The 72,089-nt window shown below is 41.8% G+C and overlaps 1 protein-coding gene across 1 annotated transcript; it reads left to right on the top strand.

The window, feature by feature from the left end:
* The first annotated feature begins 23,498 nt into the window (after window positions 1-23,498).
* Window positions 23,499-44,479, top strand: LOC124775616 (proton-coupled folate transporter-like). Its single transcript, XM_047250448.1, has 8 exons — window positions 23,499-23,742; window positions 24,705-24,879; window positions 28,019-28,205; window positions 36,599-36,746; window positions 38,311-38,412; window positions 39,995-40,132; window positions 44,046-44,129; window positions 44,319-44,479. Exons 1-8 carry the CDS (start codon window positions 23,499-23,501, stop codon window positions 44,477-44,479), a joined length of 1,239 nt encoding a protein of 412 aa, XP_047106404.1.
* The last annotated feature ends 27,610 nt before the right edge of the window (window positions 44,480-72,089 follow it).

Below are 72,089 nucleotides of genomic sequence, written 5' to 3'. Positions count from 1 at the left end.
CAAAGATTTCATTTAGAGAGTTAGGCCAATACAAGTAGGAGTGCCGCAGGGACCTGTCCACAGCCCCCTGCTTTACCCCCTCTATACCGCTGACGTTCCAATGCCGTAGAGGGCCTCGTTAGCGCTTTATGCTGACGACACTGTACTCTATGCTCGCTCCATGAAAACTGATGTCATGTATCGCCGTCTTCAGACGGCATACGACGCCCTGGGGACATGGGCCACGAAGTGGCGTCTAAAGCTTACCGCCAAGAAAAGCCAAGTCGTCATATTAACACGGCACAAAGTTCCAATGGAACTGCGGAACTGCCACTGCGAATCATATGATGCCCCATCCCCTGACCTCGCACGGCAAAGTACCTCGGGTTAGCCTCACCTGGAAACTACACATCCGCGAAGTTTGGGGTAAAGCGGGTGTCTGTCTGAAGGCGCTGTACCCCCTGGTAAATCCAGAGTCGACGCTTCCATCACACTGCGGTGTTGCTATAACTATAGTACAAGGCCACTGTATGGGGAAACGATTGCCGTATTCGCCGGCTGTAATGTGACAATGTGGGCAGCGTAGTGCCTTAGGACTGGAAATAAACCACCTCCTATGTTACCCTACCCCGGAACTCCATCAGGAAATAGGCATCCCCATGATCAGAGACTGAACAAACAGACTGCTTGACAGTTCTGCGAATGTTCGGGTTAGTCTAAAAATAGGCTGACTGCAAGTCTGGGAAACCAGCAACACAGGAGAAGCACCACTAGATAGCTCTACATGCTACGGCAGTGAAGATAGGTCAACAAAACACGTAAACAAGCTCACAATAATGAGTGGGAATACACATGCATTTGGTATAAAAATACCATACTTTAAACAAAAACAGGAACAGGTTTAAACAAACTTAGCCTGCGCAAAAGAGTCAGACAGAACTTCCATTAGGATAAGTGTGACTGGTGGTAGGAATGAGCTATCGTTTCTCAACGTGCCCATGATCACGCCGCAAATGAAGTACTTGATATGTTTGTGTATCAGTACGTACATTTCAATGTAAAAAATAGTGAACCAATCCTAGCCATGACCACGGCATAAGAAGAGGAGTCGTAAAAAAATCGTAACTGCCAGGGACCAGAGACCGTGTCACACCTTGTCAATGGGAGTCGGTGTCAGATGTGACAGGGAATGCTGCTGTCAGTCAGTGTTTGTCCATCTCATCCAGTTTACAGGCGGACATTGCTAAGGGGACATCATGCGACAGGCATTTGGACAAGGGTACCTAGCAAAAGACCATTGCACACCATGTCTACAATGGACCAAACAGGAACTGGACTGTAGCTGACTGGAATAGTGTGGTGTTGGCAAGTCACAATTTCGCTTCTTTTCATATGAGGCACGGCATCGAATATACTAAGAGCCCAAAGAGTGTTTGGAGTGTTTTAGTCATGACCACAGTTCTGCTGTTACTTATTGGAAGTGTTTTTTGTAGCATGGTTGGGTCCACTCACTGAGGTTATCGTGATCATGAGCCACTACGTTTACTTCAACATTCTCAGTGACCAAGTGTTTCCCCTCATTCTGCATCTTGATAATGAATATGCTGTGGACACACCAGTCCTCTGAGATGGTAATATTCATCTACGACGAGCGAACACAGCAATACTTTGCAATTGTTAAATATGTATGGGAATTGCAGATACGACCTAAATTACTGCCCCCCCCCTCTCTCTCTCTCTCTTTCTGCTCATCTTCTTATCCCTCCTCTCTCTCCTACTCCATCTCCCTGCAAATAACGTCTTCCCACTTTTCTGTCCATCTCCTCCTCCTCCTCCTCACTTTCTATGTTCATTTCCTTCCGAATGTTCATTACTCTATCTGTAAAGGTTTGAAGAAAATCGGTCAAAACCTTTTCGAGATTTTTGGAAAGGATGTCTCCCCTTTATATATTACACACATATCTATATATGTAATGTATTAAAAAATATATAACCTATGTTTATCCAAACGTTCATTAGAGTGTCGTAAAAATTTGTAGTAAATCGGTAAAAAAATGTCGAGGGTTTCGATATCAGCGTTTTCCGTTCATGTGTAACAGATGTTTCTATATACAGGGTGCATCAAAAAGAATCATCTGATTTAAAAAGATCGTAACTATTATGTTATTTGAGATATGTGAGTGAAAAACGTACTATTGGAAAGAGTTTTGCATGTTTCCCGCCAGGTAGCAGCAGTGTGCGCCAACCTCAGTTCTAGTAAAAATGGTGTCGGGACAACAGAAAGCGTCTTGTGTTCTATGTTTTGCGCAGTGCGGGTCAGTAATAACTGTTCAGCGTAACTTTCGTACTAGATATTGTCCTCCAGCACAGAGAATTAGACGATGGCATCAACAATTCCGAGAAACAGGTTGTCTGTGTAAAGGCAAATAGCCGGGCCGTCTGCGAGTGTCTGACGTCGAACGCATCCGGCATAGTTTCATAAGGAGGTCGCAGAAATCCGTTGACTGTGAAGCTCCACAGCTCAACATGCCCCCAATGTCCATCTGGCGTGTGTTGCGTCGACGTTTACCATACAGAATTCAGCTACTACAAGCTCTCCATGAAGGTTTCTAACAACAACTTGTGGAGTTCTGTAATTTCATTCTTGACGAGACGGAGAATGACAGTTTTCTTCCATGTTCCGTGTTTAGCGGTGAGGCACCATTCCATTTAAACGAAAAAGTGAACCGTTATGATGTGAGAATATGGGGTGAGGAACAACCACATGAAATTGTACAACAATAGGAACGGTCCAAAATTTAATTAAATCAATCATTTTGCATTCAACTAAGAACATTCATTTGAACTATTATTATGTAAGAATTATTATTGGAGCAACAGCGACTGGTAACAGTAAACTCGTTGTTTCATTTAATGTCAATAACAGTCATAAATCCTAACCTAAAATGTTCGCAATAGGTGTTTTGTACAGATTCACGGGAAAAAGTATACGGTCTACTTTTCTTTGCAGAGAACAGTTACAGGAACCAAATATCTCGATATGCTTGATGACTTCCTTGCCTCACACTTGGAGACTGATTCGAACAACTTCATTTACCAGCAGTATGCAACACTGCCACATTGGCATCTGGAAGTGCGGAATTTTTAAATAAAAGGATTACTGAACGATGAATCGAACTAACTGGACTTAACGGTTCAGCCTCACATTACTGGCCTCTAAGGTCACCGGACCTGACTTTATGTGATTATTTCTTTTGGCGGTGAATAAAAGATTCTGTTTATGTGCCTTCGTTACCAACAACAATGAATGAACTGAGACATCGCATAATAGCCGCTGTGGAGGCTGTAACTCAAGACATGCTCGCTGCAGTGTGCGAACAATTTGAACAGAGCACTGACATATGCCGTGCATCTCAAGGGGGGCATACTGAACACTTACAGAAAGGTATGAAAAAACACTTATTGAGTTTCCCGGTCATCAAAAAACAAAATTCATTTTATATGGTTATTAGTTTCAGAAACGAAGACGTGCCAAATCAGATGATTCTTTTTGATACACGCTGTATTACACTACTGGACATCAAAATTGCTACACCAAGAAGAAATGCAGATGATAAACTGGTATTCATTGGACAAATATATTAAACTAGAAATGACATGTGATTCCATTTTCAGGCAAATTGGGTGCATAGATCCTGAGAAATCAGTACCCAGAACAACCACCTCTGGCCGTAATAACGGCCTTGATACACCTGGGCATTGAGTCAAACAGAGCTTGGATGGCGTGTACAGGTACAGCTGCCCATGCAGCTTCAACACAATACCACAGTTCATCAAGAATAGTGACTGGCGTATTGTGACGAGCCAGTTGCTTGGCCACCATTGACCAGACGTTTTCAATTGGTGAGAGATTCGGAGAATGTGCTGGCCAGGGCAGCAGTCGGGCATTTTTTTGTATCCAGAAAGGCCCTTGCAGGACCTGCAACATGCGGTCGTGCATTATCCTGCTCAAATGTAGGATTTCGCTGGGATCGAATAAAGGGTAGAGCCACGGGTCGTAACACATCTGAAATGTAACGTCCACTGTTCAAAGTTCCGTCAATGTGAACAAGAGGTGACCCATACGTGTAACCAATGGCACTCCATACCATCACGCCGGGTAATACGCCAGTATGGCGATGACGAATACACGCTTCCAATGTGCGTTCACCGCGATGTCGCCAAACACGGATGCGACCATCATGATGCTGTAAACAGAACCTGGATTCATCCGAAAAAATGACGTTTTGCCATTCGTGCACCCAGGTTTGTCGTCGAGTACACCATCGCAGGTGCTCCTGTTTGTGATGCAGCGTCAAGGGTAACCGCAGCCATGGCCTCCGAGCTGATAGTCCATGCTGCTGCAAACGTCGTCGAACTGTTCGTGCAGATGGTTGTTGTCTTGGAAACGTCCCCATCTGTTGACTCAGGGATCGAGACGTGGCTGCACGATCCGTTACAGCCATGCGGATAAGATACCTGTCATCTCGACTGCTAGCGATACGATGCCGTTGGGATCCAGCACTGCGTTCCGTATTACCGTATTACCCTCCTGAACCCACCGATTCCATATTCTGCTAACAGTCATTGGATCTCGACCAACGCGAGCAGTAATGTAGCGATACGATAAATCGCAATCGCGATAGGCTATAATCCGACCTTTATCAAAGTCGGACACGTGATGGTACGCATTTCTCCTCCTTACACGAGGCATCACAACAACGTTCACCAGGCAACGCCGGTAAACTGCTGTTTGTGTATGAAAAATCGGTTGGAAACATTCCTCATGTCAGCACGTTGTAGGTGTTGCCACCGGCGCCAACGTTGTGTGAATGCTCTGAAAAGCTAATCATTTGCATATCACAGCATCTTCTTCCTGTCGGTTAAATTTCGCGTCTGTAGCACGTCATCTTCGTGGTGCAGCAATTTTAATGGCCAGTAGTGTATGTTTATGACTGTCAAACTTTTTTTGCTATGGAACCATGCGCCAGCAGAACTGTCAAAGTGGACGCAGAAATGTATTTATTTTCTTCTTCGTTCCAAAAATACCATTACCATCCAAAATTACAGACACAGCAAAAAAATCAAACAACACTCTCGAGCCGTTCTAAATTGATGATCTTTCACAACTGATTTTAATTTCCGGCTTTCCCGGTAGTAATTCCAAAAATTTTCTCTCATACAAATCTTGTCCTTACAATTAAGAACGCAACAAGGATAAAAATCAACCAAAACTATGAGCCGTTCTTAATTGATGACATTTCGTAAAGCATCAATTTATGTTAATTTGTGACTTTTCGGTTGGATTTTCCAAAAATTTTCTTTCATACAAACGTTGTCTGACAATAACGAACACAACAACAAAAAAATCATCCAAAACGAACAACGTTTTCTCAGCTAATGGTCTTTCATACATGCTGCAACTGATTTTTATGTATATAGATAAATGTGTGGACAGAAACAATGAATTAAAATTTGTGCCAACGCCGTTATTCGAAACCGGACAGCCTGCTTGCTAGGCAGATGCAGTAGTCGTTACGCCACACTAGCACTGTGGCCAGCGGAGCTGCACAGAATACTCTAGTGTTCATCGCTCCCCGATACAAATACCAACTAGAGCCTCACCCATGAATCTGTATCAGGGGCCTAAACGTACTAGGGAATTCCACACAGATGTGGTAGCTGCAGTGCTAGTGTGGCATAGCGGCTGGTGCATGTGCCTAGTAGGCAAGAGATCGGGACTCGAATCCCGGCGCTGATACAAATTTTAATTCGTTGCTTCGGGATATATCAACATCGTAGATGAAATTGAGGGGAAGTATGTCTCAGGAACATCAATTCTATATGATTAAGGTAAGATTCATGTTCACATGGCTCCTCACAAATGTTCCTAGCTTGACGAAAACTTAGGCACCCTGTCGAGCTTCACTAGCCCGCTAAATCGCACGATCTTAATGCCGTACAAAATGGATATGGCCTTCTGGAGCACTTGGTGAAACACAGCAGTTGCTTCGGCATCGGCTTCAGCCAGGACTTCGCAGCCAGCCAAAGGGTATGTGGGCCAGCCACCATCGTAAATACACAGTAGTGGTGCGTCAGGACCCTGCAACGCAGCGTTGTATTGTGAATGGAGGACTAGACTGCCACAAGGTGTAGGACAACGTGGTGTCTAGATGATTACTCTGCGTCTACAATATTACTCTGCAAATAACATTCAACTCTCTGGCGGAGGGTTGATCGAACCACCTACAATCTATTTCTTTATCGTTACACTCTCGAACAGCACGCAGGATAAATGAACACTTAAATTGTCACACGTGAGCTCTGATTTCTCTTACTTTATTATGATCACAATTTCTCCCTATGTAGGTGGGCGCCAATGAAATATTTTTTTTCATTCAGACGATACGTTGTTGATTGAATTTTCTTGAGACGATCCCGAAACGAAATGCCTTTGTTCCAATCATTGCCACTCCATTTCTTGTACCATATCCGGGGCACTCTCTCCCCTGTTTCGTGATAATATAGACAAGTTGCCCTTCTTTGAACATTTTCGATGTCCTCCGTCAATCCCGTCTGATATGGATTCCATACCATGTAGCAGTAGACCAGAAGAGGACGGACAAGCATAGTGTAAGCAGTCTCTTTAGTTGCATTTTCTAAGTGGTCTGACAACAAATCGCAGTCTCTGATTCGCTTTCCCAACGACAATATCTATCTGATAGCTTCAATTTAAGTTCTTCGTAACTTTAAACGGCAAGTACTTACTTGAATTCACAGCCGTTAGATTTCTGTGATTTATCGTGAACCGAAATTTAGTAGATTCACTTTAAGTACTCATGTGGATGGCTTCTCAGTTTTCATTATTTGAAGGCATGCTGAACGATACTTTTGAATGTTTTCCATTAGCGCTCCACATCTCCGTCCTCAGAAATGAATATTTGATGTTGATTACTCGGGTATTCAGCAATTTGTATCCTGTCATTCTTTGTAAGTAAAAACATTTTTCGACCTTTCTTGACATTCCTCATAACACGAGTAATCATAGTTGCTATCACAGTCTTATGATCACTGATACTTTCCTCTACATTAACTTATACGATAAGTTTGTTTGATAGGAGTTCAAAGACGTTATCGTCACAAGTTGGATCTCTAATTACACAGACCAACGATGGAATAACTTTTTTGCTGAAAATACCTTACTCTTATGTTTTTTAGGGTGGTAAATCCAAATATGATACTTAAAAAACTGTATCACCCACCATTTATTCACATTTTACAATCAAATTTATTAAATTAAGCGTTTTTTAAATAATTTAACAGCTTTTATATAGTTAAAATAATTTTAAAAGGAGGTGTAATGAATGTAGATGACTTTGGTAGCACTGCTGAAAAACATTTGCTGGCAAAAAAAGGTCCATTCCATTTCTGTGTTAATAGATAGTGTTTTGTTTACTGTCAAGCTAACCTCATTTTCCCGTTTCCTGTACATCTGCTCAGTACAATGCCTCATCGTGGTTGTAAAAACTCTGCTGAGAGTTTTATTATCTACCCAATTTTGGATCTAAACTTGGTGATCAAGATAAATCTTGAGCGCTGCGTAAGGTATGTTATGTGTGTGTTGAAGATCTGAGAAAATGCTCCAAAAATGAGAAAAAAGCCTTTAGATTTTCTGTTCCTATGATCTGGAGGGAGCCAAGAAATCATTCTGATGATTGCTACTTCTCCAGTGTTGATATTACTGGTCATAATTCCAAAAACAAGAAGGTAATATGCTACCCTAATCTTCCGTCCGTCATCCGACCAGTACTGCATGGTGTAGATTTGCCGGTTCCTGAACCTCCCGATGATTTAAATTCTATTCCAACAGAAGTATTTACTGGTGTACAATCTGATTTACATGAACCACATGATGATAAATTCCATTGTAATACGGGAAGTTTAGAGCCCAAGTTGTTTACTCAGACCGAGCTTAACGATTTGGTTAGGGATCTGGGATTAACGAAAGAAAAAGCTGAACTGCTTGGCTCAAGATTAAAAGAACTTATTGGCAGTTGGAACCAGCATATACACGTATAGAAGAGAGAGCAGCAATTTTCCAAGTTTTTTGAACAGGAAGCTGATTTAGTGTACTGCTCACACATTCCCGGTCTGATGAATGAGTTTGGTATTGAATACAAAAAGGAAGACTGTAGGCTGTTTATTGATTCATCCAAAACTAGTGTAAAGGCTGTTTTATTACACAATGTTAACATGTATGCATCTGTACCTGTTGGACATTCTGTAAATATGAAAGAAAGCTATGAAAACCTTGAAATAGTGCTAAATAAAATAGGCTATTCTGTTCTTGGTTGGATGATATGTGGCGATCTAAAAGTAACATACATGCTCCTTGGTCAGCAAGGTGGCTTTACAAATTTACATGTTTCTTGTGTGAATGGGACAGTAGGGCTACGGATCAACACTGGCGCAGAAAGAACTGCCCTTCGAGGGAGCCTTTAAAACCTGGTGAGAAGAACATTCTACGCAAAAACCTTGTAGATCAAAAAAACGTACTCCTACCACCTCTACATATAAAGTTAGGCCTAATGAACCACTTTGTAAAGGCTTTGCATAAAGATGGACCATGTTTTAAGTATCTCTGCCTAAAGTTTCCACACCTTTCAGAAGCTAAACTAAAAGAAGGCGTCTTTGTCGGACGTGACATTAGAAAATTGATGTTTGATGTTAACTTCGAATCCACAATGATCTTAAATAAGAAAGAAGCATGGGTATCATTCAATCAAGTCGTTACAAAGTTCTTAGGACATTAAAAAGATCCAAAATATGTTTCTATTATAGCTACAATGTTAAAGAAGTTTAAAACTTTAGGTTGTCTAATGAGCCTAAATGTTCACTTTTTGAACAATCACGTAGATTACTTCTCGGACAATATGGGAAATGTTATTATAGCTACAATGTTAAAGAAGTTTAAAACTTTAGGTTGTCTAATGAGTCTAAATGTTCGCTTTTTGAACAATCACGTTGATTACTTCTCGGACAATATGGGAGATGTTAGTGAGGAACAAGGAGAGCGTTTTCACCAGGACATTAAAATGATGGAAAAACGCTACCAAGGCCGCTGGAACACCAACATGATGGGGGACTGCTGTTAGTCACTTCACCGAGAAGTTCAGCAAGCGAATCATTGTAGAAAAAGCTACACAAGAAGCTTCAAAGAAAAAAGAGCAAGAAAATAAAAACCAATTCCAACTGACAAGTGAAACCTCTATTAACACAAATCATTGTTTTAAGCAGCTCACTGTAAATACAAACCATGCTCACGTTGCGACGAATCGTTTTATTCATTTCCCCGTTTACCGTATAGCACAGGATTTTTATACGGTATAATAAAAAGCATATTGCTCGAAAACCATGGATGATACAAAAAAACTAAAGCTATGTTTGTATTCAGCTCATAAAAATCCATAAAGATCAGCTATCAAAGTAAAAAAAGTTGTAAAAAAATTTCGCAGGCCTGTGTTATCTGCTGGAAGTAATTTTCGAACTGGACATTCTCGACGATGTCACACGAATTCCTGCCTTGGGCACCAGTTTTGATAGCATGACCCTTCCAATATATCTGGCAAGTTGGAGTCACCCCTATTACAACGGCATGATTAGGAACGTTAATAACGATATTCTGCAAGCGCTCTCTGAAGCGCTCTATCACTGCAGCTCTTGACCCAGGCTGTTTGTAAAAGCATCCGATCACCATTTTTCTTCGACCTTTGACGCTTAACTTCACCCAAATTAATTCACTTTAGGAATACATCATAACCTCTCTAGATATGATCTAATTGTAGCGAAATGCAGGAAGATCTACAGCGGATAGGCACTTGGTGCAGGGAGTGGCAACTGACCCTTAACATAGACAAATGTAATGTATTGCGAATACATAGAAAGAAGGATCCTTTATTGTATGATTATATGATAGCGGAACAAACACTGGTAGCAGTTACTTCTGTAAAATATCTGGGAGTATGCGTGCGGAACGATTTGAAGTGGAATGATCATATAAAATTAATTGTTGGTAAGGCGGGTACCAGGTTGAGATTCATTGGGAGAGTCCTTAGAAAATGTAGTCCATCAACAAAGGAGGTGGCTTACAAAACACTCGTTCGACCTATACTTGAGTATTGCTCATCAGTGTGGGATCCGTACCAGATCGGGTTGACGGTGGAGATAGAGAAGATCCAAAGAAGAGCGGCGTGTTTCGTCACAGGGTTATTTGGTAACCGTGATAGCCTTACGGAGATGTTTAACAAACTCAAGTGGCAGACTCTGCAAGAGAGGCACTCTGCATCGCGGTGTAGCTTGCTCGCCAGGTTTCGAGAGGGTGCGTTTCTGGATGAGGTATCGAATATATTGCTTCCCCCTACTTATACCTCCCGAGGAGATCACGAATGTAAAATTAGAGAGATTAGAGCGCGCACGGAGGCTTTCAGACAGTCATTCTCCCCGCGAACCATACGCGACTGGAACAGGAAAGGGAGGTAATGACAGTGGCACGTAAAGTGCCCTCCGCCACACACCGTTGGGTGGGTTGCGGAGTACAAATGTAGATGTAGATGAAATGTAGATGTAGATGTAGATGCAACAAATACTCTACAACCACTCGCGACTAACCTATCTTTACGATACACATTCCAATCTGAACTTAGGATTTAGTTGCTATTCGCTTCCAGTTTCAACCACTTTTTTGTTCCTGATACTATCTGGGTATTATAACATTTAACAAGTGATACTCTTTCCTGATGCTGCTACAGTTTACTAGAATCATATCAACCTTTGCGGAATCCAGTCTGCGAGGACGAACATTCTCTAAGAAAATTGTGGTTGATGTAACTTTGATTTTGGGAAGCAATTTGTCTCTGATGCCAAGGGTGGGGGATTTCTCTAACCCTACACGTACTCCACTACTGTCGTAGCTGCTTATTATGTGTAGAGCGCGCCTGACCTATTAAGGGGAACACTACAGTTCTGAATGCGACAGCGGAGGTCGAGAAATTCGCATTCGATATCATCGTAGAATTGTCTTAGACTTTGGTTTAGATGTTCCAATCCGCTCCAAACCTGGGGACCGAGACCGACAACGAGAACCATGCTACAAATAGTGAGCTCAGCACGCAGCCCCGTCCCCTGTACGCTGTTCCGTATACGTCACAGAAGCGGACCCATCCACTGTATTTTAATCCGGCTGTTTTATTCGATAACACACCGCCTTTTAGCGGTGTCTTTTTCTGACGGATAACGAATGTTGGGTAAAAGGATTCCGAGTTTTTCCGCTGTAATGTTTTAGTCATATGTTCACATGAAGATGTCGCTAGTGCCACGAAAACGGTAGTGATCCAAAAATAGAGGAGTAAATAGAGCTGAAGTTGCTATTAATACCCCAGAAGGCCCATTTAGGAATGTGTAGTTCATCTGTTAAGGAGACCGTGTATAGAACGCTAGTGCGATCCATTCTTGAGTACTACTCGAGTGTTTGGTCGCATTACAGGAAGACATCGAAGCAATCCAGTGGGAGGCTGCTAGATTTACGACCGACTGGTACGATTAGTACGCAAGATTTTTCGGGAACACAGATGGTAATCTCTGGAGAGAAGGCGACGTTCTTGTCGAGGAACACTGTTATGAAAATTTTGTGAACAGCTCCTGAGACTGGTTTGATGCAGCTCTCCATGCTACTCTCTCCTGTGCAAGCTTCTTCATCTCCCAGTACCTACTGCAACCTACATACTTCTGAATCTGCTTAGTATATTGATCTCTTGGTCTCCCCCTACCATTTTTACACTCCACGCTGCCCTCCAATGCTAAATTTGTGATCGCTTGATGCCTCAGAACATGTCCTACCAACCGATCCCTTCTTCTAGTCAAGTTGTGCCACAAACTTCTCTTCCCTCCAATTCTATTCAATACCTCCTCATTAGTTATCTGATTTACCCATCTAATCTTCAGTATTCTTCTGTAGCACCACACTTCGAAAGCTTCTATTCCCTTCTTGTCCAAACAATTTATCGTATATGTTTCACTTCCATACATGGTTACACTCCATACAAATACTTTCAGAAGCGGCTTCCTGACACTTAAATCTATACTCGATGTTAACAAATTTCTCTTCTTCAGAAACGCTTTCCTTGCCATTGCCAGTCTACATTTTATATCCTCTCTACTTCGACCATCATCAGTTATTTTGCTCCCCAAATAGCAAAACTCCTTTACTACTTTAAGTGTCTCATTTCCTAATCTAATACCCTCAGCATAACCTGAATTAATTTGACAACATTCCATTATCCTAGTTTTGATTTTGTTGATGTTCATCTTATATCCTCCTTTCAAGACACTGTCCATTCCGTTCAACTGCTCTTCCAAGTCCTTTGGCGTCTCTGACAGAATTCCAATGTCATCGGCGAACCTCAAAGATTTTATTTCTTCTCCATGGATTTTAATACCCACTCCAAATTTTTCTTCTGTTTCTTTTACTGCTTGCTCAATATACAGATTGAATAACATCGGGGAGAGGCTACAACCTTGTCTCACTCCCTTCCCAACCACTGCTTCCCTTTCATGCCCCTCGCCTCTTATAACTGCCATCTGCTTTCTGTACAAACTGTAAATAGCCTTTCGCTCCCTATATTTTACCCCTGCCACCTTCAGAATTTGAAAGAGAGTATTCCAGTCAACATTGTCAAAAGCTTTCTCTAAGTCTACAAATGCTAGAAATGTAGGTTTGCCTTTCCTTAATCTATTTTCTAAGATAAGTCGTAGGGTCAGTATTGCCTCACATGTTCCAATATTTCTACGGAATCCAAATTGATCTTCCCCGAGGTCGGCTTCTACCAGTTTTTCCATTCGTCTGTAAAGAATTCGTGTTAGTAGTTTGCAGCTGTGACTTATTAAACTGGTAGTTCTGTAATTTTCACATCTGTCAACACCTGCTTCCTTTGAGATTGGAATTGTTATATTCTTCTTGAAGTCTGAGGATATTTCACCTGTCTCATACATCTTGCTCACCAGATTGTAGAGTTTTGTCAGGACTGGCTTTCCCAAGGCCGTCAGTAGTTCCAATGGAATGTTGTCTACTCCCGGAGCCTTGTTTCGACTTAGGTCTTTCAGTGCTCTGTCAAACTCTTCACGCAGTATCATATCTCCCATTTCATCTTCATTTACCTCCTCTTCCATTTCCATAATACTGCCCTCAAGTACATATTCTTAGGCGTCAAAGGATCACCAATTTAGTATTTGAGGGAAGCGTGAGGGCTGGAAAGGTGATCAAGAGATGAATACAATAAGCAGATTCAGAAGGATGCAGATTGCAGTAGTTATTCGGATATGAAGCGGCTTGCACACGACAGAGTAGCACGGAGAGCTGCATGAAGCCAGACTTCAGATTGAAGATCACAACAGTAACATAGACTGTCCTTTCCCCTCGCTCTGTCTCCTAGCGGAACAGAAATGACTAGTAATGGTTCAAGGTACACTTGGACACACACTATACGGTGGCTTGCGCTGTATGTACACCGAGCTTAATGTAGATGTTTCACATGAGTGTTCTCTCAGCCTGACTCGACTCAAGTCGACGCTCGTGCTAAGCTGGTGTCCAGTTAGTGATATGACTGGCAAGCGACTAATCCAAAGAATGAAGTCTTGTGCTCAGCGAAGATGTGTGTGGGTTATGAGCACCAACTGGCTGGTCGTTACGTTGCTAGAATGAAGCGCCGTAACTGTGCTGAGGCAAGCGTATGGCTCTGACTGCTGAAACTTCCCAGAGGTTGTAGTCACTGGTGAGAGTACAAATAATTTGTAGTAATTGTGACCAGTGACGATAATATCTAATGCACCTCAGGCCACAGGTGTTGGTACAGTCAGTGAGTCATAAGTGACCCAAAGTCAAGCTGATGAACAATCTCTTGTAAGACTGAATGCTACGCGCATAACACACATACACACACGCACACACACAAGGCGTCTGCTGTAATCTTATGTGAGTTTTGGAGCATAGTGCCAGGGTAGTGTCAAACATGAGGATATAATTTGTTTTTAATATCATCTCTGAAGTTTGTGGTTGCTACATCACAGACATTTGAGAGCCACAGACAAAATTCTTCCTTAGAAAGTCTTTTCAAACTGCATTTCAACACGACAGCAGCCTCTCACTATTCACATGTAGTTAGGATGCCTCCAATGCCATAGTGGTGGATTCTTATCGATTTTTGTATTGTTATGTAGTCGATTGGAAACATGTAGCACATGGTCATAACACACCATGCTACTAGAGACCTCGTGAACAAACTACAAGCGAAGTCTGGACTTAGAACGAAACAACGTAGCATAGCCACCTCTGCCACTATTCTGGAGTGACTGCGTGACTTACGGCAGTTCAAGATGACATTCGTATACATGTACTGATCAGAAACTTTGATCTTTCACAGAACTGAATAGCGTAGAATAAATTATGTGTTTTTTGTGCATTCGTTCCACGTAGTACAATTTTTTTGTGCAACAAAATGGTCGTACTCACTATTATTGTAAAGTGTGGACTCTCAGAGAAGATCTATTCACTAAAATCTTTGCTTACAAGGAACCCCTTGAGTGCGAGGTTGCAAGTTCAATCTTCAGTAAGGCTCGTTTAAAAGCATTGTGTTAAGAGTCATGACATGAAAAATATTAGCTGCTTATGACTCACCACGTGCACCAGGAAGGGCAGAAAATGTGCCTGCCAGAGGTACTACGACTGTACGTAAAAGTCACTGCTAGAGTAGTTGCTCTTCCAAAATGCAGTCCATACGAGCAGCCCATTTGTGTCTTTACCTGAGATTACTCGTATTTTAGGTACTTGGGCAATGCACGGCTCTGTTTTAGGAAGAACAGCTCGATGTACTCTTAGGGTCGATCCACGCTCCTGTGCTGTCATGCCCCACACCTAATTCGTTGTAAATTATAACCTGTAGGCGCAGTCCTGCACCCTGGCTATCCTGCGTTGGCTAGAATTGCAAATTACTAAAGTTCACAGAAATATAAGGTAAAAGATAGATGAACAATTTAATAACAAGTGATCTGTTACAATGTCTGAAATCGATGTAGACGGCAGAAAATTATGTTGCATACTGTTTATTCAAGAAAGGACATCTCAAATAAATGGGAAGGGGTATGATATTCAGTTAAAAGAGAGACAGAAAACACCCTCATCAAGCGCAGTAAAGTTACGTCAAGAGAGTTACGAGATGGTAGTGAAACTCCTAAACAGTCATCAAAGACTCGCGGAAACAAAGTCCATTTCGTGATTACAACACAAGAGAGATTCTCCAGATCAAAATAGTTAAGTGTTCAACCTGATGATTAGCACATTAACACACGCGATGCAAATAACAGTAACTCATACTGTCTCAATTCTCAGTTCCGTAAATAATGCGGCAGAAGTTAGTCCTACTATGAAGCACATTCAGACCTTTCGAAATGCAAGCCCATTCAGCAGTTACAGTATTGTTGGAGCCGCCCACCGCCCAGAATCAGTCACCTATGCGACTGAACCACGCTCGTTACCACTGGCAGGTCTGCCTCCTTCCAGCACTCGACGTAAAGTGTCCAGAGCCGCGCTCTTGAGCTCTTCATTTGGAAAGTCCCAGTCCCTACTGGACTCCAGTAGTGTTCCGCCGCTGTCCAACTCTTATTGGCTGAAGGTCGTCCCCACTAAAAATATATAATCTTCAGGTTCTACATTCATGTTGTGACTCATCTTGGCCCTTTCCCCGCCCTCAGCTAATATATTAAAACAATATTTAAATAAAAAAAAGTTATAAACATTCTTTTACATTCACATCATTTACAACAAATATAAGTAACAGTTGGTTCATATATAAATAAGTCAATATTCTCGCGCGAGTGCGTTCTCGTTAAATGACTAGAGATTACCGCAAGACATAATTTAAGGAATAATTTGTGCCTTGTTAACACAAGTCTTTGTGAATTTCGGTCGATGTTCCTGTAGATGTGATGCAATGTACGCTTTGTTTATAGTTACTACTTCTCTGCTTTATATCAACAACGCTAGCACTGTGAGCTACTCGGTGACTAGCAGTTCAACTATGCTTCTCAAGCTGTGCTCAGCATTGAACATCTCAAGTCCCATCCCCGGTTGTAATTAGCAGCCAATATTCTAGATGCATTGTAGACAGTACGTGGGGCTTCGAATACCATACACACCACTGGCCTTTTGCGAACTCGCAATCAAAGGGTTCCTTCTTGTTGTCGAACAGTGGTTCAAATGTTCCCGAATTATATCATTAGCCACTGTTAAATAAAGTAAGAAGTGAGGACATGCTAAAAAACGAGACGGGGAAAGCGATAAGGAAAAAACCACTACAAAGACAAGGGGCAGATTAGAGGGAAATCTATAAAAACATCCAGGACTAGTTCAGTTGGTACTGAACGGAACGGTAAAGGGAAAGAACAATAGGTACCGACAGAGCTGATAAAATGTAAAAACTAAAGACGTTACGTTTAGTAGGCGCACAGAGATAAAAATATTAGCAGAAGATAGGAACAGACTTGCTTCATCACGAAATCAGTCGAGGGACTGGTGATGTTATAAAAATCATTTACTGGGCAAAGTTACCGACAAAGATGTGAGACAACAAAAGAAATAACTATCCTCATCATTTGAAGGCGAGTTCCATCGGTATGGGACTAACACATCCTGTCGGCCGAACTAATCGCCACCCACAAGCCGCATCTGTCGCTACCTTCGGCGCGTATCAGACCGTGACAGGAAGGAAACGATAAGAATACAATCTACGCAACTGTTAGCTATCGTAAAACTTGATATTTATCTTGATTACATTTCGCCTGAACCTTGAGATACTTGTTGCTTTTATCTCAGAGCGGAGCATTAGAATTCTGTGAAAACCCCTTTGACAGGCATCCGGTCTCTCCATATTTAAAGTGAAGCACAATCAGCTTGAGTCTAGTTGCCGCGGAACGCAGGCGAGCACAGGTAAGAAGCTACGATGCTTCTTTGTATCTGTAAGTTAGCACTGTGAGAGGAGGTTTCTGCATATAGTGATAAGTTGTATCAGCAAGTCACAGATTTATTCAAGTGACTCTGCTTGATTTAAGACAATATTAGCGTTGCAAGAAATAATTTATTTGACACTATTAATTAACGAACTCCAGCCAGTTTCCATCCTCCAGCTGTTTAATTTATTAAATAAAATTTATTTTGGGCGTATCTCTCATCTTATTGTGACTGATCCACATATAATACCGACTGCTGGGAATTATATATATATATATATATATATATATATATATATATATATATATATATATATATATATAGAGAGAGAGAGAGAGAGAGAGAGAGAGAGAGAGAGAGAGAGAGAGAGAGGGTTGTCCAGAAAGTAAGTTCCAATCAGTCGCCAAACGGACACCACAGTGAAAACCCGATGAAGATTTGCACAGATGTGTTGGATAGTGCCTCTAGTATGACCGTCGATCGCATCAAGACGCTCTTTTCAGTTTTGAGACCACTGTGAGCTAATAAAGGTGTCTAGAACAACGATGTCTCCCTCCAAGTAGAAGGGCCTGCTAAGAGGCGTCGCCTTAATGAATGCAGCCCACCTAACACAACTGCCACGCATTTCCTTCTTCACGGAAATTCTCAGCTGCACTCTGCAGGGGTAGTGAAGTCCCTCCCGCAGCCTTTTCTATGGGAAGTGTTCGATCACCCACAATGCAGCCCTAATTGGCTCGTTCTGAATATCATCTCTGTTCACATGGAACAGTGGATACGAAGACAACACTTGGGCGCAGGTTGCGCACTAAAGACCAGCGTAGAGAATTATCGGAGAGCACAGGCGGCTGCCTTCTATGACTATGGTGTTGGAAATTTGGTATAACGCTCCGACAAATGTCTAAGTCGGAGCGGCGACTATGTAGAGAAGTATCTGCAAAGTGTAGCTAACTCTTACAAATAATATGTTCCTGATTTTCACTGTGTTTTTCACTTCTTTCCCAGACGATGATGCTTTTTCAAAAGATATTTGCACTCAGTTCGTCTTTATGTGACAAAAAGTGCAAGGCCATAAAGTTGGAAAGAATGTTGCAATCTATAGTTCCACACGTATTTTGTTTTAAAGTATCTTGTTTTTTTGTGTAGGGGAACACTGTAGTACATGGGCCAACACTGCTAATCCTGATTTCAGTTATTATCTGCGTTTCTTAGTGTCGATTTATTTGCCTAAAATGAATATGATACTTTCGTCTCTATTGTACATAGTAAATTAAATATTTGCTTCATCAAAGATCATGGTTATGATCTTCTTCTTCTCCTTTTAGTTTTGACGAACTGAGCTTCGCATTGGTTCATATCAGGTTTTTCTCAATTGGAGCCTCACGCGCCCTCTTGTATTTTCTTGCGTCCTCTCGCAGTCTTCTCATTCCGCCGTGTTTTAAATTCGTTACTCTCGATAGAGAATCTAAAGAACCTCGTTGTCATAAACGTTGTTTAATGTCTACCTATATCTCTGAAATCCTTCTGTCTCAGTATATTGTGATCTTTTTATTGTGCAAATAGTTTATAACCAAATATTTACAGTAATGAGTAATTGCAGTCCACACTTTACTAGACGCTGTAATAAATGAGTTCCTTCTTGTGAACGCAGCAGATAGCATAGAACATATGGTTAGTGCTCCTCCGCACCGCACTGCTATGGGGACGATTCGGAACACTGTAACCAAAGAAGGTACTGCCTCGTTTGGAGAGGAGGCGGAACGTTAACACAAGAAACGCGTTGTGATATAGGCTGAGGTGACGAAAGACATGGGATAGCGAAATGCACGTATACAGATGGCGGTAGTATCGCGTACATAAGGTATAAAAGGGCAGTGTACTGGAGGAGGTGTCATTTGTATTCGGGTTATTCATGTTAAAAAGATTTCCGAGATGATTATGACCGCACGACGGGAATTAGCAACTTTGAATGTGGAACGATAGTTGGAGCTACACGAGCGGGAGTTTCCGTTTAGGAAATCTTTATGAAATTCAATATTCTGACTTCCACGTTGTCAAGAGTGTGCTGAGAATAACAAATTTCAGGCGTTATCTCTCACCACGGACAACGCAGTGTCCGACCGCCTTAACGACAGAGAGCACCGGCGTATGAGTAGAGTTGCCTGTGATAACAGAAAGTAACACTGCAATAAAAAACAGCACAAATCTATTTGTGACGTACGAAGAACCTATCAGTTAGAGCAATGCGGTGAAATTTGTCGTTAATGGGCTACTGCAGCAGCCGAACGATGTTTGTGCTTTTGCTGACAAAACGACGCCCCCTATAGCGCCTCTCCTGGGCTCGTGACCATATCGATCGGACCCTAGACGATTGCCTCGTCAGATGAGTCCTGATTTCAGTTGGTAAGAGCTGGTGGTGGGGTTAAAGTGCGGTGCAGATCCCACAAAGCCATGAGCCCAAGCTGACAACAAGTTTTCGTCTACTATGGAGGACATGTTCGTTGCATTCATTGCAGCCACTTTCAACGTCAGAGGTGGATCAACACGCTATTAGAGGGGAAGTTCTAGTAATCTGTTTTAAAGTTCAACAGAAAATATAAATAATAAGTAGGAGTTACCGAGTGGTGATGCGCACATAGCAAATACAGCATAGCTGTCAACCGAATACGACCGTGTCTCTCCTTTGGAGACATAGCTCATTTTAACTGTGTAAACCAGGACAGTAAACTGACCACACCCAAACACACTATCGCAGTTTTGCAAACAGGACCATTCCTGTATCAGCAGAACTAGATTATTCTCTCATGAATTCCATACCCCCCAGAAGAACAACGACGAAACATCTTACAATGTCTAAAGTAATTATCATGTTTCTTCTATCATTAGAGTAAACAAGTAGTTACTCTTAATTTGTCAACAATCCAAGCCAATGCATTTAATTGTTGCTGGGTTATTTGCAGAGTTTCTGCTCTTTGAAGACCATGGACACCGAACGGAAGCTTTCAGTTCAAGACGATGTGTCGCACACTGACCAACAGTCAGCCATTCTCAATGACGGGGAACAAATCAAATCTTCACGCAAAGGTGAGTATAATCGCTACCAGACAGCGTGTACCACCCAGAAAATTGTCGTATGTAAAGGACAAACAGCAAATTACTAGTCCTATTTCTTTGCAAGCAGTTTCCTATAGACCCTATAAATATTAGGTTTTCACATTGTCATAAGTTCTTTCTGTTTCTGGCTGTAACTGTCAGAAGGTATAACGATATTTCGTAACCTTTAGGTTCCACTGTGCGACTGACACCATTGCCTCTGATGGTAATTGTGCGGATACTTAAGGAATCGTCGGACTTCTTTTATAGTTAGAGGCAAGACTTTAGCTAAGTTGTCTCGGTCAATAGATTAAGAAACTTACAAATGCTCTGACCATGCGCGAAGGTATCGTAAATGATACCCCAAGAGGCACGGCTCCCCTGCACTCAAAGCCACATATGACATATGCCACACTTAACGGAACCTTGTCACATAGGTCTTCAGCCCGACGAAAAACTTTTAACTGTGATACGGACATATAACACGCGCTATAGCAGAGGAAGTATATAGTGTCCTAAGCACCAGAGAAAGTGGGATACTGTGCACAAAGCAGGCTTTGGTGCATAAAGGAAGATGCAAGTAAACGGCGTACACAGTTAGTCTTAAAACCCTGATATAATAACGTCAGGGTAACTGTTCATTCATCTCTTTTCTGACCCGCTGCATGTTGTGTAATATCGGGCTGAGCATACTAATATGAATATTAATTTTATGATCTTCATGTGGCCCCCATGAGCAAACCAGCCGAGAGTGATAATTCATCATCGCGTAACTACTAAAGATTGTTTCTTATTAGTACTACATAAACGTATCAAAGTGTTTAGAAAGTATTCGGAACAGTACGAACGAGTGTTAATAAAGTGGAATGTACCGTCGAAGAATCTGAGCTGTACACGATAAAGGTCATTCGACGGTACTTGTTTGTGCGAGAGGATGACACGGTAGCGCATTGTAGTTTCGGGACACGAATGGAATCGCAGGCCTCAGAAAACACTGAACACAGTTTACGCTTTCTTCAGGAGAATGCTCGAAAGGGTAGTGCTAAGTTTACTTCAGTGATATCGTTATGCGAATTTTTTGTCGTAGTGTCAGGCATAGAGTACATAATGGAGGAATATAGTACCACATTTCTAGTGAAAGAAGGCAGAGTCATCTGCGAAACGGTTGAATCCATCTGTATGATTTAACAGTGTAAGTTTTGGAGATTAAATGAAATGTAGACTACTGCGATACCACAGTATATGAGTATACTGTCTGACTCACAAAGGAAGTTATAGTTTCAGAATATGAAGTGAGAATTGTGCTAATTTTTCGTACAGCGCTCCAGAATTGCAGTATTTTCCGATTCGTGTGAGGAACATGTGATGCACGGATACTTCATGAACCAACAGAGTTAACTCCAAAAAATATTGGATTTGTATTTCTCGCATTCTGAAATATCTGTCACCCACAGTGGCAAACGCAACAGGAAGAGTGCGGGAAATGATTACTTTTAAACGCGCGCTCTGTGAAGTACAGCGCCCCATAAACGATGATTATAGACATTGATTTTCACCATTTTATAGTGTTAGACGCCATTCACCTTTAGAGACGTCAAAATCACTAACACTTCTGTTACACAAAATAAACGTGTTATAAGATGCTGAAGGGAGAAGGTATAGTCTGAGACGGTAGACGGTTACTCACATCAGCAAGACTTACCATTGTTGTATTCTCAGCATTTCGTAATTAACTGACCAATCTTGAAAGTAACTGAATTCCTATGTAGGTAATGGAAAATAGAAGACGTCCTATAACATTGTTTCTGTATTTGGGACCACATGCTTACAATGCTTGTGTATGTTAGCAGTCTGTCATTCAGTGTCCAGCACGTGATACAAAAAAACGTTCTTAAATTCGAGGAGATGTAATATCAATGATCCATTACAAGAACGTAGCATCGCAACAATAGCGCACTGCGTAATTCGATACTTACGTTTCACGGACTGATTTCATACAGGAGACATAAACAAATCTTTTATTCGAATCTAGTTCTCGTAAAGTATAATTCAGTTCACACAGTCACAGTAAATAATAGAAAGACCAATATAATGCCCGACGACGACAGCCATAAGTCACCAGATGAAGGAAGTCTTGCACACCCATGTACATATACACACGTAGTACACTGCACGCCTCATGGTAAAAGGTACATTATCGTATAAGCAATGTTGAACCAATTCTTATGCCTTGCCTGTATTGCTGTTTGCAATCGCCGTTGCTATTAAAATTGTACTGATCACTTTTCCCAATTTCTGTAATATTCCAATATTTCAAAGCAATGGAAATTTTACGAGTAAAAATTACACTTTTTTTGCAAAAAAAGGTTTATCTAAAAACGAAAAATTTATTACTGTTGCGATGGCTAATTGATATTTTGGTTTTTTACTCCGTTGTTAGTAAAAATAAAAAAACACGTATTATAACCGAGAGCAAAAATATAACGAAAAATATCAGTTAACCAGAACTGAAATATTGGTGTCGGTTTTATCCTGTCGGTTTTCGGGATCCCTAACAGACAAGGTTGGGGTTAGTCTTGGCCACTGCACACAGATCGTCCAATAGACCACGCCACAAGGCAACAGGTACATTATTGTCTCTGCAATGCTGTACCGATCCTTATGCCACGTTGTTTGCTGCTAGTTTCTAACTGCAGGTAATGTTATTAAAATAGCGCTGATCGCTTTTCTCAGTTTCCATAATGACCTATTATTTCAAAGCTATGGAAATGGTACGAACAAGCGGTACTCGTTTTTTTAAAAAACAAGTTTTATTCAAAAACCAAAAATATTAGCACTAGAACTCACATTCTGTTTTGACTTGATTGTTAATAAAAACGTGGAAAGAGAGAAAGAAACACCGTAAATTCCGACTAAAATACCGGTATCTACTTTAATCGGTGAGTGTTTCCCTTGCCTAGGTGGGTTGGGCCTTCGAGCGCTGACTGCCATTCGAGGTTACGGCGGAAGGAGATGCGACCGTGTCAGTACATCAGTGACGATGCCATCAGGGTTGCTCACCGAAATATTGTGTTCGTGGACTGTTCTGGAAATATTCTAAATGATCATTTGCTAAATTAGAGAAGGCAAGGCTAATCAGTCTCACATTCATTCACGAATAGACTTTTCTTCTTGCACAAAAATCATTTCCAGCACTGAAATTTCTATGCCCTTATTGACTCCAGTCTCACGGTGAGGCACGGAATACAATTTTTTTAGTTTGTTCGGTGCTGCGTGGAGCTGACCAAAGGATATTTCAGCGCAATGGTGGCGCGTGCGGCCGACGGTGGAGCCCATGGTGCTGCTGTTCATGTTTTCCACCACGGCGGTGAGTTCGTTCGTCGGCGCGCTCTTCACGGAGCGCGTGTGCCGCATGAAAGACACGACCAGCTGCCCGGACGACAAGCGCGCCGAAGCCGTCACGCTGATCATGTACAAGACCATCATCGAGGCGGTGGTCCCCGCTTTCGTCGCATTGTTCATCGGCAGCTGGAGCGATAAGTTCGGTCGCCGTCCCATCTTCATATGGTCTTTCCTCGGTACGTTAACCACGGTTCCATCATTGTTTACACTACCGTAGCAGATAATTAGGTAAGAAACCAGAATTCCACGAAGGTATCATCGGAAGAGAATCTGTGAAGCTAACGTGAGCGGAAGTAACAGTTGCATACAAATATCATTTCGAGTCAAAGATCTGTATGACATATATTAAAGGTAACTCTTAGTCTACTGCAGCCTGTGCTGTGATGATTAAAATTCTCATGGGTGTTGTTCCACGTAATTGTGTAAAATACATTAATTGTATACTGTAAAACCAACGTTTCGACCGTATTACAATGGCCTTCCTCAGGACAAGACTGGATGGACAACCATCAGCCGTATAACGGAAATGCGACACTGAAAATTTGTGCCAGATCAGTACTCCAACCCAGATTTCCTACTGATTGCGAGCAGTCTCCTTACCATTAGGCTATCCAAGCACCAATCCGAGCAAGACCCAAACCACGTGGTTACAACCTGCACTCATACATCCATTCTGTGCAGTCCCATACAGGGGAAACTTTTTAATTGAAAGTCGTTTACGATATATCATACTTATCCGCCAACACGGGCATGCGACATTCAATTAACGTGTCTCCTATGTATAGGAATATAGATAATGGTTGTACGAGTGCACACTGTAGACGCTTGGTTGACGAGATATGTATGTTTGTGTCTGGCCGGTAGTCGTGTTACGACAGACAAGTTATAAGGCGACCGTTTGCGATAAGTAAGAAATCAGTATTCGAGTCCAGGTGCGGCACAAATTTTTATTGTCGTCATTTCATTACACAGCCAACGGTTTCCCATATTCGCAACTGCAAATACATATCATATATTGGTATTTTAGATATTTGTTGCGCATTTTCAATCCAGATAGTTGGCCAAGAGCAATTTGACCGACGCTTAGGTTTTCACTGGCCGCCGGGTGTGTGACGGAGACTGTGTGTGCTGTGCGCAGGCAACACCGTGGCGTACGCTGCGTGGGCGGTCCAGTCGGCGGTGCCGGACCTGCAGCCCGAGTGGCTGCTGCTGCCCTCCGTGGTGGCCTCCTTCAGCGGCGGCATGATGAACCTCATGGGCGTGGCCAACATCTACATCGCGGACGTCGCCCCTGTCGACGACAAGGCAGTCCGGTACGTCCTCGCAAGCTGGCGCCTCTCTCAGTCCTACATCTACACCTTGCGAACATCTGTGAAGCGCGTAAAAGACGGTACTCCCGTAATACCACTTTCTATAGTCCGCTTGAAATTAGTTGAAGTTGACATCTGTCACTTGGCGCTACAGTGTTGCCACATAGCCCATCACTCGGTTAAAGGCAACACGCAAACATGGCGGGTCACTTTACAGCTGCTGAAATGCTGTTCATGTAACTTGCAGCAACGCTGGAAGCTGCTGCCATCAGGAACGGCGGGAACATGAGATGCTCTGATTTTAAACGACCAGTTACTGAACTTTGGCAGACAACCTGTATTATGACCCTGAACTTACAGTCGTATCCCAGCCTAAACACAGCCTCTTTATGTGCAATTTATTCAACAAAACAGCGTTCAGCAGCCTGTGACAGAACTGTAAATCAGGCTCGTTTTGCTCCCGGCTTTTAAAGCTGACATGTAGGAGCAAATTCCAGACAGAAAGAAACTCAGTTTCAACCTTAAAAGCGAACTGTGACTTTTCGTTTTTGCTGAGCGAGATGATGCAATGCCTACCGATGAGCAGCTCTGATTGGAACAGATTTGTACGTTATAGGCGACAATAGCAGACTCCATAAGAAACGAGAACGATAGGAAGAAAAATAAGAGCAAATAAAGAAGTTAATACGAAGATCAAAATGATCCACCAAAAGACTAAAAATAAAAAAATTGATTGAAACCAATTAATTGAAAACAATAATAACCGGAGTTACTATGGTAAAGATTTAAGAATGAAAAAAAAACGTTTTTATCACCTGACGATATGCGCATCTGTGTAATTTACACTGTACACTGCAGTGTTACCACTACACTGCTGAAGAGCTTCAGACTGCGTCCTTATATTTATTTGCATACAAAGTCAGTTGCAACGATCATTTCCTTCGTTCAAAAAGTTCGGTTTTACATCATGTCGTACGACGTTTACCTGATAATTGGATCCAAATAGCATCTTGTACGAAAGAATCCAGCAGTCTTTGGCTAGTGGCGTGTACGAAATGTGCGTATTTCACTACCATCGTTGTATGTGTGCGTGTGTGTGTGTGTGTGTGTGTGTGTGTGTGTGTGTGTGTGTGTCTGTGTGTGTGTGTGTGTGTGATGTGTGATAAAATGCGAAATAAAAGGGCCAGACACAGGATTCGGGATCCAAACACAACATGAAGAAAAGCTAGACAAGGAACTGTAATTTAACTAACTGACCATTCTGTGGCAGTCTGGCAACGGTGTATAGTTCAGGCATGATGTTAAGCACTCTGACTGGATAAATACACCTCCAGCACTTCAACTGTCAAGTAATTTTAATCAGAGTATATCTGAGAAACCCGGAGTTGACTTTACAAGTTTTCTATTAGAAAGAAAAACCAAAAGTTTGTGTTTATAGTCAAGTATTGAAAAAATTTCATTTCTACGTATCTGTAAAAACGCTTTTGAAATTATAAAACAGTCGTACAAAGTAAGATGTCTAATGTACAAATATATAAGTACAGTATTCCGGTTACCGGGTTCCCGGGTTCGATTCCCAGCGGGGTCAGGGATTTTCTCTGCCTCGTGATGACTGGGTGTTGTGTGCTGTCCTTAGGTTAGTTAGGTTTAAGTAGTTCAAAGTTTTAGGGGACTGATGACCATAGATGTTAAGTCCTATAGTGCTCAGAGCCATTTGAACCATTTTAGCATTCCAGTTAAGAAACTTGACCTTGACAGTTTGTGTATGTTGGCCGCAGTTGCACCGCGAGTCTACAGTGCAATTTCATTAACGTCTCTATGGTAATCCGTGAATTTTGATCCAAGTTTTCAGGAGGTGTTCCTTATTGCAAAGCAAATTTCGAATCTTCCTAGCACAATCGCATCTCATTGGATGATAGCTGAAAAGGACCTAAGCTCTCCAGTGGTCCAGCCTGGGAAAGATGTTAAAAACAACATCTTAGTGGATGCAATGATACACTGCTGTCGGTTCTCTTAGTAAGTTAACAGAGCACTGTGGCTAGGTGTGGTGTGCTTACTGTAAGGCCTTCAGTACACACACCATCAGATTATTTGACTTGTCGCTCTAACGAAGTAAGTGAGTGTCAGCAATGTGTCTCGTGGTCTTATCGTGGCGTGTTTATCTTCTGCCGTTCGGTCAGACGACAGAAATGCCACTTGCACGCTTAGACTACCAGATTCATGGTGACCAACTTTAAACAGTACTTGATTAATTTTCACACACATTTATTAAAATAATAACCAGCATAAAAATTACTTAACTTGGTTCTGGATGTTATTTACAATTGACAATCTGAAGTTCCTTTTGTATTGGTATGTTAATTTTATTCTCATATATACCTCTGATACTTGACAAAAGTGTGTATACATTTATCTTCATGGCTATGTACAGGAATATGATAATCTTATTAGGCGTAGACTGAAACTTGACTATAGACTGGTACAGACAAATGTAGAACTCGTACAGACTGGTACAGACTAATGCACACTGGTACAGACTGGTGCAGACAAATGCAGACTGGTACAGACTGGTGCAGACTGACTAATCGGAGGTCTGTACACTCATTATAATACCTCGCGTGATCATGTATCACTGTGCGAGTGTGATCCGCGAGGAGAAAAGGTTCTATGTTAACAGCAATCTCATTGGCTGCCTTACATATTAATACGCGGATCGGCGGAAGCAGAATTTGGTCTGTCTCTATGGCAGCGCCATCTTGTAGTGCGGAGATGGACAAGCACTGCACCTGTGCTGTTGTGCTTAGCGGAGCGCGCTCTAGTGGGAAAGTTGTGTACGTGCTGACTACACGGAACTATGTACACAACACTAGGTTCGGCATCTTCTATATAGATGAACTATTGCAATACACACTAATGTTTTTGATTTGTTTGTCCTTTTTTATTTTTGTGTCCACTACAACGCGGTAAGCACGTCTTTTTATTACTTCAATAATACGAGGTATTAAATAACTACATTTCAGGAAACAAGTTTATTCGATGCACGTTCACTGCTTTGTTAACGTCAGATTGTGGTATAAGCTTTATGTTAGCCCACTGTTGCTGGCATTTCGCGAATCATGCCTCAGACCTTTGGCTGCCGCAGGCTGGGCATCCTGGACGTGTCGCAGTACACGGGCACGATGCTGGGCTCGGGGCTGTCGGCGCCCATCACGGCCGCTCTGCAGTACTATGGTGTGTACACGATGGCCGCCTGCCTCATGCTGGCGTGTCTGCTCTACGCCGTCTTCCTGCTGCCGGAGACCGTGCCGCCGTACACCCCGCCCGAGGATGTAAGTCACTGCTGCCCTTTACACTATTTCTACTGTCCTGCGAAGAAGACTGCAGTCCACAAGGCTTGTGAATTTTTTCGTACTGTCTTTCATGCTACAAAGAACGAGAACTTCATACAAACAGTCATTATAATCTCCAGAAGTATATGTGTCCTGACAGAAATGAATAATGTAGATAATAAAATTAAAGCCGTTGGAACACTGTCAAATGGGAGACAGAACAACCAGTCAGTGTACAATATTCCACAACAATTAAACTAAATGACAATGTTGTCACTGATAACTCACAAGTTGCAAGTATTTCAGCAGCAAATATAGGTTTAAATGGTTCAGTAGAAGAAGCAAGAGAACATATTAAAATGCCATTCCATAAAATTTTAAGCAGCTAGTAGAAGGGCAAACATTCTTCACTGAAATTAAACAATCATAAAAATTCTAAAACACAAAAGCTCTTGTGAGATTAACGGTATTTCCGACAGAGTTCTGAAACGTAATTAGAACTTAATAACGATGTCATTAGTGATATACGCAGTGCAGCACTGGCTCAAGGAATTTTTCCAGACACGTTAAAATATGCAAGTATTAAACCAGTACATAAGAAAGATGACAAGACAGATTTAAACAGTTATCGTCCAGCTTTCTTACTGAGATCTTTTCCGAAATATTCGAGAAAGTAATGCACTCCAAAGTAGTCACACACTTAAGTTGAAACGATTTACTTAGCATATCACAGTTTGGATTCCAGAAAGGTTGCTTGACTGAGAACGCTATTTATACGTTCACTCATCAAATAGCAAAAGCTTTAAATAATAATATATCGCCTGTTGGTATTTTCTGTGATCTCTGCAACGCCTTCGAGTCTGTACATCATGATTCTCTATTAGAAAAATACAAGTTTTATAGAACCGATAGCTTTACATGCAGAAGGTTGTGCTGAATATTTCAGACAGTATTGGAAAGGTACAAAAAAAAAAAAGTGTAATGATTGGAGTAAAATCACAAAAGGAGTTCCACAGGGTTCAATTTTGGGTCCACTACTATTCCTTATATAAGTGGATGACTTTCCACTTTCACTTAATATTCACTTTCATTTAATATTCAACAAGCAAAACGGGTACTTCAGTGGATGATACTAGTGGTTTCATAAATTCTATTGGAGAGAAACCAACAGAAGAATTAGTACATGATATCTTCCAAAGAATTATTAATGGTTCTCCTAAAATGGGCTCTCTGTAAATTTTGGATAAACAGACTGCAGTCTTCACTATACAACAAACAGAGCCATATCAACAGTAGATGAAGCACATGAGTAGACTCAGTAAGTTGGGTAGAACGCTCCTGATTTTAGGGTGCACATATTGACCATAACTTAAACTGAAAGAAGCTTGTTACTGAGCTTCACAAACAGTGAAGTTCAGCTAGTTTTGCTCTTCGTATGATGCTGATCTTGGAAACAAACATACTAACCTCCTGACATACTCTGCATGTTTCCAATCAACAATGTCGTATGGAATAATTTTTTGGTAAACAATTAGGTGTTGATTGCAAAAAAGCGAGCACTAAGAATTAATATGTCATCTTCACTTATGGACGTCATGTAGGTATCTCTTCAAGGAGCTAGGTATTGTATCTGCATCGCCACAATACATATTTTTCCTAAGGAAATTCGCTATAAATAATCAATCATAAATTGAGAAGAGCAGTGATGTGCATACCTACAACACTAGAGGAAAAAATAGCGTTTATTACCCTATGTTAGAGCTGCCAGTGGCTTAGAGAGGAGTTCAACCTGCAGCAGTAACAATTTTGACCATTCACTCTATAAAATTTGTTGATATACTCAGCCCGATATAGTTATTATCATTCTGCAGTCATACTGAAGATACAACTACATCTTCATAATCAGCAATGGACAGGTTTAAATTCGATAGAGATCCTGGTCAGGTCCTAGGTAAGTCACACTCGAGCAAGCTATCGAGTGTCTGGTTTACTGCTGGGGAAAAACAGTATGTAATTTTTGCATCTGCCTTGATCCAAACTAGTCTCAGCCATAATTTCGCCATCAACAACAAGAACATACCTGCGTTATGAGCTGGAGAGTGGGAGGGAGAATCTCACATTAGTTTCACTGTAAATGACGAAATAATTTTGAGACAAGCATACTGAGGCTCTGAGAGATGGCTAGTTTTTTTTTCCGGCTAGCTACATCTCATTAATGTACAGGGTTGTTACAAATGATTGAAGCGATTTCACAGCTCTACAATAACTTTATTATTTGAGATATTTTCACAATGCTTTGTACACACATACAAAAACTCAAAAAGTTTTTTAGGCATCCACAAATGTTCGATATGTGCCCCTTTAGTGATTCGGGAGACATCAAGCCGATAATCAAGTTCCTCCCACACTCGGCGCAGCATGTCCCAATCAATGAGTTCGAAAGCATCGTTGATGCGAGCTCGCAGTTCTGGCACGTTTCTTGGTAGAGGAGGTTTAAACACTGAATCTTTCACATAACCCCACAGAAAGAAATCGCATGGGGTTAAGTCGGGAGAGCGTGGAGGCCATGACATGAATTGCTGATCATGATCTCCACCACGACCGATCCATCGGTTTTCCAATCTCCTGTTTAAGAAATGCTGAACATCATGATGGAAGTGCGGTGGAGCACCATCCTGTTGAAAGATGAAGTCGGCGCTGTCGGTCTCCAGTTGTGGCATGAGCCAATTTTCCAGCATGTCCAGATACACGTGTCCTGTAACGTTTTTTTCGCACAAGAAAAAGGGGCCATAAACTTTAAACCGTGAGATTGCACAAAACACGTTAACTTTTGGTGAACTGCGAATTTGCTGCACGAATGCGTGAGTCGCACATTGTGTCTGTTCACTTCACCATTAAGAAAAAATGTTGTTTCATCACTAAAAACAAGTTTCGCACTGAACGCATCCTCTTCCATGAGCTGTTGCAACCGCGCCGAAAATTCAAAGCGTTTGCCTTTGTCATCGGGTGTCAGGGCTTGTAGCAATTGTAAACGGTAAGGTTTCTGCTTTAGCCTTTTCCGTAAGATTTTCCAAACCGTCGGCTGTGGTACGTTTAGCTCCCTGCTTGCTTTATTCGTCGACTTCCGCGGGCTACGCGTGAACTTGCCCGCACGCGTTCAACCGTTTCTTCGCTCACTGCAGGCCGACCCGTTGATTTCCTCTTGCAGAGGCATCCAGAAGCTTTAAACTGCGCATACCATCGCCGAATGGAGTTAGCAGTTGGTGGATCTTTGTTGAACTTCGTCCTGAAGTGTCGTTGCACTGTTATGACTGACTGATGTGAGTGCATTTCAAGCACGACATACGCTTTCTCGGCTCCTGTCGCCATTTTGTCTCACTGCGCTCCCGAGCGCTCTGGTGGCAGAAACCTGAAGTGCGGCTTCAGCCGATCAAAACTTTATGAGTTTTTCTCCGTATCTGTAGTGTGTCGTGACCATATGTCAATGAATGGAGCTACAGTGAATTTACGAAATCGCTTCAATCATTTGTAATAGCCCTGTATAAGATGATGGAACGAATTAGTGTGTTAATGACAGTTAGAACTCTTGGAATTTAAATCAAGTGTGACTCTCATGGCACTACTAACTCTCTGGGCTATTTATATTCTGATTTCATTTCTTTCTTGTTGTAATAACTGTGTATTGAAATGGACAGGAGGCCATTGAGGGTGAGTGCGTGCGTGAGGAAGAACGCAGACATCACTGCGGATTGACCCTGGGGGTGAGGGAGGTGGCTTTCTTTCAGACCGGACGCAGCACTTGCTCCAAGAAAGGTGGCAGAACTATTGTGTGGCAGCAAGACTCCAGGAGACAGAATCTCTAGAGCCACGGGACCATATTCCGACAGACTCCGCTACCGACTTAAAACTAAGCTCCGTCTCTGCGCTGCTCCACGAATTTAACTTTGTGGTCGCAGCACGCACCCACAGCACGACGTGAAACAACTTTTCCGGTTGGTTGAGAGGCTTCGTGAAAAGGTTGTCAGAATCTCTGAGTACGAGAAAGGATATTCTCCAGCCGAAGATAACATCTTTAGAAAGCGTAGACCAACACAACCTAGCTTGAATTATTATTGCGTGGCTGGTGGCTCTTCAGACTGACAATAAGAGAATCAAGATAATTTTCTCCTTATTGTTTTCCCACGGTGGCGACAACTCTCCAACGGCATAGGTACTAGCACTCACCAGAGGATGTCCTAAGATGTAGGTTCTGTATCCCCCTTTTAAATGGAGGTGGGTGATAAGTCAGTTGATTGGAGGAAAAGTTTTATGGAGTCTCTGGAGGGATGACTCAAGCCATTGCAAAATATACCACTGGCAAGTGTTGGTGGAAAATTTAGCGCTTGATCGAAAAACTTCAGACACACACAGGGCACAGCCGCCAGAACAAGGAGAGTTACGTTTTGGACACTTAGGCTGCATACGCCAGAGAAGGATGAACACTTAGGTTTGATATAATGCAGAGAGAGAAAGACTTGAGCTGCGCACTTTGTAAGCACTACTACACCAAGGATGCTGACTGAGGAGAGGCAGAAGGCACTTCCTGACTGTGGCAAGATCATGTCGCAGCAGCTGCATGGTTGGGCAGGGCAGATGCGTTAACTCGCTCGCTTTCCCCTGGTATTATGCTTGACTTCACTGGCTGTCATTCTTTCACCTGACAACCACTGCATGCTCAACATTTACCTCCGTGTTACGATACTGATGATAGAAAAGCGGCTTGGTCAGTTTATTACTCTCATCCCGATCAGATCCTTGCCAACAACTAGGTATAACAAACAATTTTGATCACCTATGCACTACTTGATTTCAGTGAACTGTTTGTAATGAATGCTAGACTAGTTCGAGGTTTTGCTATGCCATTTACAAAGTAAATCATGAATATATTGAGTTCCTTGATTTACGTTACATAGTTAATGAAGCAACCCCCATCCTCCGGAAGAATCAATAGCAAGTTAGACGGGACTCACAAAGGATATAGTGCTTAGGGCCCTCCCATAATGTACCACGCTCGTTGAATTCCGTTGTGCAATTTGCTTACACGGCATTCGCTCTTGAGGGGCGATCTGAAACTATAGCTGCAGAGGACACACCATTAACGAAAGACAAGCTTGTGGGTTCTCAGAACTCCACAGCTCAGTGTCCTACAATGGAATGAGACATACCTGCCTGCAGAAAGGATGATCCACAACAACTGGCCAGCGTGCTGATTTACAAGACGATTTGTAAGCAATTTTGCCTGAAATTATTTTAGAGAGAGAACAGGAAAACGAAAATGTTACTATACAATTATGAGAGTACACACACACTGTAACGTGGTAGGAGGTCACATTCTTGAATAAAAAAGTAGTCTACTTGCTGAATATTCCATAAAAATCTCAATAAAAAATCTGCTTATTCGAGCATTATGGTAAATATGTGCAACTCTTCATTCCTGTTACATTATAGAACTGAAGTTAATTTAATTCATAATGGAGGCTGTTGTACTTCGTTACTGTCCCTTTATACGGTGTAGAATAAGATGCAGTACCAGTCACAACTGAAGGTGCTTTATTTAGGGGACAACGAGTTTCGGGATTGCACACATCTTCAGGTGATTGTACATTCATTTTCATGTTCCACATTCCATGAACTCGCCACATCCAAAGTTTGATGTGGACATGGCAGTTCAAATAATTACTATGGTGACAAATGTGAAGTTAAAGTGTGAAAATCGAAATGTTTTTGTAAAAAAATGAGACAACTGTGCAATTACAATTTGGATATTTCAGGTATATTAAACACCAACACTGAATGTATAGTCACCTCAAGATGGGTTCACAGCCGAATCCCCTTCAATTGCAACACATCTTATTCTACACCCTAGAAAGCTACAATATTGATGCCTAAGTATCCACAAGGATACCAAATCAGAATTCCTGCATGTTTAATTTAATAACCATGTTATTATTATTATTATTAGAATTATTATAATTGGCACTACCTCGATCAGTCAGAAACCAAGCTGCTCAAAGAAGTTTTCAAACACACTCGTATCTGGGAACGAATTTCGGGCTGTATTGGAGATACAGCGTACTCTCAGAACTACTCTGAGAAGGCAAGTTTACTTTTGTATCTGTTATACACTTGGCTGTATGGAGTAAGTTCCTGAGGTCAAAAGATTAGTAACGAAAATGTTGTTGTTGTGGTCTTCAGTCCAGAGATTGGTTTGATGCAGCTTTCCATGCTACTTTATCCTGTGCAAGCTTCATCTCCAAGTAACTACTGCAACCTACATCCTTCCGAATCTGTTTAGTGTATTCATCTCTTGGTCCCCCTCTACGATTTTTACCTTCCACTCTGCCCTTCAATAACAAATTGGTCATTCCTTTATACCTCAGAATATGTCCTACCAACCGATCCCTTCTTCTAGCCAAGTTGTGCCACAAACTCCTCTTCTACCCAATTCTATTCAATACCTCCGCATTACTTATGTGATCTACCCATCTAATCTTCAGCATTCTTCTGTAGCACCACATTTCGAAAGCTTCTATTCCCTTCTTGTTTAAACTATTTATCGACCACGTTTCACTTCCATACATGGCTACACTCCATACAAATACTTTCAGAAACGACTTCCTGACACTTAAATCTTTACTCGATGTTAACAAATTTCTCTTCTCCAGAAACGCTTTCCTTGCCATTGCCAGTATGCATTTTATGGCCTCTCTACTTCGACCATTATCAATTATTTTGCTCCCCAAATAGCAAAACTCATTTACCACTTTAAGTGTCTCATTTCCTGATCTAATTCTCTCAGCATCACCCGATTTAGTTCGACTACATTCCATTATCCTCGTTTTGCTTTTGTTGGTGTTCATCTTACATCCTCCTTTCAAGACACTGTCCATTCCGTTCAGCTACTCTTCCAGATCCTTTGCTGTATCTGACAGAATTACAATGTCATCGGCGAACCTCAAAGATTTTATTTCTTCTCCATGGATTTTAATTCCTATTCCGAATTTTTCTTTCGTTTCCTTTACTGCTTGCTCAATATACAGATCGAATAACATCGGGGATACGCTACAACCCTGTCTCACTTCCTTCCCAATCACTGCTTCCCTTTCATGCCCCTCGACTCTTCTAACTGCCATCTGGTTTCTGTACAAATTGCAAATAGCCTTTCGCTCCCTATATTTTACCCCTGCCACCTTCAGTATTTGAAAGAGAGTATTCCAGTCAGCGTTGTCAAAAACTTTCTGTAAGTCTACAAATGCTAGAAACGTAGGTTTGCCTTTCCTTAATGTATTTTCTAAGATAAGTCGTGTGTCAGTATGGCCTCAAGTGTTCCAACATTTCTACTGAAACCAAACTGATCTTCCCCTAGGTCGGCTTCTACCAGTTTTTCCATTCGTCTGTAAAAAGAAGTCGTGTTAGTATTTTGTAGCCGTGTCTTAAACTGATAGTTCGGTAATTTTCACACTTGTCAACACTTTCTTTCTTTGGGTTTGGAATTATTATATTCTTCTTGAAGTCTGAGGCTATTCCGCCTGTGTCACACATCTTGCTCACCATATGGTAGAGTTTTGTCAGGGCTGTCTCTCCCTAGGCTATCAGCAGTTCTAATGGAATGTTGTCTACTCCCGGGGCCTTGTTTCTACTTAGGTCTTTCGGTGCTCTGTCAAACTCTTCACGCAATATCATATCTCCCATTTCATATTCTTCATCTACATCCTCTTCCATTTCCATACTATTGTCCTCAAGAACATCGACCTTGTATAACCCTGTATATACTCCTTCCACCTTTCTGCCTTATAGTATTAGAAAAGAATTTCGCCCGTTGTGAGACTGATACAAAATCTTTTTTCATAGTTAACACTGAGGTGATAAAAAGTACTGGGGACTTCCTTACATCGTATCAGACTCCTTTTGCCTGTCGTAGTGCAGCAACTCGGTATGTCATGGACTCAATAGTTCTGTAGAAAAATTGAGCCATGCTGTCTCCATAGCGGTCCATAATTGCAAGAAAGGGTTGCTGGGCAGGATTTTTTTCACGAACTGACCTCCTGATTATGTCCCATAAATGTTCGATGGGACTCACGTCGAGTAATCTGGGTGGCCAAATCATTCACTCGATTTGTCCAGAATCTTCTTCAAACAAGTTGCGATCGTCGAAAACCTTTTCAAGTGGATCACGTGACTACAAATGACAGCCCCGACATTGCGATACTACCACCATCTGTATATGTGTACATCTCTATCCCATGACATTTGTCACCTCAGTGTGGATCATTCGCTCGATTGAGGTGTGGCTGTTGAAGGGCGTGTCAGGACGAATACTTCTAAAGAAACGTTCGTATGTCTTCTGCCCTCAGGAGAGCTGTGGCTGCTGCAAGGGGATCTTCCGGCCGCAGCTGGTGCGCGACGCGCTCAAGACGTGCCTCAAGAAGCGGCCACATAACGGCCGGGCCACCATCTTCATCGTCATCTTTGTCGTCATCAGCGGCATGCTCTCCTTAATGGGTAAGCACGACCTATTCACAGATGTGTTAAACGCTCGCTCGGTATCCCTATAATACAGCCATTAACTAAATGTTGCTCAAAGAAATGATCTTAGCGTTCCCTGCTAACCTTCAAAATTGCAACACCACAAAAGATGATAAATAACGAAATTTTACTTATTGTGCTTATACCGAACAGAAGAGGAAAAAATACTACATTTCTAGGTGATTTGGGGTACAGAGGGTGCAGAGCTGACAGCAAAAACAGTAGTCGTCCGATTGGGTATCGAGTCAAACAGAGCTTGGATCACAGACCCGGGTATGTCATTCCATGGTGATTCAACTTTGTGCCAGGGCTTATTAATCGTAGTAGCTGGTGACCTGTCTCAAGCCAGGTTCTCGGAGATACGTGACTACGTGTTTTCAGTGAATGAATGGTTTGAAGTACGTACTGGAGAGGACGACAGTCGAACACCCTCTGTGGACCAGGACAGCATCAGCAACATGTGCATTTGCTTTATGTTATTGAAGGATGGCGTCACACAGGTCTCGAAGTCAGCTCACAGATACTGGCCTTAAAACGTAAGAAACAGCGCATCTGCTGTGTTCATTAAATACTATGCGAACGAGTGATGATCGTGTGGTGTACTTATTGGCTCGACATTCCGTCACTCCCTTTGCTGAAACATTACGATGACGACTAATGTAGTGTGGTCACATCCGAAAAGATGATGTTGTGGGCCTCCTGAGTCCACTGCTGTCTTTGGGCGCGACTCTGTCTGCTGCTGCGCCATTGGAAGCTGCAACAGCTGTCTCAGTGATGGCAGTCCTCGCCGGTAGCTCCGGACTTCTGGAGACTGCTGTCGCTGCAAACGAGCCCATTTCCTGCCTGACTCAGGGTACGCGACCGACTGTATGGTCGCGCATGGCAGAGAGAACAATGCCTGTCCTTTCGGGCGCTAGTCGTGTAGGCCATGGATGGAGCTGAGTGTAGCTCTACTGCAACCGTCGATTCAGTATTAGCACAACAGTCATAGAGTCACGACCAATGCTAGCAACCGTATCGTGGGAAGGTAGCTTGCAGTCTCGATACACCCGATTCTCCACCTTTCACAAAAGACAACACGGTCTTCCCACAAACAATATTTATATGTGATATCTGAATTACATATATATTGCATAATCTTTCCTCGTACAGAAAACTGGGTGCCGTTATTCCTACTTACTTTCTGCGATCCAGCCGAACAGCCGAAATGTTAATCATTTGCATTATGTCCTCGCCGTATACCAGTTTTAATGGCCAGCACTGGATATGTGCTCAGTTTATAGCTTTTTTTGTTGGGCAGAGCAAGTCCTATACGACAGTAACACTCTAGCCTGTAGTGCGACGGTTGCGACTGAATTAGCTGCTTTCACGTTGGCGGGCATCTGCGCTGGCCACGGAACAAAAAGCCCGCTCACTATTGTCTTCCTCCTCGACAGTGGTAGAGTTGTCCTGTTCACGGCAGGAGCGTGACACATTTTGCAGTCTAGCTGTTCACGAAATCTCTCCTGCCTCTAATCCCTACTTACTGTTTGTTTTGCAGGTGAATCAGTTCCCTCTTACAATCTCTATAACGACATATTGAAGTGGGGACCAGCAGACACGCAGCTGTACGGTTTTTACAATAACGGAACCACTGCCCTAGGTAAGTCGTTTCATGATAACTATTCATCTCCATTTAAAACCTTTAACATTTTATTTGGTTTACACGTTTCTATTTGCACTGTACCTTAAGTAGTTTTACTATGATTCGCTTTGCTGTAGACTGTAAGCCTATAGGATCTAAGACGGAAGCAAAAACTTGGGACATTGCAACCAACGACAGTATGTCGAACCCTTGTGGTTAAGTAAATTACTAAAAACTAATTGACATTTCGTGTCTTTACTGAACTTCAGCAGTATTTTATTATTTGGATATTACTGTCTTTCTAGCACAGTTTATGAAAATAGCATATCGAACATGAGTTGTAGCTTCAGTAGTGACAAGGTTACTTATGAAACATCCTAGCAGATTAAAACTGTGTGGCGGACCGAGTCTCGAGTTCGGGACCTTTGGTGTTAGCTGTCAAGTGCTTTACCGACTGAGTGTTCAAACACGACTCATGATCCGTTCTTACATCTTTACTTCCGCCAGTACCGCATCTGAAAAGTTCACACAATATCTCCTGCGATACTTGCAAGACTAGCACTCATGGAAGAAAGGATATTGAGGGGACATGGCTCGCCCACAGCCTGGGGGATGTTTCCAGAATGAAATTTTCACTATGCAGTGGAGTGTACGCTGAAACTAAAATTCCTGGCAGATTAAAACTGTAGCGTCATTCTTTTTTCCAGGAGTACTAGTCTTGCAAGTTTCGCTGCAGTTTAAGGATGAGAGATGAGATACTATCAGAAGTAAAACAGTGTGGTGTGCTTCGGTAGCGCAGTCGAGAGCGCGTGCACGCTAAAGGTAAAGCTCCCGAGGCCCAGTTCGGTCCTGTACACAGTTTTAATCTATCCACAAATTTTCATATCTGCGCACGTTGCGCAGTACAGTGAAAATTTCATTCTGGAAACATCCACTAGGCTATGGCCAAGCCCTGACTCGCAATATCCTTTTTTGCGCCATTTGAACCTTCCTGACATATCCCTGAATACTGACCATTCTTCCCGAGACTCTCCGTGTAATGGGATTAACATAATGCACTATAAAACATGACACGATGAGAAGGGGGGAAGACCGTACTCCACTTTTCGAAAATTCCAGTTCGCTTTTACTCTTCTCATCTTCTTCAAAATCTGGACACCTGTGTAGGTAACAGTACACATGAGCCCGATATATGACACTTGTCAATGCAATCTCAGTATTACACTTTTTCGTTGTGAAATATTTAGAATCGATTCGCAGAACAGAATACGGCGACGGTTAATATTCAAATCTAAATGTCAAGGGAAATAGCAGCATTTTCACGCATTTTTGCTATTGCAGTACGTGCAAGCAATAATTGTGATTGATTTGGAACGGAAAAGATTTTACCATACACTCTCCCATATGAAGGGAAGACAAAAATCGTAAACGTTGATTAGTGTCTGTAATTTTGTTCTTAATCACATGACTCAGAACTGGCTTGCAACAGAATACGGGTGGGGAGTCGATTCGGCGTCATTAGATACCAGGAGAGACCCCAGATTAGATGCTTAGTGACAGTGAGAGAGAAGACAATGACCTGAGGAGACGTGCTTTGCAGGCACCCTGATTGGCGTCCTGGTGTTCGTGCGCTGGCTGCGACTGCAGGACGCGTGGATAGCTGTCATTACTTTCGGCTGCAAGATCGTCGGCACCATCCTGTACGCCATAGCTCCAGACTGGAGGTTTATGTATATAGGTGAGTAAACGGATGACAGCTTGCTCCTATCGTAAGGGTACTGGCCTCTAGTTCTCTCCTTTAATGCACCGTTAATATCCGATAACTCTTAACACATTATAACGAGGATTTTCTGGGATCTAATGACATATAACTGCCATGTGTGATGTCACCTATGTTTAACGACTGTTGTTTCAAAGGTGAAATACCTTTCAGTTTCCTGCGTCGTTTTTCTTCGTATAGGCAGCATTACCAAAAACGTAGAGTATAAGTCTAAATGCAGAAGGCCTAGAGGAGACACCTCTGTGTGAAGTCAGGATATCTGTTTGGAACCTGTGAAGCGCCAACGACGCTACTAACAAGGGAACCTCCCTATCGCACCCCCCTCAGATTTAGTTATAAGTTGGCACAGTGGATAGGCCTTGAAAAACTGAACACAGATCAATGGAGAAAACAGGAAGAAGTTGTGTGGAACTATGAAAAAAATAAGCGAAATATTCAAACTGAGTAGTCCATGCGGAAGATAAGCAACATCAATGAGCGTCTGGGCTCATGAGCGCCGTGGTCCCGTGGTTAGCGTGAACAGCGGCGGAATGAGACGTTCGTGGTTCAAGTCTTACCTCGGGTGACAAATTTACTTTCTTTATTTTCGCAAAGTTATGATCTGTCTGTTTGTTCATTGACGTCTCTGTTCACTGTTATAGGTTTAGTGTCTGTGTTTTGCGACCGCAGCGCAAAACCGTACGATTAGTAGACGACAGGACGTGCCTCTCCAATGGGAACCGAAAACATTTGATCGCAAGGTCATGGGTCAACCGATTCCTTCACCACAGGAAAACACGTCTGATATATTCTATATGACACTGGTGACGGCATGTGCGTCACATGACAGGAATATGTTGTCGACCCACCTAACTTGTACACTTGGCGAATGGGTAAAAAGATTCTTCTACCTTGCCCGATTTAGGTTTTCTTGTGGATGTGATAATCACTGCCAAAAAAGTGACGAAAAGATAAGAGTTTGTCACATAAACTGCAACAAACAAATGCAACAGTTTCACAGTCGCATCGGACGGACTGACGGACAGATAATAATTGTCTGAAACCAAAAAATTAAACTTTTCACTCGAGGGAAGACTTGAACCAAGGACCTCTCGCTCCACAGCCGCTTACGCTAACAACGGGACCACAGCGCTCCTGAGCTTATACTGTCCTTGTGTTGCCTATCTTGCGCATGAACTACTCACTTTGTATATTTTGTTTATTTTTTTTCATAGATCGGAACTTCTTCCTGTTTTCTCGATTGATCTGTGTTCAGTTTTTCAAGGCCTATTCACTATGCCAACTTATAACTAAATCTGAGGGGGGTGCGATGGGGAGGTTCCCTTGTAAGAAGTAAAATCAAAGGAAGTAAAATCAAAGGAAGACGAAAATAATGAAAACTAATATAGGAGGACAGCGAGAAACGTAACACCAGATTTGGGAATCACGAAGTAGACGAAGTTAAGATATTGTAGTACCCAGGCAGCAAGATAATCCGTGAGGATCGAGCAAGGAGGACAAAGAAAGCAGGATAGCACTGTCGAAAAGGGGACTACTATCCTAGAGAAGCCAGTAGTCTTAAGTTGAGTAAGAAATTTCTACGAATGTTTATTTGAAGCACAGAATTGTAGGTTGTGAAACATAGACTGTGCGAAAATTTGAATAGAGTAGCATCGAAGCCTTTGAATGATGGTGCTACAGAAGAATGTTAAAAATCGGGTGGATTCATAAGGTACGGAATGATGACGTTCTCCACAGAATCGGCGAGGAAAGAAACATATAGAAAACACGGACAAGAAGAACGGACGGAGCCTGTTGAGCCATCAGGAGATAACTTCCTTGGTACTAGAGAGAGCTGTAGAAGGTACATACTGTTGAGAAGACAGAGATAAGAATTAATTTAGCAAATAACTGAGGATGTAGGTTACAACTGCTTCTCTGAGATGAAAAGGTTAGCGCAGGAGATGAATTCGTGGCGGGTCACATCAAACCAGTCACAAGACTGATGACTCAAAAAGAAAACAATCATTTATTCTCGTTGTTTACAAGTCATCGCCCTTTCGCACCAGCCTCGGCTGTTGCTCATCAGCTACGTGTTGTATTGTAGCTGACGTCTGTCCATTCAACTCCGCTGTTGCACGGCCAGGTGAAGTTGCGTGAGTCCAGGGCCGTGGTGAGCTGCCGCGAGCAGGCACGACCATTGCCCAGCGCAAAGTGGTCTGCTGGAGTGCCATTGGCCCCTCTCCAAATTCTACGATGACCGTTGATGACCCATTCGCGTTGGACATTGTATCGTAGTTCTGTGGTCAATTGATCTCCTTCCTACTCCTGCTAGGTTTCAGCACCCAGAGAACATGAATGTTGAACGGGAATGTCGACCCCGAGAGGCCCTGTTGCTTGTTTCCGCATTGAAGTTCAGTGCTGGCAGCCCCCTGTGATGTATTCTTTTTGAAAGACAGTCACTTTCTCCAACCGTAGATGGTAGGTGGCGAGCAGCATGAAGTTCAACACGTGAAGGCCATCACCTCGAGCACAACTTCGACTAGTTGATGGAGTGTGCTGGAGTACCTAGGACGTAAATTCACTATTGTATTGTAGCCATGGAATCGAGTGCTATTACTCGGAATGTAATCGGTCCCAATGGTCAACTCATCACATGAGCTGGATAGCTGGCATGAGAGTATGACGTGAGGCTAATTTCGTAATGACCGAATGTAACCTACTTATTCTGCTATATTCACTTAACAGGCTGTTAACTGATGCGTCAATTCTTCTCTATGCGCTCCTGTGAAAGAGAGAGAGATTCTTGTAACATGTCTTACAAGCTAACGGAAATGCTTGTTTCGCTTCCTTTGGTCTTCTGTCGCAATCTCCTTTCTGCTGAATGCGTATCCTCACTTGACAGACGATGAACTGACCCACTTGCAACATAATGAAGGTAAGATGGGTGGCTCATTAAGTAAAGCTACTAGAGCTTCTAAACTGAATTGATGGAAAAGAAATTTGTGGTGCAACTTGACTAAAAGAAGGGATCAGATGATGGAAAAAATACTGAGGAATCAAGGGATCGTCAAATTGCTGATGATAGTGTGTGGGTCGTGGGGGTGGGTGGGGGTGGGGGGTGGGGGGGTGGGGGTAAGTAGTAGAGCGGGCCCAAGGCTTGACTACAGATAGCATGATCAAATGTATGTAGGATACAGAAGTTATGTAGAGACGGAGGGGTTCGTACATGATAGACCAGCGTGAGAGTTGCATCAAACCATGTGTGCCAATACTTGTTAGTGTACGTATTATTCAAAAACATTGTCATTAACCTTACATATATTTTCACTTGTATTTAATGTATCATCTCAATTTCATATCACGACTTTATCATAACAACTAATTCAAAACCTTTTCATTTACTTATCCCTATTCCCAATACCAATGTTGCTCTAACTAATCATGATTTGGATGTGAACTGCCTTGTTCTTCAGTGAGAAGCACGTCAAGTCTGTATGTTTTCTGGGAGTTGACTCACTGTGTGTCTCATTTCACAGACAAATGAGATAACATGACGCTGCTGATGGTAAAGCACGGTCCTCTCTCTGGTCAGTCACCACAGCGGAAGAGCGGAAGAACCACAACCCAGAGATAGCAATTCACTTTTCAGTGCGAGGCACTGTGGAGACGAGGTCATAGCCCACATGCATAACATTGAACTTTCTGGAACATGTGATATTAGAATGATTCTTACAATGGAAAACCCAGCCGATGGGACAAATGTCAGTGAAGAAAATAGCCGAGGCTCGATTGGTTGCTTTATGTTGCTCTCCCGTACTTCCATCCAAAGTAGCACCGTCACTATGAATAACAAATCTGAGTGAAGAAACAAAATGTTGTATATTTGCAGGTGGTGCTGTCAGCTGTTTTGGTGGAATGGTGTGGGTCCTGGCCAGAACTATGTTGGTGAGGCTGGTGACGATGGACGAGATAGGTAAGCCTGTTTCTGGTTTTTGTTATGTATTTTATTATTTCAATTTCTCGTAAAATATTTTTTCAACTTTTTATAAGAGTTAGGACAAACAAATACATGTTATGTGCCCAAGAGCAAACTGACTGCCATTTCATGTCAGTATCTGGCTGCTTAGTTCTCAATAACGAGGTGTTCGTCTATTGTGCGCAGGTCAGGTGTTCGCATTGGTGATGACTCTGGAAGCGATAGCGCCGCTGCTGGGATCCCTGATTTATGGACAAGTCTACCAGGCCACCGTCTCCACACTCCCTGGTGCTTTCTACTTCATCTCCGTCGGAATCTTCGTGGTCGATCTCATCCTGCTGCTGTGAGTACTGCTGTACTAATAATTTCCTTCAACAGGCAGCATCTGCAACTGTCAGTAATAATTTTTACTGAAGCACAAAGCTTTCTTTTAGCTACTAAACCAGCGTATTCATCTGTCACGTATATTTCACGTAGACAAGTGTCTGATGCTCTGTTTTTTTTTCTTTTTTTTTTTTTTTACACCGTGGGAGTTAAATGCGTCTGAGGTATTGTACCGTGTGGCACGATCTTCGACCTGACAAATTTATTGGCTTCCTACACTGCTCATTCTTGTGACCTGGTTGATGCACTGAACAAAACTTGCAAGAGACAGACCGCGTTCCGTAGTTTTAGGCATTCCAAGTCAACTAAGAACAGCAATTAACTATTTTTATATGTCAGTCCATCTCATCCCAACCCTTATCCCTTGAGGTATAGTGGTATGTTATTCCCATAGTATTTTTATACATATACTGAATCATTTATATACTAAATTTGGCAGAAACTGCTCCATGCGCTCGCGAGTTTTGCTATTGTGTCAGCCATTTCACTCCCACTCGTACCCATAGGGGTGTCAGTCAATTTTCTTTCCTGTGCAAGTAATGCATGTACCAGATTTTGTATAGGTGTTACAGAGATATGCTAACATGTCACTGACTTTGTTCCCACCACACCCCGTCGCACCCCCTCTCACCCATGAGGTGAAACATCAAGATGTCACTAATAAGTCAAGTGACTCCGAAAATTATCGATTCGATACTAAAATGCGCTGTTATGGAATAATATTTACATATTTTTATATTTTGTCACTACTTTTGGTCCCCAGATTTGTGGATGGTAGGGATATATTACACTCACAGTGTTTCTATAAAAATAATTTACAGGTCGTATAGATACAAAATTTGGTTGTCATGGGTTCACACTTCCTTAGTTATCTTTCTATAGCACCCTCCGTCCTTTTCATCTGACCCTACCACTATGGGAGGCAGGTGGTTCATACCTCAGCTGCGCTTTTTTGCACACATTGGCCGAAACCGATCCAGTGGTTTAGGAGGAGGTGCGAACCGTAGATACATCCTTTTTTATAAGGTACTACCTTTTCGCACGCTGTCTCGCTCACGTACGTGCTTCTCACTTATATTACACTCATCTAAATCCTCTCTCTGTCCATCTCCCTATCCTCACTTTTCCTGTCCACCTTCTTCTCTTCTCCCCCCCCCCCCCTCTTGTTGCAGTCCGTCTTCTTGTCCTTCCTCTTTCTGTCCATGTCCAAAGTCATCACAACGCCAATGGGAGCTAGGTGGTTCTTACCTAACTAACTCCGTCTGAACGGTACCGACCGGCCGCCGTGTCATCCTCAGCCCAAAGGCGTCACTGGATGCGGATATGAATGGGCATGTGGTCCGCACACTGCTCTCCCAACCGTATGTAAGTTTACGAGACCGGAGCCGCTACTTCTCAGTCAAGTAGTTCCTCAGTTTGCCTCACAAGGGCCGAGTGCACCCCGCTTCCCGACAGCGCCGGCAGACCGGATGGCCACCCATCCAAGTGCTAGCCCAGTCCGACAGCGCTTAACTTCAGTGATCTGACGGGAAAAGGTGTTATCACTGCGGCAAGTCCGTTGGCACACGGTTCTTACCACACAGTAATTATTTACAGGCAATAAGTGTTGTGTTTACGAATTTGCTTGGAATCCATCCACTGGTTTAGGAGGACATGGGGAACATGAACACTCGCTTAGATATATGCATATATACATTTATATATACATCTATATATATCTAAATAATATGGCAAATACATAGTCGGGTAGTAAGCTATTATTGGAGAAGTCAGCTTCGGCGTTATTCGTGACAGTTTATTTTATAACATATTTAATCCTACTTTGTTATTCATTGCCTTCACATTTAACCTACTGATACCTAGGGACATGAACTATCACGAGCAGCAGGAAAAGTGATTTCCCTTGACGACAAATTTAGTTTAGTGCCTGAAGACACATGTAGAATGTCGGGAAAACAGTAGTAACATATAAGAATCACTGTGACTGCTTGTTACAGGGTTGCGTCTTACCTCACTCGAGGGGCCGTAAGAGAAGAGAATGAGCAACGAAGACAGAGGGCTTTACCACCGTCGGCCTAAGACGCCACAGGCTGCACCGTCATCACTTGTCTTGTCATCATCTCATCGAATCTCAACTGCTGCACGGCTCGTTAGCCCTGAAGGCATAGCAGGAAAGTCGCAGGCGGATCGCGCAGCGACGAAATTACCGCCTTTCTAATCCGAGTTGTGGGTTCACTACAATGCTGCACAGAAGAACGGATGACCGCATCGTGCAAGAGCTAGAGACAATCAACTGCGTGTCTTCATTACTTACAGAATTTATTCTGATGTAACAATAAAACATTGTAATTCCTTACTTTCTGTATAAGTGAAATATTATTTTTTTATAATTTCCGAAATAAACATTTGTACAGAAAGCAACTAACTTAATCGCCGGCCGGTGTGACCGAGCGGTTCTAGGCGCTTCAGTCTGGAAGCGTGCAACCGCTCCAGTCGCAGGTTCGAATCCTGCCTCGGGCATGGATGTGTGTGCTGTCCCTAGGTTAGTTAGGTTTAAGTAGTTCTAAGTTCTAGGAGACTGATGACCTCAGATATTAAGTCCCATGGTGCTCAGAGCCATTTCAACCATTTTTAACTTAATCGACAATTAGAGGAAGTTACGATCCTATATTCTCGGAACGATATCTCTGACGGTGGGTATGAAAATTTTAGAAGATACCGTACCACCTGGATATGTAAAATATGATAACGCTAACTTCACTCAAATCTTCATCATTTTCCAGTACTAAAGTCCAACCAAATATAAATCACTCGATAAACGGAAAAAGGCAACACGACTCAAGAGAAAAATAAAATACGTATTCACTCTCCAACTTGCACTTCATCTACATCTACATACATACTCCGCAACCCACCATACGGCTCGTGGCGGAGGGTACTTCGTACCACAACTAGCATCTTTTCTCCCTGTTCCACTCCCAAACAAAACGAGGGAAAAACGACCGCCTATATGCCTCTGTACGAGCTCTAAGCTCTCTTATCTCATCTTGGTGGTCTTTCCGCGAAATGTAAGTTGGTGGCAGTAAAATTGTACTGCAGTCAGCCTCAAATGCTGGTTCTCTAAATTTCCTCAGTAGCGATTCACGAAAAGAACGCCTCATTTCCTCTAGAGACTCCCACCCGAGTTCCTGAAGCATTTCCGTAAAACTCGCGTGATGATCAAACCTACCAATAACAAATCTAGCAGTCCGCCTCTGAATTGCTTCTATGTCCTCCCTCAATCCGACCTGATGGGGATCCCAAACGTTCGAGCAGTACTCAAGAATAGGTCGTATTAGTGTTTTATAAACGGTCTCCTTTACAGATGAACCACATCTTTCCAAAATTCTACCAATGAACTGAAGGTAACCATCCTCCTTCCCCACAACTGCCATTACATGCTTGTTCCACTTCATATCGCTCTGCAATGTTACGCCCAAATATTTGATCGACGTGACTGTGTCAAGCGCTACACTACTAATGGAGTATTCAAACATTACGGGATTCTTTGTCCTATTCATCTGCATTAATTTACATTTATCTATATTTAGAGTAAGCTGCCATTCTTTACACCAATCACAAATCCTGTCCAAGTGATCTTGTATCCTCCTACAGTCACTCAACGACGACACCTTTCCGTACCCCACAGCATCATCAGCAAACAGCCGCACATTGCTATCCACCCTATCCACAAGATCATTTATGTAGATAGAAAACAACAGCGGACCTACGACACTTCCCTGGGGCGCTCCAGATGATACCCTCGCCTCCGATGAACACTCACCATCGAAGACAACGTACTGGGTTCTATTACTTAAGAAGTCTTCGAGCCACTCACATACTTGGGAACCAATCCCATATGCTCGTACCTTAGTTAGGAGTCTGCAGTGGGGCACCGAGTCAAACGCTTTCCGGAAGTCAAGGAATATGACATCCGTCTGATACCCTTCATCCATGGCTCGCAAGATATCATATGAAAAAAGGGCGAGTTGCGTTTCGCAGGAGCGATGCTTTCTAATGCCGTGCTGATGCATGGACAGCAACTTCCCTGTCTCAAGGAAATTCATTATATTCGAACTGAGAATATGTTCGAGAATCCTGCAACAAACCGATGTTAAGGATATTAGTCTGTAATTTTGAGGATCCGTCCTTCTACCCTTCTTATATACGGGCGTCACCTGCGCTTTTTTCTAGTCGCTCGAGACTTTACGTTGGGCAAGAGATTCGCGATAAATGCAAGCTAAGTATCCATAAAATGCAGAATTGAATCATCGTGGGTCCGAGCATAAATTAAACTGAGCTTTAATATACACTGCAATGATTCACCCTTTTTTTGAATACCACTATCTATTTATTTCCAAACAAAATAGACAAGTAGCCCACCAAGCGATTGTTCCCAGCGTTTTTGTAGGCAATGGTGGAGTAGAGACGGTGATGCCTTAAGATACCGTAATACACGTTATAAGCGAACAACAGCACTAAAAGCAACGTTCAGTAACAAACATGTACAAAAGAAGTAATAATATAAATAAGCACAAAAAATGTGAGAGGTGAACGAAACTGAATTCCTGGTGTCATATTATACCATTGATGTATGCATGCCACGTATATCTCAATCACTTTCACCGTCATCTGTGCTGTCATTGGAACTGCTGGCAGAATTTACTGATATGATCGTTGTACATTTTCCTCTACACATTCATTCTCCGATGCTTCCATTATTACTTACTTCGCGTATCTTACAATATTATGCCAGTATGATGACGAACTTCGGTTTATAACCCTTTGTCAGTCATTCGGCTTCTGCTAATTTGCGTGATTTTCACATTAGAAGCCCAGGTGCACAGTGAAGCGACCCCAGAAAGCTACCTACATCCTAAAGAATTGTAAATCATCTATTTATGAGACTTACAAAACTCTTGTTGTGATGGTACTCCACATTAATACAACTGTCAGTCTGGATCCGTTACAGGCAGCATTAATAGAGAACATGGAGAAGAAGAGCCATATGTTTCGTCACGGATTCCTTTGGTAAGCCTGGGGACATTAAGGTGATGTTTAATACAACTGTAGGGGCAGAGGCGACAAGAGATGTGTATGCAACACAGAAATGTTCATTAGTAAAATACCGAGGGGAGGACGTCGCATGACTTCGGCACATAAATCTCCCTCATATTTAGGAGCAATAGTAAACTTTTAGGATGTGGAAGTATAGAATAATTCGAATACAACATTCCACATAACATATGGCCAATTTTTATTGGAAATAGAGTTCAGCTATTAGAAAATAACCCAAACAAGGTAGTGAGCGAAGACTAATGAATAAACTCAAAATTGAATTCAACCTCCAGTTTCAATGCAGTTTCGAATTCTCTTCAGAACGATCAGTTAGTCTCTTGTATATTCCTTCGGTAACGATGAACGTGACCATTTCTGTACTACATCTTCCAGATGATGTTAGATTTGGGTGAAGTGTTGTGGGGCGGCGGTTGGAATTTATTCTGTTGTTTAAACGTAGAATGTTATGTAGAAAAGAAAAGATGCTTTTCCCTGCCGTTTAACCATATGTGGGGAGGCAGGTGGAATTAATTGTTATATAAATGTTCCTATTATTTATGCTGTCTTTTGCCGTTCTCAACACTGGCTCTCTAACTACAATATTGGCAACCAGAAAGTGATTAGCAAAACGTGAAGCCTGTAATTAGAATTCCTAGTGCCCACTTCATCTGAGAAATACACTTATAGCTACAGCTTATAGGTCTGAGGAATTAGGAGATTGTCTGGGATTCATAATCAAAAACGATCGTGAAAAAACGTTCGATATATTCTGAAAGTCACAGATGAAAAAAAAAAAAAAAAGAATCCACACAATCCAACTACCAGAGCAGTTCAGAGTCTAATGCGCTGATACAACTATAACTGTTCAAATTAAATGTTTAAATGAATGCTCGCCATAATTTGATGATAATGTTCATCAAACGCCACGCTAAATAATGGTAGAATGTCTGTCCCGCGGCGGCACGTGAAAATACGACGTTCGCAAACTGAAGATATATCATTAAAGTCGTCCCAGAATTTACACTTCACTCGAAAACGATTTCATGGTTACGCGTATCCCGAGTAACTTAATACGGCATCCGAGGCTGTTTATAGCAATGATACCGACGCGACGCGACTCCCGACACAGATGGTGTGCTATTCAGCGTCTGGAGAGAACTGGGGCCTTGCTTCCTCGTGCAGCGTCCTTATATATAAAGCCGCGGTGCGGACGGCTAAGGGAACGCCTGATCAAATCGGCTCTCCCAACGAGCTGCTGGGCTAGTAATGCACCACTTTAAGTCATTGAATAAATCATAGCTTCTTTTGCTGATGGCCGATGAAGCTCTCAATTTAAATGTGCATTCAGCACACAGGTAAGTAAAATAAGTAAAATATTTTGGGCGAGAGAATTAATTTAATTACACTACACACAGTAGACGAGCTCTGAACTTGCCCTTTGGAGATACGCTATCGCTATAGTTTTATAGTTATTCAATTGAAATTTTTCACATCTTTATGATTATAGCGGATCTCCATTCTACTTAAATATAAACATCCTAGCCTTATTTATTAGCCTACTTAATCTACCTTGCTTCCTTAATTTTTAAGACAAAACCCAGAAAATCATGAATTTCCACTAAAATTTTAATTTGTGAGATCCAAAGTACTGTTTCTATTAAATTATTATGAAAAAGGAATCTAAATATAAATTTTTAAGTTTCTAGCTCTTTTCTGTTGCGCCAATGATTTTTACAGAAAAACATCCAAATTTCGAAAATGGTTAAAGTTATCGAACTGATATTTAACATATATTGATTTAGTATTACTCCTGACATGCTAGAAACGTTTCAGGTTAGTGACTTGATTTTTAAAGTATTGCGCAACATTTATGACATCAGAGCTAGGCTGGCACACAGTGGAAAGACTGATGAGAATGTTATAAGGCGTGAGTAGGCTGCTTCCCTACATCACATTTAATTACAAAAAAGGAAGCAAGAGTACAGCTTAACTCCCTATGAAAATTTAAAATTGAAATGTAAACATATAGAAATATTAAATGGAAAACTGATTACCTACTTTAATTATTTAAATTACTGGCATGTTCACTGCCTCTTAAGCAATATTATCTCTCAAAATTTAAGCAAAATCAATGAAACACTTTGGCATACATATTGCCTTAGACAACCAAATACATAAAAATATGTAAAATTATGGAAATCTTAAATCCATTAAATACTTTTTTACATACACAAATTCAAAGAAAATAACACAGTTATTCATGATACATAAACAGGCGATTGTATCTTAGCAGTCTTTTCTAAGCCTGAAAGAGAATTTCACAACCCATGACAATTTCATTTTTACACACCTGGTTGTAGCCGCTTTGGCTTGCGTTCTACACTTTCATTCACAAGGGTAGAGAAGGGGAAGTTGCTATGGTGTGCGTCCTTCACGTTCATGGGGAAAGGGGAGGGGTCACTGTGAGTTGTGTCCAAGTTACTCCACGCTTTCATGCAGCTACCAGGCTGCCATTATCTGGTTTGTCCTGTAGAACAAACAAAAAGAGTGCCTCAGACTCTGTTCACTTATTATCTAAGGGTGGGTCACAATGAAATAGGGATATATACATTTTATCCTTCAATATGTTGCTGGAACAAAGTTAACAGAAGTTTTTCAATTTTACTCTCACGGTTACTTAACTGTCATAAAATCGGTAAACAAATGGCTCAAAACGCCGTTAGTCACGTACTAGAGAAAATTTATGCTCAAGGCATACAATCATAAATTCTATTCAATTTCAATTTATTATTTCTGGGCCGGAACACTGAACCAATGCTCGGTACATTCCTGATAAATCTGTATTTTATTTACTTAGCTGACTCATCTTCGATTAGCTTATTCTTAGAGATAGTATGAGTATATTTGATTAGTAGTTGTCTTCTCAGCTTCTTTGTACATGTGAGTAACTTGTGGTAATAGTACAGTTCTGTGTGTTCAAAACACACTACGTATAGTTGACTACTAAATCCACTTATTGGTCCTCTGCTGCTGTGTCATTTCCACATCTGCACTTATGTACTTCGTCGAAGCGTATTTATGCTGAGCTATAAATAATGTTTCACGTCTGCCATTGTGTTACTCAATTATGTTGCTAGTGTATGTACTTATTTAACACTCACTCTATTAACATTTAAAGCATATGATAGCAAATTTATTTCATATCAATAGTGTATTGCAGCTGATCAGTTTGCTCACGAGGCAATCCATTTCCACTCAATCGGACGCTGAAACCACAGGTAGTCTCTCCCGACCTACCACTAAAATGCATTAAGTAATTATGGACGAGCGTAATGCTAAATTCCTTAAACCTATAGGACAACATGAGCTGCTCTGTCTCATCTAACATGAGGGTACCTATGGTCGCATTCACGCCTCCAACTCATAACCTCAATACGTGTGGGTGTGTCCTGTCACACACTACACCAAATAACGGCCAGCTCCAACCTTATAAATACTTCAAGGACGTGTCCTTTACGTCTCAACCACAAACACTGTTCAATTCTATTACACTGCCATTCCTTGCTACATAGGATGAGTTTATTCTTACAACTTATCTGCATTTTTTTTCATAACACTAAGCACTCTCTCTTATTATTTATTAGTTAGCTCTAATGCATACACTAGGTTTCACTGCCACTTCAGATCCTGCTTGTACACGAATTTGTATATCTTTTTAAATTTAAATATTGTTGGTGGACCATTTCCAATAAAACAACACTTTGTACTTACAATATTACCAGGGTTCTATACATACTTGTTACTCAAATACATTTGTATCTTAATTACATCATACTTCTCTGTTGTTTATGTCATAGTTAGGTTTGTCACAGTAGGTATTTTTTTTCACTAATCGGTGGATAGCATGGTTGCAGAACTCATGGCTTGATAGCCATGACGGAAAATTTTTGTATTGCAAAGAAGGAGTCGAAACTTTGGTGGATAGGAAAGATGAAGAATGAGTGAGACCTAAAAAGGAAAGAAGATCTCACACAGCTGGGACTGCACAGCTGCCACACTGTGTATAGGTTACAGAACAACCACCTCCCTACAGCATTCATTAGCTTAATGCTGGCTTGATAGTCATACCGGAAGATTTAATGTGTTGGAAAGAAGAGGTCGAAATTTTAGGTGGATAGGAAAGATGAAGAGTGAGTGAGACCTGAAAAGGAAAGAAGATCTCACACAGCTGGGACTGCACAGCTGCCACACTGTGTAGAGGTTACAGAACAACCTCCTCCCTACAGCATTCATTAGCTTAATGCTGGCTTGATAGTCATACCGGAAGATTTAATGTGTTGGAAAGAAGAAGTCGAAATTTTAGGTGGATAGGAAAGATGAAGAGTGAGTGAGACCTGAAAAGGAAAGAAGATCTCACACAGCTGGGACTGCACAGCTGCCACACTGTGTATAGGTTACAGAACAACCACCTCCCTACAGCATTCATTAGTTTCAGAAAATTTTTCATATGGGAAAGAAGGGGTCGAAATTTTTGTGGATAGGAAAGATGAAGAGAGTGAGTGAGATCTGAAATGAGAAAGAAGATCTCACACAGCTGGGACTGCACAGCTGCCACACTGTGTAGAGGTTACAGAACAACCTCCTCCCTACAGCATTCATTAGTTTCAGAAAATGTTCGTATTGGAAAGAAGGGGTCGAAATTTTCGTAGATAGTAAAGATGAAGAATGAGTGAGACCTGAAATGGGAAAGAAGATCTCACACAGCTGGGACTGCACAGCTGCCACACTGTGTAGAGGTTACAGAACAACCTCCTCCCTACAGCATTCATTAGTTTCAGAAAATGTTCGTATTGGAAAGAAGGGGTCGAAATTTTCGTAGATAGTAAAGATGAAGAATGAGTGAGACCTGAAATGGAAAGAAGATCTCGCACAGCTGGGACTGCACAGCTGCCACACTGTGTAGAGGCTACAGAACAACCTCTTCCCTACAGCATCCATTAGTTTCAGAAAATGTTTCATATGGGAAAGAAGGGGTCGAAACTTTTGTGGATAGGAAAGATGAAGAGAGTGAGTGAGATCTGAAATGGGAAAGAAGATCTCACACAGCTGGGACTGCACAGCCGCCACACTGTGTAGAGGTTACAGAACAACCTCCTCCCTACAGCATTCATTCATAACCTTTGACCACGCCAGGTCGATTTGAAAATACCATATGATGCCTCTTTATACCTGTCTCAGTTCTTCCTTTTGATTAGCTGAAATTTTATCAATTTTCTGCAATTTAGCTTCTATCTTGTCCCAAATAATTGCTTCTTCTTCTTCTGTGTTTAGCTTACTTTTACTAAGATTAATACCTTCGTCCCAATATCCCCTAATTTTTAGAACTCGTATAGGCAGTTCCCAAGTTTCATCATTAGTTACTACATGTTTATCTGTAAAAGGTACGGTAATTACTCCGGTTATCGGCAAGACCATTTTTAACAGGCTTCTTTCGAAGTCAACAACACTCTGATATTTCGTCAAGAAATCTATGCCAATTAAAACCTCAATACTGAGATTGTTTAGAATTAAGCTTGGATGATCAATTAAATTACCATTAATGTTAAAGGGCAGCAAAGCTTCTTGTTTTACCGTTTTTGTCATCTTGCCAGTAGCACCAATTATTCTTAGTCCTGATACCCTCATTACTGTAAGCTTGTCTTTACCAGGTAATGCATTAAAGAAGGACTGAGATATCGCACTCACCTCACTTCCACCGTCTAATAGACAACGTACATTGATACACAACATATTCACTATTATTATAGGGTGGCTTATTCTAGGTTGTACAGGTGGTTCCTCAAATTCATCCAATAGTTCCTTTTGGATTTGTCTCCAACTAAAGTGATCGACATCTGTCTTCATTACATTTAGGTCAAAGTGTGTACGGTTTTCCTGAATTACATTTTCAGCTGCCTTTTCCAGTCGGTCTATTAATTTCAAATCGAAACACCACATGACTTCATTACATTTAGTTTGCTGAACATGACCCAAATTACTGTAGTCTGAGCGATTCTGCGCCTCCAGACCGGGCATAACATTAGTTACAGCTAAACCACTTTCATTATTATCGTCGGGTTCCTTCTCAAGTGACAACTGGTCACAGCTACCAGGTTCATCGACCCCCAACAGGCTACCCTCTACATTCTCACTTACCTCCTGTCCTAAATCTATTAGTACAGTATCAACATCCTACACAGGCACTTTAGCTAAGAGCACATGATCCTCATCGTAAATATAAGCATGAATTTCTTCTGCTTCTTCACCTGAAAATTCAGTATTTTGTAGCTCCTCCCTACCGTTACACTGCTGCGCCTTCTCGTTCTCTTCCCACTTAGAGAGCGTCTCTAACACGGTATCTATCAAATACTGTGAGTGATCTAATATTTCTGCTGTATCCTTAGATGCTACCGACCCTTCATCCACATGTTCAGTTTGAGTATTCTGATCTGTCTCACCAATTACCGTAACTACTGCCTTAGGAAAAGTAACCGCCTGGTGAGCGCCAGTGTCCTCATAGACGGGAACTAGTTTTCCTGCCTCGGTCTGCTACTGTTTCCTTTATTTCCACTATAATTAACTGGCACAGCATTGCTTACCGCACTGTTTTTTACCGGCACAATTTTGTTCTGAACAAAATTACTATCATTTGGATGCCATTGTTGGTTCTGATAATTATTTCTCCAATTCCTACCTCTCTTAGGATGGTGAACACCCACTGTTCTGATGTTTACATTGCCATTCTGCTCGTTCTTAAAATTACTACTAGTGTTATTAGCATTTCTGTTATTACGTGCTTGCTCCTCATTGGCAGCAACCCGTTCTACACGTTCCAAATATTCAATGAAACGATCCAGATTGTCTCTAGGGGCAGATGTAATTCTAGTTTGCCAATACCATGGCAGTTTGGCTTCAAGACCTAGTATTATCATTTCAGGTTTTAGCTTTTCGGCCAAATGTGACTAACGTGAGATCCATGACCTGGCAAACTCTTTAATAGATTCCTTGCCTGCATTGAAGCGTTTTCCACTCCAAAATTCTCTCAACACTTCATTTTGCTTATTGCTAGACCAATATTCATTAATGAAAGCTGTTTTAAATTCCGCTAATGTTTTACAGTTCAACATAACATCAGCTGACCAACGCATGGCGTCACCTGCTAAATGGCTTCTAATAAATGAGATTTTCTCTCGTTCAGACCAAGTTGGTGGAATCACATCTTCAAAATCGTTCCAGAAATCTAGCGGGTGGATATTTTTATCTGGATCGAACCGCAAGAACTGCCGACACCCGATAAAAGCGGCGTTTGCAGCTACAACTTGTTGTATACTACCATTACCAGAAGTTACTGAAGCTACTTTATTCTCAATGTTAGCAATGTTAGTACTAATATTTTCTACTCTCATTTCAACATTATCTACTCTTTGCACAATATGAGTAGTGTCTGTTTTGATTGCATCTACGTCTGCTTGACATATGTTTACTTTTATATTAACATCTTTAAACCTATCTGAGCACAGTTCAGATTCCGCCTCGATCTTTTCTGTTAACTTGTGCTCCAGCTTCGCATCTTCCATTTGGAAGTCTTTGCGAACTTCAGCAACTTCGGATTTTACTGTTTTATACATTTCAGAAAATTGTTGAGCAACCTTTTTCTTAATATCCTCATGGTTGTAATCAATTTTATAATTCAAACTGTCCAGATCCTCTTTCAACTTATTGCAATCAGCCTTGAAGGAAGTTTCTAATTCAGCTTTATTGGATTCTAATTTATTGTCCATTGCCTCAAACCGTTTATTAAAATTGGTTTGGCTGGCCACAATCCTGTTATTTAGCTCAATTATATCAGATTTTAATTCAGCATTACTGCTTTTGACCTGTTCACTTATTTCAGACTTTAATTCAGCTGTCACTCTAGCATTACTGGCAGTTACTGCTTGTAATATTACATTTAAATCCATATCTCTAGTATCTTTGGGTTGCTCACTAGCTGGTTTTTTATCACACTCAGGTGACGAAAAACTAGCTCCAACACCCAAATCATCAAAACTAAATGAAACTTCTGATTGATCAGTCATATCTAACTTATCCTTTTTAAACTCTACCACCTTTGATGACTGTCTCGTTTTTAATTCATCAGATAAACTATCATCCAATAAATTAACAATTTCTAATTTCTGCTTTACTACAGGGGTCTCTATTATTGGATCATTGCCCCTTTTCACACTACTGCCAGGAGACAATACTTCAAATTTCACCTTAACATTACTATTTTCACGCATATTTACACTTCAACCGTTGTCTGGATCTACAGTTCCCTCAACAGATATAGGTTCTGATTTAAGTTTAACCTCGGTTTCTTCTGGCAGTTCCATCGCCGACAGTTTTTTAGTGCAGGTTAGTAAAAATTTTAACAGCTTTTCACTCAACTTAGTTCCTTCTGCATCACGTATGGCGTTGCCGGCGCAGCGTACCAGGATTACTGATGCGACGCGGCACATTGAACTGCAGACAGCACTCCGACGGCTGCTGTGTGTTTGCGAGGCCCGCAACTGCAGGCGCAGCTCCGGTTGCTCCGGTGGACGACTGCGGTGAGGCGAAACTGGCTTCTCGCGATGCCAGCAGCGCCGCTAGACTCAGTGCCAGCTCCTTCAATCCAGATGCATTGTTAATCCAATTGCGTCGTCCACATGTACACATAACACTATCACTGTTCTATTACTCAGTTGCGTGTCGCCTTTCACTCCCGAATCCGAATATTTAAAAATCACTTTCACTTTTACTCAGTTTATTTCCCGGCTGATGCACCAATTATGGGGTGGTGGTTGGAATTTATTCTGTTGTTTAAACATAGAATGTTAAGTAGAAAAGAAAAGATGCTTTTCCCTGCCGTTTAACCATATGTGGGGCGGCAGGTGGAATTAATTGTTATATTAATGTTCCTATTATTTATGCTGTCTTTTGCCGTTCTCAACACTGGCTCTCTAGCTACAATATTGGCAACCAGAAAGTGATTAGCAAAACGTGAAGCCTGTGATTAGAATTCCTAGTGCCCACTTCATCTGAGAAATACACTTATAGCTACAGCTTATAGGTCTGAGGAATTAGGAGATTGTCTGGGATTCATAATCAAAAACGATCGTGAAAAAACGTTCGATATATTCTGAAAGTCACAGATGAAAAAAGAAAAAAAGAATCCACACAATCCAACTACCAGAGCAGTTCAGAGTCTAATGCGCTGATACAACTATAACTGTTCAAATTAAATGTTTAAATGAATGCTCGCCATAATTTGATGATAATGTTCATCAAACGCCACGCTAAATAATGGTAGAATGTCTGTCCCGCGGCGGCACGTGAAAATACGACGTTCGCAAACTGAAGATATATCATTAAAGTCATCCCAGAATTTACACTTCACTCGAAAACGATTTCATGGTTACGCGTATCCCGAGTAACTTAATACGGCATCCGAGGCTGTTTATAGCAATGATACCGACGCGACGCGACTCCCGACACAGATGGTGTGCTATTCAGCGTCTGGAGAGAACTGGGGTCTTGCTTCCTCGCGCAGCGTTCTTATATATAAAGCCGCGGTGCGGACGGCTAAGGGAACGCCTGATCAAATCGGCTCTCCCAACTAGCTGCTGGGCTAGTAATGCACCACTTTAAGTCATTGAATAAATCATAGCTTCTTTTGCTGATGGCCGATGAAGCTCTCAATTTAAATGTGCATTCAGCACACAGGTAAGTAATCATAATAAAAGTCTGACGTGGCTAAGTAAAATATTTTGGGCGAGAGAATTAATTTAATTACACTACACGCAGTAGACGAGCTCTGAACTTGCCCTTTGGAGATACGCTATCGCTATAGTTTTATAGTTATTCAATTGAAATTTTTCACATCTTTATGATTATAGCGGATCTCCATTCTACTTAAATATAAACATCCTAGCCTTATTTATTAGCCTACTTAATCTATCTTGCTTCCTTAATTTTTAAGACAAAACCCAGAAAATCATGAATTTCCACTAAAATTTTAATTTGTGAGATCCAAAGTACTGCTTCTATTAAATTATTATGAAAAAGGAATCTAAATATAAATTTTTAAGTTTCTAGCTCTTTTCTGTTGCGCCAATGATTTTTACAGAAAAACATCCAAATTTCGAAAATGGTTAAAGTTATCGAACTGATATTTAACATATATTGATTTAGTATTACTCCTGACATGCTAGAAACGTTTCAGGTTAGTGACTTGATTTTAAAGTATTGCGCAACATTTATGACGTCAGAGCTAGGCTGGCACACAATGGAAATACTGATGAGAATGTTATAAGGCGTGAGTACGCTGCTTCCCTACAGTGTGACCTGAAGGTTAGAATGTTGCGACGCTGCCTATCAACTGGGACTTTAAAAATAATTGTTCATGTACCTAGCTTTAAGGTTGTCTTGAGTGCCCGCTGAAGAGGTACTAACTTTTACGTTTATGCCAAGAGAAACCAAATAAACCCGACAGGTATCAGAAAAGTGGTGTTTGTTCTTAACAAAATACGGTCTCAGGAACAGTCTTTGAATGAGACTGTTTATCAAAATTCACCAAATTTATTGAATCCTCAAACACAATAATACAGTGTGAATTGCATGTAATTTAGCTGGTTACTAAGCAGTGCACTTACATTCCATTTCCAATCATATTCCAACTTCACACAATATATTCATAGTCCGAACTTTCTTTAAATTATTCAGAGTCCAAAGCTACCTATACCCCACTACTCTGAATGACTCTTAAGTCAACGACTGTTGGAAACATTTCAAAATTCCGCACCTACAACAACTCCCACAGCCTAACAAACAGGAGAATTCTTCCAGTATTTTGGTAGTTTCACCACTCAACTCCGAACACTTCTTCCAGCATTGCGGCAGAAACTGTAACACCGTTTCCATTATTAAAGTCTAAGTATTCCATAAGGTAAAACGTTTACCGCAGTGAAACAATTGTTCCATCAGTAGTCATACCTGTAGCTGTGAAACAATGCCGCCATCACTAGTTATATCTCTAGTTTTAACTTCAGTAGAAAAAAAAAAACATTCACCTGCCATTCAAAAAAGAAATAAAAGTTACTTTGAGCCGAAAGTGACGTTTGCTTATATTTATAAAGTGTGCATTCCTGCACACTGTTTGGGCCTCTGACATATGTACATCCCTAGCCATTTGCATTTTTCACATTTTGCATCATTTCGGAAACCTATAAGGTGGCAAAATTAGGTGGAACACTTTGTATACCCGTATCGAAGTCAGACTATATAGTATACTGTATGTGTTCCAGCAACGCTCTCCAACGGCAAGTTTTTGGTCGTCCCTTATAATTGCTCTACAAGGGGCTTATCTGTTTAGTCTTCACGAGACCTTTAATTTAATACACGTATTTAATTCTTACGCAGCTACGATACATCTTACATCTCCTGTTGAGACTAGTGTCTCTCAGTGTCCGACAGGCGGAGTATGCTGTCGCCGAGCGCACGAACGGACCGCACTGAGTGCTTCTGGTGGAATTCGGCCACCTCCTGACCAGCCATTTTGCCAAACAAGACTGTTGCCAGATCACTCTGAAAAGACGGGTGGCGAATACTGCCGTCCGCAGACCGAGCAACGAACCACAGTCTCGCTTCTGCCGACTAAGTGACTGCCAGAGCGCGCCAAGCTACCCCCCGCCCCCTTCTCTCAACCTGGCGAGTGCTATAGCGTCCGAGATTTCGCTCGTTACTCAAAGGGCCATCTTGTTACGATGAACAGAGGTCCTTCTATGCTGTACGAGCTTACCCATACCTGTAGCCAAAGGAATCCCCGCGAATAACGTTGGAAGTACGTTTTGGAGGAAGTCTAGATGACGTAAGTTAACATAACACTCCCAGTCAAATGACTATCATTCCACAACACACATTTACGGAGGAACGCTATTGGAAATGTGTCTCCATAACGTCGAGCACGTTTTCTCCAGAGCACCGATGTGAGTAACTAGCGTTACTGCAGTCTGGAACCGCAAGACCGCTACGGTCGCAGGTTCGAATCCTGCCTCGGGCATGGATGTTTGTGATGTCCTTAGGTTAGTTAGGTTTAACTAGTTCTAAGTTCTAGGGGACTAATGACCTCGGCAGTTGAGTCCCATAGTGCTCAGAGCCATTTGAACCATTTGAACTAGCGTTACTTATACTTGCGTATTATCTACTGGGTGTTGTGCCTGAGCAATGGTTCCGTGTACTTGCTGCTATTACATGGTTTCATGTTTTCTTGGCTTTCTACTGGGTTGACCCGGTATTATGGCGTAAAGTACCTTTTTCTGACGTTTGGAAGTCGCCAATGGTGTATTTTCCGGTGAAATGGGATGTGTGATATATGAAGTTGTTACAATATTTTTCCACTGTTAAGATAATCTGTGATCGAAACCGGGTGTGAATAAATATATTATAAGACAGCACATTGTGTACCATTCATTCCTCCAAGTTACTAATACCGTCACGAGTTATAGTGAAATCATCAGTAAAATGTATTAATGAGAGTACTCGATCATTTGCAATTATCTAACGAGAAAACTCCTATCGTCTGCCTTCCTCTTTTTCTCGAAGGCACTGAATCTGCTGTTAATAACAAGGATACAACCCGTTCATATACAATTCCAAACGCGCATTCTTGTATGTGAAACACCGATGTGTGGAGAAATTCAGTTTGTTATTTTCCAGGACTGCGTTCTAGCAAGTGAATAACATATTGAACTTTTGCACTTTCAGATAAGATTTGACTGTCTGGCATCGCATCAGTCTCAGAATCATGACATGTTCAGTTTGTAGTTTTTTGTATTTTAAAAATCTATAGATTTCCTCCTTTCAATTGATATATAATTTATTCAGTTCAGAAGACTACAACTATTTTTAAAATATTTTTGAAAAATGTTCTGCAAGGTCGTGGCCCAATTTGGCGCTGTTAAACTGTTCGCAAGTGTTCTACTAATGAATCTACATGTTCATCATATGCATTTTAGTGATGTGAGAGCAAATAAGTATTACAAAATAAGTATTGTGGCTAACCTGTCATAGTTCGATATATATCGCACGCTCGATTGTTATGAGTAGTGAATTCTGTTCATTAAAGTCTCGCTTTTATTGCAGGATAATCATGGGTAGACGTAAAGTGACTAGAAATCCTCTGAAGGCCTTTACGAAAAGGAGAAAATACTTCGCAGAGGAAGCTTGGTTCAATTAGTGAAAAGTATCATTGTTTTATCGCGAATAGGATGTGAATGAAATATTTGATACGTCGTTCTCGACGAAATGTTTGCAAAATCTGTTGAATTTGAGTACAGTTGCTAAGGATGCTACTGCAGGTGCAGTTTTCTGTGTCACGATGAATCTTCCACATTCTCCAACCAAGTTTATGGAACTATAATAGATTTATGGGATCTAAAGTAGAAGATGTCTGTATAGAATCTATGAAGGAAGCTGTGGAAGCGGCAGTAATAGAAAACAGTGGTCATAGAGACTTGATTGCAGCATTCGATGGTACCTAGCATAAATGGGGTCACACATCTCTTCATAGTAACAGTATCTGCCACCAATATGTAGATACACTAGGAAAGTTTTACATGTAGCAGTAATATCTAAATATTGTAGGTGTCCGCGAAAAAAATATAGGTACACGTGAAAATAATTGCACAGCTAACTATAGTGGAAATAGTGGAGAAATGGAAGTGGCAGTTTTTGCTAGTATATTTCAACGTTCTGGTAAGTGCGATAACGTGTGATATGCGAATTGCGTTGGTGATGGTGATTTTAAAAGTTTCATACACATTCAAGAACTGAAACCTTTGGTGGTGATGTTGTTGTGCAAAAATTTGAGTATATTAGTGAAGGTACAGAAACGAATGAGATCAAGGCATCGGCGACTGAAAGCTTCGTACAAAGAAACAAAAATTCAGTGATGGTAATGCGTTGGATGGGAAGGGAAGGTTAAATGGCAGCTTAATTAGCAAAACGCACAGCTATTATGGAATAGCCATTAGGCAAAACACACACAATGTCGATGAAATAAATAATGCTGTTTGGGCTCTTTTACTCCCTACTTTTTGAACCGATGAAACTCCCCATCATTACTTGTGTTCCAATAGGAAAACACTTGGTGTAAGTACAACAAGGGATTGCTCAATGATGAAATGAACTCTCATAAACGAAGTCTATCTGATGCGGTAATGGATGTGATGAAACCAATTTTGAGAGACTTAGCAGAACCTGAACTATTGAAAACGTATATTCATGTTGTTGTTGTGGTCTTCAGTCCTATGACTGGTTTGATGCAGCTTTCCATGCTACTCTGTCCTGTGCAAGCTTCTTCGTCTCCCAGTACCTACTGCAGCCTACATCCTTCTGAATCTGCTTAGTTTATTCATCTCTTGGTCTCCCTCTATGATTTTTACCCTCCACCCTGCCCTCCAGTACTAAATTGGTGATCCCTTGATGCCTCAGAACATGTCCTACCAACCGATCCCTTCTTCCAGTCAAGTTGTGCCACAATTCCTCTTCTTCCCAATTCTATTTAATACCTCCTCATTAGTTATGTGATCTACCCATCTAATCTTCAGCATTCGTCTGTAGCTGCACATTTCGAAAGCTTCTATTCTCTTCTTGTATAAACTATTTATCGTCCATGTTTCACTTCCATACATGACTACACTCCATACAAATACCTTCAGAAACGACTTCCTGACACTTAAATCTATACTCAATGTTAACAAACTTCTCTTCTTCAGAAACGCTTTCATGCTATTGCCAATCTACATTTTATATCCTCTCTACTTCGACCATCATCAGTTATTTTGCACTCCAAATAGCAAAACTCCTTTACTACTTTAAGTGTCTCATTTCCTAATCTAATTCCCTCAGCACAAATTCAAAACCCTAATGAAAATGTAAATAGTGACATATGGCGAAGAATTCCCAAGACTGTGTTCGTCGTGACACAAATACTTGACTTTGGTGTGTCTGATGCTGTTGGCTCTTTCAATGATGGCGATGTTGTAAACTGCAAAATATTTCGAAATATGGGAATGAAGATTGGTTTCAACATGGTACGAACGATGCTTGCTTTAGTCAAGGAATGAGTCCGGGCTGATGACAGGGCTGTAAATAGCCTAGAAATACAAGTCAGAATAAACAGGAGGAGACCAAAGAGGAAGCTGGGGGAGGAGTTTGTTGAAGATTAAGATAATATATCCTATGGATCTGGAACGCCCTTAAACCTAATCCAAACTTTGTCGCCCGATTCCCGAAAGTTTTTTATACAAATTACATATTTTCTCAGGAATTACCCAACCAATTTGCTTCAAAGTTTCAGGAAATTTTACAAAGTCCCTTCTGCGTAACTTAATACAGCTTTTTTCAAAAAACCTGTATCTTGTCGAATTTGTAACCAAAAAAAGCCACAAAAATAGTGAACTTTCATTGCAGCAGAAAAAATTAATCTCTAACAACCGAATTCAAATTTGTAAAAATCTCTGTGTTGAGTTGTAGTCAATATCCCAATAAATAACCTGTAAAAATTTCAGCTTCCTAGCTCGAATACTTTCTAAGAAAATATGTAATTTATGTTGTTGAACCATGATTTATTTTCAAAGAATATTCTTAAGAATTTATTTTATTTACTAGCGATTCATCAAGAACATTAACACATCTAATCACACTACGTAAGCATGGAAGTAGTTGCCAGGGAATAACTGATGAAATCATAATCAAATTCCTTTTAACAAATGGGAATTTTATTCACGTTAATAGTGCCTAAAAGCATTTTTTAAAAGAAACAGATTTAAAATTATAATCAGAAAGTACCCTCTAAATATCAAAGCTACAATTTATTCAGAGGCAGAAAGAAACAAGTTTTGACTGTATGAGCTCCCGTTTGACACAGCTGTAGTTACGACCGCTCACAACAGCCTCTGAAAGACTAAACTGGTGCAAATCTGCAACACAACAGATAACTTTAAACTAAGAGTTTTAACAATTTACCCAAGCACACAAACTATGCGCCCCCCCTCCTCCTTGGAGGGATGGAAATGGTACAAAACACTAACAATTAAATTATTAACGTTGCCATCGAAGGTGCAACTTGATTTTAACTTCTAAAAAAAAGTCTTACAGTGAATGGGCGGCAACTTTATATACTAAAATGATCATTTAAATAAAAGCCCATGAAATGCAATCTTATATAAAATTCTACAAGGTTGGTCAAACAATAGTTAAGATGCTCTACAGTACACAAATACCGCCTCTCAAGATCAGAGGCAATAATATCAAAGTTTCCAAAGATCAAATCATATTTCAGGTATTAGTCCATTACACTCCAAGCAATAAATTCGTTAACACAATCCGACAAACATGACAGAGGCAGCTACTAACGTACGGTAGATTGATAGGGAGATTACTGAACAAACCGAACTGCAGGTTGCTTTAACCCACCCCTACTCCACAAGGGAAAAACGGACCACCCAATTTATAAACTACCACCTGCCCGCGGGTGGGCAAACGGAGAGGAATGGTGGAACGACCCCAAAGTAAAACGGCTGGTGACCTCACCTTAACAAGAGTTCAAATGGTTCAAATGCATCTGAGCATATGGGACTTAACTTCTGAAGTCATCAGTCCCCTAGAACTTAGAACTACTTAAACCTAACTAACCTAAGGACATCACACACACCCAAGCCCGAGGCAGGATTCGAAAATGCGACCGTAGCGGTCGCGCGGTTCCAGACTGTAGCGCCTAGAACCGCTCGGCCACCCCGGCCGGCTTAACAAGAGTACATCAAACAACATATCACCAATCACTTAACTTCTAGTAAACTGCGATTTCTCGAGAAGACCTGGCGCAGCATCCCCAAATCGCTCTCTCGAACCGTCCGCTGCCAGCCGCTTCAACGGACGCAGGAAGGCGCGCCGATCTCCCGTCTCACGGCGTCGCAGCTCGTACCGGCCAGACTGATGTCGTGGGTTGACTCCTGTTGCTCTCGTAGCGACCGCGAAGTCACTACCCCTCGCTATACGCCGCGGCCCACTGGACTCACGTGGCGACCTCACATGCGCCGACGCTCAAGACGGATAAGTCATCTTGTGTCTCAGTGCGCGCCCCCCAACCGATAGATCCAACCGCCAATGACCATTGCCTGAGCAAACTCGAGCAGACTGGCTACCTAACGCGCAGACTCAGATGCAGGAACTAAGCCCCGACCGGGCGACCACTCGCTGAGTTCTCTTACTGCCTAACAAATGCAGACGAGAGACAGAGCTAGACTGACACTGGCGAGCTCATAGCGCCCCTTAAATGCACGTGAACAGACAAACTTTCCCCTTTCCCAGCAGAGGGAGACACCAAAGCTGCGACTGCCACAGCGACGCCACCGCCAGAAACGGAGGGCGACTGCTTCACACTACGCGCTACAACGTGCTCTTCAAAACTGCAATTTTTACCACGGCTGAGTTGTGACGCGGGAACGACGACATATGGAAGTTTGAATCTGGGCCTGAGTCATACATGGACAGTAGAAGCTCTTGTAAAGTGGGAAATCCGGGTTCGAGTCACGTTCCAACACATTTTCATTGTCGTCATTCCCTCGAACAGCTGGTGGTTGTCCATATTCGCAACAGTGAACAAATTTCATTTTGTGTTGACACTGGTACGATGTGGTTAGAATATTGTATTCCATATTCTCTACAAATAGCAGCAGCGTCCCCATGATAAAACCCATAAATACAATGATGAGCCAAAACATAACGATCACTTGCTTAATTTTGATGGCATGGATTCAACAAGTCCTTGGTAGGGTTCTGGAGATAAGTGACGCCATACGACTACCCACAGTAGACGTATTTCCCGTAAATTACTGGCCCATGGCATGTGTGCGTAAAGCTTCCACCCGATAGCGCCACAGTTGGATCCAAATCAGACGAGTCCAGTAGCCACTACCTTAACGTGCGTTCACTGCTGGAAATTTGTGATTTGTGGCCAGGACTAAGAGACCAAACGGCTGAGGTCATCGGTCCCTATGCTTACACACTACTTCACCCAACTTAAACTAACTTACGCTAAGGACAACACACAGACGCATGCCCGAGGAAGGACCCGAGCCTCCGACGGGGTGGAGCCACGCGAACCGTGACAAGACGCCAAGACCGCGCGGCTACCCCGCGTGGGTCAAATTGCTGTAACACGATTCTGGCCTTGTGAACCAGGCAGTTATTGCTATATCTTGGTTCATAGCACTCCAGCTAAACAGTAGTGCATAGCGGCTGAAATACGCAACAAGTCGCAAGGACTACATCAACAAACGATATCACTGCAGTTCAGAGCAAAGGACTACAGGCGGCAGTGGTAGTGCTACAAGAGGGCGCAGTCAGCATGAACCCACTCGCGTCTGCAGGCCCACATGCTCGAAAACAGGTCTCACCATATACTGGCGCTTCAACGGTATTTAGGCCAACACACGGCTACGGGGAGCCAGTTCTCCACGGACGAGTTCTCTGGGCTGCGGCGGTTCCTCAATCAAGCCCTCCTGGAGCCATTCCGTAACCTGTCGTCCAACACCAGACCGCATACGGGAATCGTCTCCCCCGCTGTGACGTGGAGCAGCCGACTGTCATTTACGAGCCACGTTGGATTTTAGCCTCTACAGCGTGACCTCTTGGACTTCGTATTTTTGACCAAACAGTGTTTTTGTGTAGCAAGACAAACCACTGCTCGTGGACCAATATACTAACTCTAGAAATTGGGATTTAGTTTTCCGTGACTTGCAGCCCTATGAACTCAAATTTCTTTTCACTTCAAAGGACAGGGACTTAATTGCGGGCTCGTGTTTGCGTTGCGTAAATTTGTTCTGAAGAAGGAGGGCTGAAGTTCGTTTTAATAGACATACCGTTTATTTTTTATCTGTGCCTTAGTTTCTCTTAGTTTCTCACAATTGGCATGGGACACTTGAGTTGGCGACGATATTTCTATTGGTGGATCCGTTTTTCACACTTTTGATAGACCCCAGGTAGAATATTTTCACGCAGTAACCCCTTTTTGGGAGAATAACGTTAGTCTTCCTTCCAGTATGTCTACTAGGGACGTGACCACGTCTTATTGCTTCTCCAACACAACCAAAGGATTCAAGAGTTGATGTTAGAGAAGACGGCTGCCATCACTATCACGCCATCAGAAATTTCCACAAGGTCTTCTCATATCGACTCCTTGGTAAAGGGTCACCATTCCAGCGTTCTAGGCGTTTGACAAAACACTCGAGTCGTGGACAAACTATCGGAGCTGCCTTGAAAACACTATGTAATCCATGGGATCTACATCCACATCCATACGCCGCAAGCCACTCGACGATGTGTGGCGGAGGATACCTTGAGTACCTCTATCATTTCTCCCTTCCATTCCTGCCTCGTATTGTTCTTGGAAAGAAAGATTGTCGGTATGCTTATGTGTGGGCTCTTCGCGAGATATAGGTAGGAGGGAGAAATATACTGCTCGACACCTCGGTGAAGGTATGTTCTTGAAACTTCAACAAAAGCCCATATTGAGCCTGCAGTCTTCCACTGTAGTTTATCTATCATCTCCATAATACTTTCGCAATTACTAAATGATCCTGTAACAAAGCGCGCTGCTCTCCGTTGGATTTTCTCTATCTCTTCTATCAACCTTATCTGGTACGGATCCCACACTGGTGAGCAATATTCAAGCAGTGGGCGAACAAGTGTACTGTAACCTACTTCCTTTGTTTTCAGATTGCATTTCTTTAGGATTCTTCTAACGAATCTCAGTCTGGCATCTGCTTTACCGACGATCAACTTTATATGATCATTCCATTTTAAATCACTCCTAATGCCTACTCCCAGATAATTTATGGAATTAACTGCTTCCACTTGCTGACCTGCTATATTGTAGCTAAATAATAAAGGATCTTTCTTTCTGTGTATTCGCAGCACATTACACTTATCTACATTGAGATTCAATTGCCATTCCCTGCACCATGCGTCAATTCGTTTCAGATCCTCCTGCATTTCAGTGCAATTTTCCATTGTTAGAACCTCTCGATATACTACAGCATCATCCGCAAAAAGCCTCAGTGAACTTCCAATGTTACCCACAAGGTCATTTATGTATATTGTGAATAACAACGGTCCTACGACACTCCCCTGCAGCACACCTGGAATCACTCTCACTTCGGAAGACTTCTCTCCATTGAGAATGACGTGCTGTGTTCTGTTATCCAGGAACTCTTCAATCTAGTCACACAATTGGTCTGATAGTCCATATGCTCTTACTTTGTTCATTAAACCACTGTGGGACTGTATCGAACGCCTTGCGGAAGTCAAGAAACACGGCATCTACCTGGGAACCCTTGTCTATGGCCATCTGAGTCTCGTGGACGAATAGCACCAGCTGGGTTTCACACGATCGTCTTTTTTGAAACCCATGCTGATTTCTACAGAGTAGATTTCTAGTCTCCAGAAAAGTCATTATACTCGAACATAGTACGTGTTCCAAAATTCTACAACTGATCGACGTTAGAGGTATAGGACTATAGTTCTGCACATCTGTTCGGCGTCCCTTCTTGAAAACGGGGATGACCTGTGCCCTTTTCCAATCCTTTGGAACGCTACGCTCTTCTAGAGACCTACGGTACACCGCTGCAAGAAGGAGGGGCAGGTTCCTTCGCGTACTCTGTGTAAAATCGAACTGGTATCCCATCAGGTCCAGCGGCCTTTCCTCTTTTGAGCGACTTTAATTGTTTCTCTATCCCTCTGTCTTCTATTTCGATATATACCATTTTGTCATCTGTGCGAAAATCTAGAGAAGGAACTACAGTGCAGTCTTCCTCTGTGAAACAGCTTTGGAAAAAGAAGTTTAGTATTTCGACCTTTAGTCTGTCATCCTCTGTTTTAGTATCATTTTAGTCACAGAGTGTCTGGACATTTTGTTTTAATCCACCTACCGCTTTGACATAAGACCAAAACGTCTTAGGATTTTCGGCCAAGTCAGTACTTAGAACTTTACTTTCGAATTCATTGAAGGCTTCTCGCATACCCCTCCTCACAATACATTTCGCTTCGCGTAATTTTTGTTTGTCTGCAAGGCTTTGGCTATGTTTATGTTTGCTGTGAAGTTCCCTTTGCTTCCGCAGCAGTTTTCTAACTCCGTCGTTGTACCACAGTGGCTCTTTTCCATCTCTTACGATCGTGCTTGGCACATACTCATCTAATGCATATTCTACGATGGTTTTGAACTTTGTTCACTGATCCTCAACACTATCTGTACTTGAGACAAAACTTTGGTGTTGAGCTGTCAAGTACTCTGAAATCTGGTTTTTGTCACTTTTGTTAAACAGAAAAATCTTCCTACCTTTTTTAATATTTCTATTTACGGCTGAAATCATCGATGTAGTAACCGCTTTATGATCGCTGATTCCCTGTTCTGCGTTAACTGTTTCAAATAGTTCAGGCCTGTTTGTCACCAGGTCTAATATGTTATCGCCACAAGTCGGTTCTCTGTTTAACTGCTCAAGGTAGTTTTCAAGTAATGCACTTAAAAAAATTTCACTGGATTCTTTGTCCCTGCCACCCATCATAAACGTTTGAGACACCTAGTCTATATCCGGCAAATTAAAATCTCCACCCAGAACCATAACATGGTCGGGAAATCTACTCTAAATACTTTCCAAATATTCCTTCAGGTGCTCTGCCACAACAGCTGCTGGGCCAGGGGACCTATAGAGACATCCAATTACCATGTTTGAGCCTGCTTTAACCGTGACCTTCACCCAAATTATTTCACAGATCGGGTCTCCGTCAATTTCCTTCGATACTATTGCACTTTTTATCGCTATAAACGCGCCTCCCCCTTCACTTTCCAACCTGCCTCTGCAGTATACATTCCAATCTGAGTTTAGAATTTCATTACTGTTTATATGTGCTTTCAGCCAACTTTCTGTCCCTAATACTATGTGGGCATTGTGACCATTATTAATGAGAGCAGTCCTGGGACCTTTCTATAGACGCTCCTGCTGTTTACTATTACCATATTAATATTGTTATTCCCTGTTGCGTTTTGCCTACTACTACCTCGCCGCGTCTCAAGAGGTGTCTTGTCGGACCTAGGGAGGGAATTCTCTAACCTAAAAAACCCACATGTGCACTCCACACGTACTCCACTACACTTGTAGCCGCTTCCTGCGTGTAGTGCACGCCTGACCTATTCAGGGGGACCCTACATTTCTCCACCCGATAGCGGAGGTCGAGAAATTTGCATCCCAGACCTCCGCAGAATCATCTGAGCCTCCGGTTTAAGCCTTCCACTAGGCTCCAAACCAAAGGACCACGATCAGTTTTGGGAACGATACTACAAATAGTTAGCTCAGA

This window comes from Schistocerca piceifrons, chromosome 1, assembly GCF_021461385.2.
Source record: "Schistocerca piceifrons isolate TAMUIC-IGC-003096 chromosome 1, iqSchPice1.1, whole genome shotgun sequence".
Classification (NCBI taxonomy): Eukaryota; Metazoa; Arthropoda; class Insecta; order Orthoptera; family Acrididae; genus Schistocerca; species Schistocerca piceifrons.
Note: the sequence above shows the minus strand (reverse complement) of the source record. Positions and strands in the feature narration are given on the sequence as shown.

What these genes read in the sequence shown, in the direction of transcription:
- LOC124775616 (XM_047250448.1), top strand. Translation starts at nt 23,499, where the DNA reads ATGGTGCTGCTGTTCATGTTTTCCACCACGGCGGTGAGTTCGTTCGTC. An exon ending in CGGCATGCTCTCCTTAATGG is followed by an intron (nt 36,747 to 38,310) that starts GTAAGCACGACC and finishes TTTGTTTTGCAG; the next exon opens with GTGAATCAGTTCCCTCTTAC. An exon ending in CTGGAGGTTTATGTATATAG is followed by an intron (nt 40,133 to 44,045) that starts GTGAGTAAACGG and finishes GTATATTTGCAG; the next exon opens with GTGGTGCTGTCAGCTGTTTT.